Source organism: Benincasa hispida, chromosome 12 (assembly GCF_027475165.1).
Source record: "Benincasa hispida cultivar pf3 chromosome 12, pf3_genome.v1.1, whole genome shotgun sequence".
Lineage (NCBI taxonomy): Eukaryota > Viridiplantae > Streptophyta > Magnoliopsida > Cucurbitales > Cucurbitaceae > Benincasa > Benincasa hispida.
The window spans coordinates 12,312,193-12,384,281 of NC_143489.1; the positions used below are offsets into that span (position 1 = coordinate 12,312,193).

Sequence of the window (72,089 nt, forward strand, 5' to 3'; positions counted from 1 at the left end):
AACCTTTAGATTCTCACACCGAGAATACCAAGGAAGCCTTCTTGGTGGTGTCCTACTCAACTCAACACTGTCGAGGTGCTGTGGAGGCCGTTCGTGGTATTCGGGGTGTTAATGACCTAGGCAATTGCTTATTCGAGTGCACGGTGTTCGTGTTGTGTAGCGATTGTGTTGGATGAGCGTTTGTGTGTTGTTGTGTAGCTATGATCGAGCGTTAGTGATCAAGGAGCTTTGTGATGAGTCTTCAAATTGTATTATTCTAGTCCTTGATCATTTTGTATAACATGCTGCAATTTATATATTTTGCATAACCGTATGTTTTTGTTTGCGATTGTAAGTGTAAAGTTCATATACAATTTTAATTTCGAATGATCTTTCTGCTGCTCATGGAAATCCTCGTGTTCGATTTACTTCAATTGGTATTAGAGCCAGGTTGTTCTGATATTCCAAATTTCAATTCAGTTTTGAACTTCTTTTACAGTCTTGGTGGATTTTCTGTATTTGTATTTAATTGTTAAGTGCATTTGTAGATGGAGTTGATGAATGTTTTCGAGTTTAATTGCCTTTGTTTAAAGTTTTCTTCAATTACAAAGTGTTAATTTGTAAGGGCCACTGTGTTATTGAGTGTAATTAACTTGCAATCGAATCTGTAAATCAAAGGGTTTGAGTTAGTCGAGTTGTTCGTGATAAAGTTTCGAAGGATGGAGATGCGGTCCTCAATGAGGAAGAAGACCAAAAGTTGGTCGTATCGTGTAGCCTAAGGTAAACGATCTTTGGGATTTTTCTAAACAATCGTTTAGTATTTACTTAACGATTGTTTAGCTAATGTGCAAATTAAATTAAATAAGTGTTGGTTGGTTGCTTGATCGCGTAGGTGCTGAAGGTAGACGATCATAGTGTAAGCATATGATGCTCATTGTTTAGTAAAAGATGCGTACTAGACGATCGTGTAGTTAGCAAGCCTCATCGCTTAGTTACTACCTACATGATCGCGCAATATACGATATGAAGGCGCTAGTTAAGTAATCATGTAGGTGATGGTGCTTTGCCGCATCGTAATCATTTAGATGGCCACGTAAGACGTGTGTTGTACGGAGTGCACTAGGCGATCGCGTATGTCAAGCTTCATCACTTAGTAAAAGGTAAACGATCGTTTAGCTCTGAGAGCATTGGTAAACGATAGAGCAAACTATTTGTTTTATCGTATAGACAATCGCGGGGAGATAAGTACACGATGGTTGGAGACATTGTTCTTCGCCCAAGCGATTCAAGACCCAGTATTCCTATTTGAACCAGAGACTCCATGGCTTTGTAATAGTTAGCTTTAATTTTGTGGCAATTCGACCTTGTTCATCAATTTTTTTTTATTATACATGTGAGACACTGCGTAAGGCACTTTTAAAAATCAAGAAGGATGAGATTGACCTAAAGTGTTGGCTTCTTCATTAACTCTTGATGAAGAATCAGCTGCATCAATGACCCTTATATATTCTTTAGTAGTTTCACTTAATACTATTTTGCTTCTTGCTCTGAAAAAGTAACGTTTGTCGTTACAAATACTTTATTTTCTTAAGGGTCATAGAGCAAACTACCTCTCTTTTTCTTAGGGTAACCAACAAATTGGAAAAATCATGAACGAAGTCTCAACTTCATAAGGTTTGTCACTAACACATGTGCAGAACAATCCCAGATTCTAAAGTAACATAAACTTGGTTTACGCCTCCTCCATAACTCGAAAGGTGTTTCAGAAACACTTTTTGAGGGAACATTGTTCAAGATGTGAACTGTAGTCTCTACTGCATACCCCCAAAACGAGTTAGGCAATTGAGCATAGCTCATCTTAAAACAAACCATATCTAATAAGGTTCTATTTCTCCTTTCTGAAACACTGTTCTGTCGAGGTGTACCCGGTGCTGAGAGTTGGGATTGAATTCCATGTTCTATCATATAGTCCTAAAGTTTTAAACTCATATACTCTCCACCCTGATTAGATCGAAGTGTTTTAATTGTTTTTCCTAATAGGTTTTCAACTTTAGTTTTATACTCTTTCAACTTTTCAACGGCTTTAGACTTATGTTCCATTAGGTTTAAGTAACCTTACCTCGAATAATGATGCGTTATTTTATTAATTGGAGATATGGATAATATGCATTAATGGAATTGCGTTGTAAATTCAAGTGTCCCCAGTGGAATTCAAGTGTAAATTCTGCTGAATTTCCTGGTAAGTCTAGGGTCGAACCCAGAGACTTGTGAAAATAGTTTGCATTGATAATTTTCTTATGAAAACTTTGCAGTAACCGGTAAAACAAATAGAGTGTTTGGTTTGTTGTTTCATTGTTAAAAGAAATAAATAAATGCAACGAATTTTAGAAACGAAAGTTACGTTGATAGATATAATGAGTATGCGATGAACGGGTTAAGAAGATCTTTAGCTAGCGTTACTTGGGAATGCGTCAAACTATGCGATCATGTTACTACCATGCACAGCAAATAATTTCTAATGTAAATTCGATGCTCCTAAATCTAGAACACAAGTGTTGCATGCAAAATGTTCATAGAGCTTATTCCTAAGTCTCTACTCTTGTCCTATGCGTTGATGCAAAATGCATGAAAGCAAGGTGACCGCATACAATCATATTTTATTGTTAAGATGCATGCGATGCGTTGATAACAAATAGTGCTAATCCCTATGTGTCTATCTCTCGTTTATGCGTTCTAATGTGGTTTTCCCAAACCTAGATTCTGACCTGACCTTTCCAAGTCTAGATCCTATCCTTAGACTACCCTTCCGAGTATCTCTAATAGACGAATGAAGCATACATAAACAAGATAATCACACAGATTGAAGATTCCCTCGTTGTGTTAGCTATATATTTTTCACCCCATTCAATTAATTTAGCTACTCATGTGTGAATCACAGAGAATGAATAGATATAGAGAAAGAAAGTCCATTCTTATAAATAAGTTAAGTACAAAAGACTAATGGAAGTTTTAGGTAGAGAGCCTTGTAGCAATTCCATGCTGACTGAGGCTTTTTACACTTGAATCTCTATTCTGAAATAAAGATGTTCCCGCTTCCGCAGAAGTTGGCCATCTCTCTGTCTTGGAGCTTTTGGTGCTTTCCCAAGCTTGCCGGAATGATCTACTGGCACACCTTCCTCCGCCGTAAAATGAAAGAAGACTATGGACAGAGACGCGAACTTGTAAAATAATGAAATAATCGACTGCTTAACCCCCTCTTTGAAGAATACATTTAGTATTTATAGGGCATCAAAGGTGAAAGGTGGCTTCTCTCTCCTCATTGTACAGATGGGACAACTTTAATTCCTGGCTGATGCGCCGGATAATTGTCATCGATAAAGCTGGATGTACTTTGTGACTATTATTGGCTGTCAACTTAATTTGGATCTGACTGCCGTTGGCTTTCTATCCCATCGATCTTAATTGTCCTTTCTTCCGAATGCGCCCACCATGTTGTGGTGATTCTTCTTGGGTGAATGTTTGCGAGCACGATCAACGCAAAGTCTTGCGGTGAAGTTGCACTCGACCAATGTATTCCTATGATCACATTCTTTGCATTGCGTTAACGCATTATTTTGCCCAAAAATATAAAGATCAACTGCTCTAATGCGTTGGATGCATGCGACCGCAATATTAGAGAATTTATGTTTAATGGACGCAATTTAACATATTTCATTAACGCAATCCAACATTGTTTAAGGGTTTAGCACTATGAATGCTTCATGTGAATTAAAAGAAACAGATTATGAGTGTTCAATTAAACAAGAAATAGAAACAAGATTTCTCTTTATTTTGGTAACAATGTATAAGATATCTAAAAACAAAAATCTATTTCCAAAAAACAACTTAGCAGCTCCCACTACACGAGCTGAAATGACATCTTCAGTTCCAACTTTAATCTTTATTTCACTCTCTTTGAGTTGTTGGAAGGAACTAATTCCATGTAAAGAAGAACAAACGTGATTAGTGGCTCCTAAAAGAAGTATCTAGACATTACGGTAATTTTCTACTAAATAGGTTTCCAGAATTTAGTAATCTTATTTACCCTTATCAGCCTTAGCTTTTCCGTTGCCTTTCCCAACAGTGGGACCTTTCCCCTTCCCTCTTTTCTTTTTCTGGATCTTTTTAGAACCAGTGGTTGAAAAAATAGACTTAGTTCCAAAAGATGAATTGTTATGGATATTTCTGAAATGGAAAATATTTGCCTCTCCTTCTATTGTCCCTTACCTTTCATAAGGGACTCAAAATCTCTAACTCATTTAGAAGGGTAGTCAGATTATACTGTATTTTGTTCATAATCATATTGCTGCGGAATTGAAGAAAAATTTTAAGAAGATATTCTAAATTAAAGAACACCTAACTCTATTCGTTGATGACTGCACCATTCAATTCAGCAATGTTGAATTGGACCATCAAGTTGAGAAAATTTTCTCTCACCGATTGACTTTCTTTCTTGTACACATGGTAAATGTACTTGAGGGCCTTGTGCCGGATCTGAATGGACGGTTGTTTAAACATCTCCTGCGGGACTCCATGATCTAATGCACAGCCATCATAGTCTCAAGCTTCTTTGTAAGACCGTTAGATAGACTTGCCGAGATGTAGACTTGCGCCTTGTTATTGGCTTTTGTCCAACGGTCATAAGCATCCTTCAAAGCTTGGGATGTATTTCGAGCAGGGACTAGAGGACATCCTTCGTCAAGACGAATTGCAAAGCATCAATAACCAGAATCGTATTAAGGTTACATTTCCACGTCACATAATTTTTATTGGTTAATTTTTCGTTTTTAAGCAAAGATATGATTCTGGAAGACATGCTGAAACAAATAATAATCAATTGACCGTATTAGTTATATTTGTCTTAACCCATTGCATAATTATCCAATCAATTTAGCAAAAATACATGTAATCATAAAACACTAATTAAACTATTGATTTTAGCTTTTGCAACAATACTTTAGAGGTTTAGTGCAATAACCAATGAAGAGTGATCAGCTACTCTCCTCCTGAATTGAGACAATCTCAGTCAATCACTAATACTAGAATAACTCTTATTCCTATAATTTTAGCTACCATTTTTTTGGTCGAGGATTCATTAATTAGATTAATTCATCCCGGAAGTGTGACCCTATCATTTTCGAATCCTAGAGGTACGCTTCAACAGGCTATCGAAAGGAAAGACAACTGTTGAAGATTAACCTAAGAAACTTTATCCATTGTTGGAGTTTGCGTTGTTCCAACTTCTATGATCAGGCCCTCTGAAGGGATGGTTACTCCAGGACGATATGTAGGCAAACCATTGGAATCCCATGGTGCAACTGGTACACGAAAATTGGAAGTCAATTTTTACTCGACAACCAAAATCTCGTGGACACATTATGCAATGCATGTTCCTAAGATATGCGTTGATAGTCATGCGTCGATGGTCATGCGTTGGAATGAAAATTGCGTTCATGAATGTATGCGATGACCATGCGTCCTACCACAAGTTTTCTTGCATTCATGCCAAGTATAACATGAAGCATGTTTCTCGAGTAATCTGATGTCGAACACAGGGACTTGTAACTATATGTTTACAGTGATGTGCATGCGGTGGTATAAATAAAAGAGTGGAGGGGATATTGCTAAGTTAATCCTACTCCTACTCCTATCTGTCAGACAACGCAATAAGAATATGCATGAAAGGTAGAGATGCGACAAACCTTGACATGAAATAAATATATGGGAAAGTAGATAAAATGCGGAGATGTTTTCATTGCAAAACTTAAGAGTGGTCGCAAGGGCAACCCTAGTCAATGCAATCCATGCAATCATGCGACAACCATACATGGCAAGTCATTCTCCAATGGAAATGCGGTGCTCCTAATTCTAGGACGCATGTGTTGAACACAATGTGTCCATAGAGCTTATTCCTAAGTCTTTATTCTTGTCCTATGCGATGATGCAAAATGCACGAAAGCAAGGTGACCACATTCAATCGTATCCTATCTCTAGGATGCATGTGATGCGTTAATAACAAAAATTGCTCATTCCTAAACATTTATCTCTTGTATTATGAGCTCTATTCTGGCTCTCCCGAGCCTTGATTCTGATCTAACCTTCTCAAGCCTAGATCCTGTCCTTAGACTACCCTCCCGAGTATCCCTAATGGACGAATGAAGCATACATAATATAAGACAATCACATAAACTTTGCTGACCTAAGATTGTTACTATCTTTAGTGAACAATGCATACCTTGCTTATTGTGTCTAACCACTTACCCTCCCGGGCAGTTGATTGTAGCTTACATCACTCATAGACAAGCAATGCATTAGCCTATAGACAGGCGTTGCAGGAGCTTCACACCAAGCAAATAAGATTACTCACATACTCGCGCAACGCATACTTCTCGGTGGGTTGCTTCATGCTTCATATTCCTAATCCACATGACTAAGTATGCAATACCCTAGTAATCCCACTAAGTGTTGGAATGAAAGTAAAGATGCTAAGCAAGAAGATAGAGATGAAGTCGAAGGAATAGAGAAATGCATTGAAAAACACATTGTATTAATTTCTTAATTCTAGAATGTCATACAATACAATATAGAAAAATAAAGGAAAAAGAAATGACCGGCTGGAAGCAAAACTTTACTTCCAGCGGATGTGTGTCAAGGCTGCCAGTGGTGCCATGGATGGGCGGAGGAACTGACTCTCTTTAGATCTAGCTCCGATCAAAGACTGCGCTTGTCACTCGGAATGGATGAAGGAAGTGAAGAACTCTTAGCCATCTTCTCACGCAGTTTGTCTAGATCATGGGAAAAATCCCCGATTCAGGGATAATCTCCGGATGACATGGAATTTTGCTCACCGGCTTCTATTTATAGAGTTTGGACCATCGAAAGCATTAATTGGACAGCTCTGAGTCTAACGTTCGGCGCTTCAGTCCGTTCTGAATCTCTTCCACCAACGATGCGGTAAGTGAAATGTCAGCATCAGCTTTGGATTTTCTCGAGGTAGATGCATTGATGCATTCATTCCACCAACCTTGCGTTGATCCCATTAGAATACGTTGTCCCGTAGCCACAATCATTCAATGGCCGCATTCGCTTAGCACTGCAACTCTACATGATGACCGTAATCGCTTGACGAGCACAACTCCCATGTGATGGACGCATATGGCTTCTTACCGCATTATCCATGTGTTGATCGATGCGTTTGCCTTGTGATGGAGTGTTTCTTGGAATGCGGTCGTCTATGCGATGGTCCGATTTTCGTATTTGCATTCATTTCCTATATTGGCTACAAAAATAGAATATTGAACGCACAATTAACGCAAAGTAATGGGTTTGCTGAGATTCGACATGCTGATCGACGCAAACTTTTTTTCTCATGAATTCCTAGCATGATCGACGCAATTTCTGCCTAACAACCTTCATAATTCTAAGTAAAAGGACTAAGATGGCATGCATTTCTGCATGTTATCAAGAATCTAATGAAGGTGAACACTTTCTCCATTCACCTTGTTATTGACCCATGCAAACAATTTTTGAAGGGAGGTTACACCCAGGGCAACACAAAATCGAGCATGAATCTCACAGTGTGAAATCTTAGGGATGTGAGAGCTGAGATTTGAAATATCACATATACCAATATCCTCCCACTAAAGTATTCTAATATTTTTAGGATTGTATTATACTTAGTTAAAACCCGACTAATGAATTTATCTAAGTCATTTTAAATTTGCTCAATGTAACATTTATATTGAATAATTTAACAATACTAATTCTTTTAATAAAATCAATCATTTTTTGTATGCTTATAAAACATTTGCCGAATTTACCTTTCAAGTCAATTCCCAAGTTGAGGTGTTCTGTTTCTGTCAGTTTAAATACCCCATCATAGATAGAATCTTCCTTAGACAAAGATCCCTTATGGACAATTATTTTATAAATTTAATCTTGTAATTAAATTCATTTTAATCTTTTACAAATTAAAAATATTAACCTATTTCTAATCCCATCAGAAAAAACATAAGTCTAGGTTGATCAATTTTAAACTATTTAAACTTAAATTTGGACCTATGTTTACATGCAACTCGTAATTATAGATTTTAATCTATCTCATTAAAACTATAACTCTTTATATTTTAATGTTTTATTAAAACTTATAAATTTACATCTAATGATTTCTATTAAATACAATAATTATATTTATCTAAGTAATTGATAAAGTAAACTAACATACAGTGGAAGAAATCAAAATCAATAAGCATTCTAATTACACATAATTTGAGTTCAAAACATGCTATAAATCAAAGATTCAGAGATAAGGGTTTCATGAACTACAACCTCTGATGATTCTCTTCAATCCGAACTTCTCTGCATGAATTAAGTCTTCAAATCAGATATGGATCACCATAAAGACCTTCTCTTCTATTCTCTAACTTAAATTGAGAGGTGGAATCTCATAATTTGAGTTGAATTTGATGAAAGTGAAGAGGGTTGGAAGGGTTTTTGGTACAACAAAACTTTCAGCACAAAATCTAATTGCATTGGCTAATAATTGACAACAATACTTCAATCATAGTTAAAAACTGTGCATTAAGGATTAATATAGCTTATGTCACTTCAATTTCCAGTAGCATGAGGTGTTATTTAAACGGAAAAATCCAAAAAAATATATTTAATCAATTAATCAATTTAATTTGATTAATTAATTTTAATTAAAGCTTGATTTTAAAAATCAACTTTAACTTCAATTTTATAATTTTTAATTTAAATAAATTCAAATTTTAATTAATCAAATTATCAATTTTGAACAATTTCAAAAATTTGATAAAATTGGATAATTAATTAAACTAATTAAATTTAATATCAAATATTAAATATTATATTTCACCTCACCAAATATTTAAATCATTATTGGAATATTTTTTAACTGTCCAATTTCGTTTAATTGAAATGAAATCCAACGTTTTAATTGCATCAAATACAATTAATTAAAAAACCCAAATTGAATTTGAACACTTCAAATTCAAAACGCTAATTTCAAATCTCAACATTTCAAATCGGTTCAATTCATTAATCCAGGAGATGAATTATGAGCTAGTAGAGAGATGTTATATACCTATAGATCATGAGATCCAACGATTTGATATTAATTGGCTAAATTCTTTGACCGAATTAATCATTATTTGTTAACTAGCGAGACACAACACTATAGCTCGATAGTTGCACTCTTCTCACTATAGATATATTTCTATCTATTTTTAACCATATTTAGTAAGTCGATCCTTCACAGGTCGTTCATATTTATACCTAGGTCAAGGTTACCATTTTACCCTTGTAAATACATCTTGCTCCTTAAGCTCCCACTGATCCTCCATTTGAACAATTGGTTTATAGTCCAACTTATAAACCATGTCCCTCTCTATCACGAGAGGGCGGGGCCCTGTTGTTCAAGACCAGGAATAAGCTCTTAAGAGAACAACCTATCTGCTAACCCTAAGTTGAGTAGAAGTGAATTTCGTCTTGAAAAACTATGTCCCTAGCTATCTATCTGGTCTTATCCCCAAAATGGGAGGCTTATTAAGTATTGTTGTTGGACTACTCTCACCTACGCACATCAAAAGATAATCCCGAATAAGATCGAATACCCTAGATTTGTCAGTTTGAACATTAAACAGTTGTTATAAGAAAAGTGACTATTTCGAGGTTCAGTCTTATGAAAGTCATTCCATAGGATGTCTCATTCATATGTCTCCATATGAATGATTTTGGGATCACATCATTTGTATCAGTTTACAAAATGGGTCGCTACAATAGTGTTACCAGGATGAGGTACCCAATCTCATCCATATACTTATAGACTATTTTGGCTGTATACTAAAACTTGATCCTCTTTTATGTCACCACATAAAGTTAAAGTATTCATATTATAGCCATGAATTAATTTATTGGATTATTATAATAGAAAGTAATATCAACAACAATTGATTGAATAAAATAGTCAATAATACTTTCATTGAAAAATAGAATATGTTAACAATATTTATGAACTGTGAGTTTAGGACATTCCCAACAATAATGTCATGCTTAATGTAGATTTGATTTTCATTTCATAAATATAACACTTATATATATCATACATGAAAAACAAGTATTCACGTACATCATTCCATTATTTATTATAATAATTTTAATATATAGTATGATGCATGGACATGCTTAGGTTAATCATACATCATTAACATAACACTTATATCATGATATATGAGCATGCATCTATAAAATATAACCCTTTATATTTGTTTATGATGTATGTACATGTTTATCTAAGGTGAGTATTTTTTAATCTAAATGACTACATTATGTAATATGAATTCAAATATTAATTTAAACATCTATCCAATGCATATTTAAATTAATAAACAGTAAAAAAATTGACCAATTTTGGCATCCTAATGCAAAACTAATTGATTAAATTAATACAAATATTATATTAACTCAATTAATTAATAATACATTAAATAATACATGTAGCAGAAGGTCCTCGTGTGTGCCGCCTGCACCCTATCAAACCTCGGAGCGTTGAAACGCTGCGATTGCTCCGAGATGCGTCTGCCTTTCAACGTTGCAATGATGCGATAAAAGCGTCGCGATGCTGACTAGCAGAATGCTTCTGTTCTGCATTATTTTTGGCTTCAAACTTTCCTTGAACACCTTCGTTTCTTCCCGATCTCTTCAGCAACCATTGCTCTTTTGATCAACACGGACTTACAAACTTGAAGCAAGACTTACATTTCCCAAAAAATACAACAAACCCTTATAATTTAATTAAATTAAAAGTAAATCTAGTGTCAAAATGTCATATCCCCTCTTGAACTACCCACTTAACCTGAAAAAAGATATGACTACGATAGTTACCAACACTTTTGTTGGCACCTTACTGCCTATTAACCTCTTTAACTTGTCTAGAAACCCTAATAACAACAAACATGTATATAATACTCAACAAGTGCATTTTCTGCACTTAGAATTTAGTTAGTTTTATGCTTAATTTGAGATCTTTGATGCTTTTATTGTTTGATTGTAGGAAATTGAGCAATTGGATGAGAGCAAGAAATTTTGATAGATTAATGACCAAAATACCCTAAGAAGGTCAAAGTTTCGACCTAGTGCATTGATCAATGGAGAAAAAGGAAAGAATTCGAAATTCGAGGGCAGGGCAGTGTTGAACAAGCATTGCAACGCTACCCTATGATGCTGTAAGGCAGAGAGCTCATGGAAATATGCCAATGTTACAACGCTAGAAGTAGTTTATTGTTGCTTGCAGCATTACAACGTTATGATTAGAAAAGGCGTGCTATGGATGATTTAACTTCAGCATTGCAACAGTGCCTTGGAGCGTTGCAACGTTGCGACTACCACCTATATAAGTAGTTTATGGCCAAAATGATTAAGGGAGGCCAATTAGAGGCCAATTGGGGGCCGATTAGAGGACGATTGGAGGCATATTGAGGCACTTTTAGGGCTATTTTGAGAGCCTAAAGGAATATTTCGGTGAGGCCTTCCTGGGGAGTGTAATTCTGAAAAGAGGCGGCATCTCGGAGCTTCAGAGGATCAGAGATTTGAAAAGATCATTGAGTTGCGATTCCGGAGTCGAGGATGAGAGTCAAGAACACGACTTGTAATTTTTTCCCTCTTTTATTTTCTATCCTTTGTGTTTGGAAACCTCATGAATGGTCAATGTTTGTGTTGTAGCCACGAGTGCCTGATTTGTGTTTCTAGGGTGTTGATCTAGTTTTATGGATTGTGAAAACTAATTTGGTTATATCTTGGATTGAATTTATGCGTAATTATTTTAGCACGTTTGTTCTTAATGCTTTTGACTAACTGATCACTAATTAAATGTTCTTTACTGAATGTCTGTCTCGAGAGAGAAGGTGTTGAGTTGGATCTAGCATGTTAAACTTTTAAGTGAGTATGCACGAGAGTGATCAGAGATTAATAGAGATTGTCGACGGAGGAACTTAATGTTGTGGCTAGCCAAGCTATAGAAAAGATTTAGATCGATGGTTAGTCATTAGAAAGGGTTGAGCTGGAGAGAGGATTCCTAGATAAAAGACTCCTAGATCTATAATTTGCATGAATCAATCTAAGGTCAAAATAATTAATTTAGTTAATCTGTTTGACGATATCATACCCTAGGACGTGTCTTTGTCTAGTTTCACCCTAGTTTTATCTTTTCTTTCTTTTTAGGATTAGATTAGGTAGGTTCTCATCATGGTCCGGTCCCTTAAGTAAAATCAGAAGAATCTCCGAATAGCTAAAAAAGTCAAGCCGATTCCTCAGAGGACGATACTTGGTCTCTTGATTGTTTTACTATATTATAATTTGATTGTACACTTGTGCTCACCATCAGGTTTCACACAAAACTAACATATACATAATGTACTTATCACAACGTCTTGTGGGCCCTAACTAGTTAACCTAGTCCCTATATGCACAAACATGTGTACATACATTTACAGAAAACCACCTAAATTGTTAAGATACTAGAGTCTTTGTCTTTGAGTGGCAGAGCAGTAGTAGAGTTAGCTTTTGGGGAGTTGACTGCTACCTGAGGAAAGAAAAACATTTAAAATGGGGTGAGCTACTTGCCTAGTGAGTGACATAATTAAACATAGTTCTCATGCTTGAAATTGTACTAGAAGACTGTATAGTGAAATACAAAATCTTTCCAAGCAGCTATACATGAAAAACTTTTAAACATAACATGTTTGGCCACATAGCTTAAATTGATCCTTAGTTGAGAGTGAACCTTTTTGCTCAAACCCTTAACATCAAGTCTTAGTCGGGAGAGAACCTTTTTGCTCAATCCCTCGACACCAAATTACTTACGTGCACGTGGTTATAACTAAATACTGTCATACTTTAGGTAGTACTGGTTTTATACCTTCTCCAAGTCCTTTAGTATCGAGCTTGATGTATAAAAAATCTCTTTCACTAAATCATGTATGCTTAAATCATAATAACATGAGCTAAGTTCAACATTCATGCTCTAAACATAACTACCAATGCATGCTTCAGTTTTTTGAAATAGTTTCTAACTAAATAATGTTATAAAACTTCTCCTAAAAAGCTAGTATGCGTTTAAATACTTCATGCTTCATAACTTCTTTAACTAGCATATGTTGGAATCATAAGTTCATAAGTTTGCTTCGAAAACTCTTTGTAAAATAACTAGCATGAGATTAATCTTTAATTTAAAACATGAAATTCTAAAAACATCATAAACTCTTAGTCACTCACGAATTTTGACAACTTCTTAATGGATGATAAGCTTCCCCTATTGGTGTCAATCCTCCCAACGCATCTCCTAGGTGTTGAACACTTAGAAAAATTTCTAGATTTCAAGCTTGACTAGGCAGCATCACATATTGTCAATGCATGCCTCACTCGACCTTGTCTTGTCTTAGGAGTCCCACTTGCTTCATACCAACACTTATGTCTTCCCTTGGGCGTTTAAGACACCTATGGTCACCAACACAGCCCCACGCACAGCCCAACGCACGTTGAGGCTTGCTTTTGCCCGAGCGCACGCATCCAACCTTGAGCTGCTAGCTTGTTCAACTCAAGTAGCTGCCTGCTTATTCAAAGAATTCCAGATTTGATTTACTCGTTAAACAACTCATTTTCTAGAGTTTTCTTAAGAAATTTCCTTCTATAAACTTGTTCAAAATCGTCTTAGCATTCTTATCTTAAAATTTGAGCTCATAATTCTTTGTGGTTTGGTCGGAAACTTCAAATTTTTAGCGCTGGCCTGGATTACCCAAAAGTTCAACCTTTTTGCAATTTCTTAAAATTCTGAACTCGTTTCTGTTGGTTCTTCTTCCAGCAGCCCTACCTAATCAACTACTCCTTCAACTTTTAGATGGCTTTGGAATTCTTCAATTACTCGAGTAGTCTGCTTAAAACAAGTGCTTGAAGTTAGCATTTCCTTTTATACTTGAGTTTGCAAACCACGTGTCACTTAATAGGCTGCCACATTAAGCTGTAAGGGGGCTTAATCCACTAAATTAGGACAGTTGGCCTCCTAAACTGATGCTTAATTTTGATTACCTTTCATTTGTCATCAACACAAGCATTGAATTCAACTAGCTTCAACACACAATAGCCCTACAACCATGCCATCCCAATGACGAATACATTAAGACCAACATTTTTGCCATCTCATGCCTCATTCAACATCTTGCTTAAGGTTGACGCCTTGGCCTCTTAGTCTGTAACACGAACGCATCACCTAGCTCCTAGCCTTGCAAGAGTCGAACAACGCAGCCCCTCATCATTTCACGTCAAGCCATTGGCCGTTGCACAACACCTAGCTAGTGATTAGGCCAATGCCTCCTCATGCTAATGCCTAAGGCTTTCACACGCCCACATCGCATGCTTACCTTCAAGGCTTTTTCTCTTCGCGTGTTGCCCACAAGCAATAAGCCCTCGTCCAACACTTTCTCTTGAACGTATGCACTAAGATCTTCGCTTAGCCTTATGCCAATGCCTGGACAGCCTGCCTTGCCTTGCATTTTTGTCTTGCCAACGCTTAGCATCCTCTTGATCGCATGCTTTATTAACCTAAAAAATCCCTTGGTTACTGCTCACCCTTATCAACGCATGGGGTCACATGCGCCCATCTCGACCACCATGGTTTGCACAGTTCCAACGTCTAGCAGACAACACTCGACCACACTTGGTCACCACAATAGCTTACCTAACCTGAATAAGAAAAGCCAACGCTCACTGTCCTAGCCTCATCAACGCCCATGGTAACACTTAACCAAAATTTTCCCTCTTGAAAGGCTAACACAACCTCACCTGAGAGTCATGTTTCAATACTTAATTTTTCCTTCTTTACTTCCTTATTCTTCATCCATTTCCCTACAATCTGACATTAACTCATAAGTTAACCCATTTATCATACAATCACATCAATAAAACATATTTAAGTAGGGAAAGTAGGGTTCGGGGTTTACAATTACCTCCCTTTTCAGAAATTTCGTCCTCAAACTTTGCTACAAGGATATTAACTGAATAACTGGGGATATCTAATTCTCATTTGCTTTGCTGCTTCCCTTTCTCAATGCCATGATTCTTCCATAACACCTTTACTAAGGGTATTGTCTTGTTTCTCAGCACTTGCTCTTTTCCGTCAAGAATTTCTACTGGTTCTTCCTTATCTGATAGATTTTCCTTCAATCACACTGATTGTTCAGGTAACACATGGGTAGGAATGACACATACTTCTTCAACATCGATACATGAAAAACATCATGGATACAAGATAACTGTGGAGGTAACTCTAGTCTATAAGTCATTGGACCAACACGCTAAACTATGTCGTAAGGTTTGATATACCTCGGGATTAACTTTCCTTTCCTTCCAAATCTAAGTTTTCCTTTCCATGGAGATAACATAAAGAATACTTTATCACCAACTTCGAATTCTAACTCTCTTCTCTGCTTATCAACATAACTCTTTTACGTGTCTCGAACTGTTTTAATATTTTCTCTGATACACATAACACTATCAAACGTCTGCTGAATGAGTTCTGAGCCTAATAGCTTCCCTTCTCCTACTTCATTCCAACAAACTGGAGTCTTGCACGGCCTTCTATATAGAGCTTCGTATGGAGCCATCTCGATACTCGAATGATAACTATTGTTATACGCAAATTCAATCACTGATAGATGTGTATCTCAACTACCCTTGAACTGCAATACATATGCTCTCAGCATGTCTTCTAACGTCTGTATCGTTCGCTTCGACTGTCCATCTATCTTCGGATGAAAAGCTATACTGAAATATAACTTGGTGCCTAAAGCTTTTTGTATACTAGTCCAGAACTTTGATGTAAACCTCAAATCTGGATAGCTCACTATTTTTCAACATATAGGCTAACCTGTATAGGGTGAAAGTAATCTTAACTGGTAAAAACTTATCTATCTTTGTCAATCTATCAAAAATCACCCATATACCATCATAACCTGCTGGTGTCCTGGGTAACCCAAACAAGAAATCCATCGTGACATGCTCCCATTTCCATTCTGGTACCGAGAGTGGATTAAATAATCCTACTTGCCTCTGTCGCTCAGGTTTAACCTGCTGACATATTAAACATGAATTGACATACTCTGCTTAAGTGCTAAGGCCACCAGTATGACTTCTTCAATGATCTATACATCTTCGTACTGCCTGGATGTACAGCATAAGCTTAACTATTCACCTCTTACAGACTTGTCTGCTTAAGTGCTAAGGCATTAGGTATACATACCCTGCCTTCCTTGAGTAGCACTCCATCCGCTCTCCCTGATAATCAGTCCTAGGCCTTTTCCTACCTCTACTGTTACCCTTCGGAGATCATAATCTCCTAACTGCTCACGTAAAGTGTCATCAACTAGGGTAGGTCATACCTGGAATGAAGCTAATAAACCTCCTGACTGGCCAAGAATTAGAGTCGCCTTGGCACTTCAAAATTCATGTAATAACAAACCTCTTACTGAACAGATAACAACCTTAGTTGTTCCTGACTTCCAGCTTAGAGCATATTCCACCACGTTCGCCTTACCTAGGTGATACTCAATCGTAAAATCATAGTTCTTGATCAACTCGATCCACCTTCTCTGTCTCATATTCAATTCTTTCGGATCAAAGATATGCTTAAGACTCTTATGATTAGTGAATATATGGCAAAGCTCTCCAAACAGGTAATATATCCACAGCTTCAAGGCTAAAACAATCACTGCTAATTCTAGGTCATGTGTAAGATAGTTGCACTTATGCTTCTTTAACTGACGTGAAGCATAAGCTATTACTTTTCCTTCCTACATCAGCACACATCTTAACCCCTGTCGGGATGCATCACAATAGATCTCAAACTCTTTACCTTAAGTAGGTAAAGTAAGCATTAATGTTGATACTAGTCTCTGCTTCAGCTCTTGGAAGTTATGCTCACACTTCGACGACCACTCAAACTTCACATCTTTTCTGGCTAGGTACGCCAACAGAAGGGCTATCTTGGAGAAACCTTCCACAAATCTCCCGTAATAACCTGCCAAACCCAGAAAACTATGTATCTCTAATACAGTAATGGGTCGTTCCCACTTAACTATTGCTTTCGTCTTTTAGGGATTCACACTAACTTCTGCTTTTACTACTATATGCCCTAGAAAACCACCTGATTCAAGCAGAAATCACATTTGCTAAACTTAGCATATAATTTATTCTCTTGAAACATTTGCAATACTACTCTTAGATGTTCCACATGTTCCTCCCTACTACTAGAATATACTAGAATATCATCAATGAAGACTATCACAAACCGATCCGAGTAGGGAGGAATACCCTATTCATAAGGTCCATGAATTCCACAAGGGCATTCGTCAAACCAAATGGTATCACCAGAAACTCATAATGCCCATACCTAGTCTTGAACGTGGTTTTCAGAACATTCGCTTCATTTACCTTCAACTGATGGTAGCCCAATCTCAAGTCTATCTTAGAGAACACCGTGGCTCCCTTCAGTTGGTCAAAGATGTCATCTATAGGGACAATGGATACTTATTTCTAATTTTCACCTTATTCAATTATCTACAATCAATACAAACCGTCTTTCTTCTTGACAAACATGACCGGTGTTCCGCAAGGTGACACACTAGGTCTAATATACCCCTCATCTACTAGTTCCTCTAACTGAACTTTAAATTCCTTCAGCACTACTAGCACGATCCTTTATGGTGCCTGGGAAATAGAAGTTATTTATGGAATTAAATCAATAGTAAACTCAACCTCCCTGTCAGACGACAAACCCAATAACTCTTCAGGGAATACATCCAAGAACTCGTGTACAACTAGTACTTCCTCGGGTTTCAGCTTCTTATCCTGTGAAACTAATACATGGCCTAGATAGGCTTTACATCCTTTGCTTAACAGCTTCCTAGCATTCACTCCTGATATTAAGCTTCGTAGAAGTGCTCTTTTACTTCCTACAAATAATATTTCCTATTCATCTGGTCTCTTGAATATTATCTCCCTTTTGAAACAATTAACAACAACATAATACTTATTTAGGAAATCAATTCCTAGAGTAACATCGAACTCCAATAACTCTAATGAAATCAGGTCAACCCATAAACTCTTATTTCCAATAACCAACTCACAATTCGTGTAGTATTCATACACTAATAGAACATCACCAACAGACGTAGAGGTAAACAAGTCATCAGGCATACTCTCAAGCGTTCTATCTATATGCAATGCAAACATGCTAGATACGAATGAGTGTGTAGCACCAAGATCAAATAATACATAAGAAAACTGTTTACATAAAGTTACTATACCAGTCATGACATATGGAGATTCCTCAGCTTTCTGATGGGTCACTGTATATACTTTACCCTATTGTTGGGGTCGTCCTGCTACGCCTTTCTACTTGGCTCCACTGAAACCCTCACCTTTCACTCTGGTTGCTCTAGGCTGATCTACAGTCTAGGAGACTATTCTTTGCTCTGTCTGAGCCTTACGGGCTAACTGGGGATAATCCCTCTTCAAATGTCCCGTCTGTCCTCATTGAAAATAGACATTCCTTCTGCTGTAATATATCCCTGAGTAATCTTACCATAACTCACACAAAGTGGCTTCCTACCTTTACTGGGCACTGACTCGTCAGTATGTCTAGTTACTGATCTACTAGCTGATCCTGTTACAGGTCTCGATCTCTTTCTACTCGCACCACCCTGACCTCTTAGAGCTAACTGTCTAGAGAATGGATGTTTAAAACTTCTACCTCTCGATTCTACTGGAATCCTCTGCTACTCATCCTTACCTTTCTGTGACTGGTCTACATCAGCTAGACTTCATTCGACCCTAGTAGTCGTCTCAACTAATTGAGTGAAGTCCACCCAATTAGTTGTAGAAATAACTAGAGTACGGAAGAGCGTACTGTGATAACTCCATTGTCAAATCTTCTGCATCTCTCATTCTCTTTCACTATGATTGGAATAGCGTACTGTGATAACTCCGTGAATCTCTACTCATATTCAGCGACCATCATCCATCCCTTAACTAACCTGAGAAACTCGTCCTTCTTAGCTTCCCTAAAAGAACTTGGATAGTACTTATCTTTGAAAACTTTCTTGAACTTCGGCCAAGATATAGCCTCTGAACTACCCCTCCTGGCCTCTACTACTTTCTATCTTCTCTCGGCTTCTTTCTATAATAGGAACACCACTAACCCGACTTTACGGTCATCTAGGCATCTCATGACACTAAAAAATTTCTCGATCAGATCTAACTAGACCTCAGCATCCACTGGATCAGTGGCACCATCAAATGTCGTTGCACCTAAGGTTTTTAGCGTTTCAATGTCGTTCTTCTTCTCCAGGTCTGGCTGAACCAAACCCACACTTGCCGTCAACCTCTGAGCGATTCTATCAAACACCCTATCCTCTAGATGAAGATTTGTTCCCACCTATGGGGTACTCGAGTCACTCTCTGAGGTCATTTCTGGAATCATTGAACCTTTACGTATTCTTCTACTGGAGTCTGGATCCCTTTTAATTTCAAGGTCTCTAGTGGTCAAAATCCCCCTCTACTATCTTTTTACTCAGCCTGCCACTTCTCCTCGACATTTTACCTATTTAATAAGTACACATGTTAGGGACTCACTTTAAGGACCTAAACTAATGCATGAATTCTCTATTCCTCCTAAAATCTTGGGCTCTGATACAAAATCGAAAACATCCAATCTTGATAATTGACATTCAAACATTCCAAGTGCAGAATATTAAACACACCTCTAATCGGATTTTGTTTCAAAAAATATGAAGAACGAAAATGCAAGAAATTGGCTCTGATACTAATGGAAGCTATCGAATCCCAAAGAGGAAGTGTTTATGTGAGAATGCCTTGCATCCCACAATTCGATTTTAACATAAGAAAATTTATTATACTAAAACAGAATATAAACATGTAAACTAGCATACTTTAGGGAAAAAGATTAGAACTACTCTTACCTTTGTAGATTCCCAAGCTTCACGAACAATACTCTTTAAGTTCCAACGAATGAATCTCCAACGACCTTGATTACAAATGATCTCTTGAACAATCTCAAACACTACCATGAGAGTAACCTTGTTATCTCTAGGACTCCAATAGAGAGATAGATGCTATCCAACAATTTGGAGAGGGAGAGGAGAAAAGGGTTTTGAAGAGTAGAGAGGATTCTCTTTGTAGCTCAGGGAAAATTTTGCACAATAACACTTGTATGTTATGTATTGTCAATGTCCGTGTCTCCTAAAGGGGCTATAGGGAGGTTTCTATATAGATAAGTGCCAAGCCATTTTCCTCATCCATTTCTTATTTTCCTTTTCCACAATTAATTAATTAAATAACACTTATTTAATTTAATTTGCACATCAATTAAACATCGTATGTATATGTGCAATACCCCACTATTGATTAATTCTTTGTGAACCTAATTCTCTTGAATTAATTAATTCAATCTTATTCAAATATTACTTTCCAATTTAATTTGATTTATAATCATAACCATGATCAATTATATACTAATCACATTAATATATGGTTTCCTCAAATTAATTTGAACAATTCAAATCATCTATCTTAAATATCCTCTAATGAGCTAACAAAGGGACCTGGTGGACCTGTAGATTAAAAGCTCCAATGATATGAGATTAATTAGCTAAACTCATCAACCAAGTTATTTAATATTCATTAATTGTGGGTACACTCCACTAAAGATCCACAACTGCACTCTTCTCACTACAGATATATTTCTCTATCCATGGATATAGACAAATAACAATAACTTAGTGCTTCATGAATGTTCGTAACTCCAATTAGGCTAAATTACCATTTTACCCTTGGGTTACCTCTGACTCCGTAAGTACTAGTGCTCCTCTAATGAAGAACTTATTTATAGTTCAACCAATAAACAGAAATCCCTTTCGAGCCAATAAGAGAGTAAGGCTCTTTGTTCAAGTCCTGGATCAAGGAAATCGAACACGAGGATTTACATGAGCAGCGGAATAGATCATTATAAATTACAGTAAAAAACAAAACAGACGGTTATGCATTCATTACAGAAATTACAGCATGAAAATACAAATAAACAAGGACAAATTCTACAAACATTTATCGACTCATCTCCACGCTCCTTGCTCACGAACTCTTGAACACAGCAACCTCGAACGCTCGAACAACACAACCGCTCCGCAGCACGTACACCGCAAACTTGAACTTAGCGATCGCCTCGGTCATGAACACCTCAATAGCACGAACGGCCTCCATAGAACCTCGACGGCGTCAAGTTGAGTATGACACCACCAAGAAGGCTACCTTGGTATTCTCTGTTTGGACTTGGTTTGAGGCAGTAGATGGAGGATTCCACTATCGTGCAAACGATTGAGCAAGTGGAAGACGGTTGAAAACTATTGTATAGGTTGATGCCCAATCGTCTAGTAAAAGCTAAACGATCATCTAGCAAAAGCTAAGCGATCGTTTAGCTCATCGCTTAGTTCCGTGTTTGTCGCTTACAAGACACTACATGATCGTTTACTAAATCAAGTTGTCGCTTAGTAAATCCGATTTACTTGACAACTTCTGATCAAGGCTCATCAATGTTTTGATCAAATCCAAATGACTTGACAACAGTGTCAAATCTGATGTTCCAAGATCTAGATGCTTGTTTCAGCCCATAAATGGACCTATTAAGCTTGCAAACTCTTTACTCTTGATCTGGAACTACGAACCCCTCTGGTTGAGTCATATAGATGGTCTCCTCAAGATTACCATTAAGAAAGGTAGTCTTGACATCCATTTTCCATATTTCATAATCATAAAATGTGGTTATGGACAGGAGAATCCTGATAGACTTGAGCAAGGTGAGAATGTTTCCTCATAGTCAACTTCTTTAACCTGGGTATAACCCTTTGCCATGAGTCTAGCCTTAAAGGTTTGCACCTTTCCATCTACACCTTTATTTCACTTATAGATCCACTTACACCCAACAGATCTTACCCCATCAGGTGGATCAATAAGCTATCAGACATTATTGAAGCACATAGACTCAATTTCTTGATTCATGGCTTTAACCCATTCATCTTTGTCAACATCCTCCATTGTTTCTTAAAAGACAATGGATCCTCGACCCCATCATTTGTAATGATGTTTTGGGCTTCAGTCAAACCCATGTAGCGATCCGATGGGTTCAGAACCCTCCCACTATGTCGAGGCAGTCTCAACTCTTGAGCTGGTTGACTAGACATTTTGACCTCAACAACTCTTGTTGATCTGTCGGCCTGTTCAACAAGTCTTGTTGAACCCTCAGCAGTCTCATTCTCACTAGAGATCTCATGTAAAACAAGCTTACTCCGTAGCTTATGATCCCTCATGTGGCCTTCTTCCAAGAAGATAACATTTGTAGAAATAAACACTTTGTTCTCACTCGGATCATAGAAGTATCTACCTCTCGTTTCTTTGGGGTAACCTACAAAGAGGCAAATCTTCGAACGTGGTTCCAACTTCTTTGGGTTATTTGCTAGCACATGTGCTGGACAACCCCAAATCCTAAAGTAGCCTAAACTACCTTTATGGACTCTCCATAACTCAAAGGTGTTTCAGAAACATTTTTCGAGGAAACGTTGTTCAGGATATAGCATGCAGTCTCCACTGCAAAACCCCAAAACGAGTCTGGAAGATGAACATAACTCATCATAGACCGAACCATGTCCAACAAGGTTCTGTTTCTCCTTTCAGATACACCATTCTGCTGAGGTGTACCAAAGGCTGAGAGTTGGGACGCAATCCCATGTTCTATCATATAGTTCTGGAATTGGAAGTCCATATAGAGAAGGTGCTGAGAAAATTTGATGATTTTGAGAGTAGGCCAGTTGTTCCATTTGATCTAAATTGTAAGTTGAAGAAAAATAATGATGATGGTATATCTTTTCTAGAATATTCTAAAGTTATTAGTAACTTAATGTAGATAAGGAATTGTACAAGACCTGATATTGCCTATTCAATAGGAAGGTTAGTAAGATACACCAGCAATCCTAGGCATGATCATTAGAATGGGTTAGTCAGAGTTCTAAGGTGCTTGAAGTACACTCTAGACTATGGATTGCATTATACGACATATCCACATGTCTAGAAGGATTTAGTGATGCTAATTTTATTTCTAATAGCATGGAGACTAAATCAAGCAGTGGGTATATTTTTACCTTAGGTGAAGCTACTGTATCTTCGAAATCTTCACAATAGACGTGTATAGCATAATCTACTATCGTATCAAAGTTTATAGCTCTTGATAAAGTAGTAGAAGAAGTTGAAAAACACTCAAATTTTCTTAAAGATATTCCATTATGGCCAAAGCTTACAAGTGCAATATATATTTATTGTGACAATCTAGCGGCTTCTATGAAAACCAAGAATAATGTCTATAATGGCATCTCACGACATATTAGACGTAGACATAATTTGATAAGGCAGCTCTCTAATGGAATAATTTCCACTGATTATGTGAAGTTGAAAGAGAATATTGTAGATCCTTTATCGAAAAGGTTGTCAAGAGAGCAAATCACATATACATCGAGAAAAATGAGGCTAAAGCCTATGAAATGAGTTATTTGATGATAACCTAACTTAATTGATTAGAGATCCCAATATCTAGGTTCAATAGACGAACTAGTTGATAATTCATAGTTGACACACTAACAAACTTATAGTTTCTTCCTATTTCTATGATGTTATAGAGTCTGTGATCTGTTGATGTTAAGGTTATATTGATATCTTGTTTTACAAGAGGAGTAGTGACAAAATGCTCTTAATCAATATCACCTATATAAGAGTAGAAGTGGGGTGACTTCTCTGAGAACCATTCAAATAACTTATGTTCTTTAAAGCTCTCATGAATTCAGGATTTTGTCCAGGACCAAAATAGACACAAACGTATAGAGCTCAAAAATACAAGACGAGTTGTTTGTGATATTTTTTGTCTCAATTCATCGATGAGAGGGATAGTTCAGAGCTCAATCTCACTATTTCTTTAGTAGAATCGATAGATATTCATTAAGGAAGATTCAAGTCCAGAAGTCACCTCTCCTGATGCATAATTTGGTTTATTTGCTCTCAATGGTTTTTGTTTGATTTTTCTCACTTTCTTTCATGTGGGGGATTGTTGGATATATATATATATATATATATATATATATATATATAGTGAAATAAAGCAAAGCAATTGAATATTGAAACATAAAATTGGATTTAGATGTGTAGATTAAATTCATAGTTTAGAAACTTTCAAATTGGATTGAAACTTCCAATTAAAACTATGTTTCATGTACACATTTAACATGTATAAAAGTTGAATTTGTAGGTTCTTCACTTTGAATGAGTTATGTTTGATTTTATTCAAGTAACAACTCAATTGAGTTAATATTGACGAATGTTTCAATTTTTGTATTTATTTGATTTTATGTTGTATTTTAGTGAGTTGCTAAGTTGCTAGTATGTAAATAGCAGCTTGGTTCTTCATTTGAAACATCTCATTCCAAAGTGAAGAGGTCTCTTCTTTCTTTCTTTATTCTTTCTTTTGTTCTTGAGTTGAATTGAGTTGAAGGCAATTATCCAAAAAGTTCTGCTAGATTCGAGTAATTTGAAGTTGCATTTTTACTGGAGTTAGTCGTTGTATCTTGCTGAGACGATCGCTGTAGTATGCTTGCAACATGTGTAAAGTGAATAGTTGTCTTTAAGACATTGCTTACCAGACGTGTGCCTAGATTATGGTTTGAGTCTCCAAAGGTTTTGAGGTTCTTTGAAGTTTTTGGTTATTTTCATGTTTAAGCATTGTCACATCATATGGCTTTCTTTGAGTTTGAATATTATATATTGAATGTATTGTTTCTAGTAATTGAGGTATAATCAGTTTGCTAGTGTATTCAGTTCGATATATACCATTTTCTCAACAATATACGGATTACATGTAAATTGATACTAGTATTCAATAAATAATTTGAGTGCTCTTGAGTATATGCATGGAGTCTATGAGACCTATCTTAACAAAGGAAAGAATATAAGGAAAAATATGATTTTCAATGCAAAAATAATGATGAGTTTTCATGCAAAATTAAAATGCTTAATTTCCCTAGCTTTGTGAAGTGTACAATCTTCTTCGAATACCTAACAAAAAAAAAAAAAAAAAAAAAAAAATCACTCTACCACCTCCTTCAACCATCATTATCATCGAACCCCATCATTTTGAGTTCTGTCGTAAAACTCTTCATCTAAAATCCCCAATCGAAACAGAAAATCTCTCACTTGTTTCATTTGCATCCTTCTTCGTTGAGATAGAAATGCACCCACAACTCTCTAGCTAGCGCTTACAACCGACAATGAGGACATCACAAATTTGTACATTTGCATACACCATCGAATGCAATGAAAGTCTATCGAGAACTCATTGCTAAAATTGTTGATCATGGAATAGATGGCTACAAGAGTTTCAAATGGTGCATAACCAAACCTAAAAAAACAAAACATATATTTATGTAGCAATGACTTAAAAAAAAATACAAATTATTAATTCAATTGAGATTTGAGTATTGTTATTTAGGAAAAATTACGCTGGAACAATATGATTGGAGATTTTGCTAAATTAAAAATAAACATATTAGGAAATAGTAATGAGATAGAAATTTTATGCCTGCGTAAAAGTACTATCTTAATACAAAATATATAATTTTTTATTAAAGAGTGTTCATCTAAAAATATTAAGATATATGGGGAGTAAAAATGAGACTCACAAATTATAGAGAAGAAAAACTAAACGAGATCCTTTTCTTTTTTTTTTTTCTTATTATAATTTTATTTTATAATAAAAACAACTTTGAAAACAAAATATAATAATTAATTAGTCGCAAAAATGTCTTTTAAGGAGTGTTTGATTGAAGGAATTAGGATGGGAGTAAAAGTAGAAATGGGTAAGAGATATACATCCCTTTGGTACAAGTTATGAAGCTTTAGGAATGAGAGTAAGCTATTCCCATGTATTACTTATACCCATAGATCATACCCATCCAAAAGGACAGTTTTTTTTAATGCCCAGCCTCTCTTTCTTTTAACACATGAATTTATTCTTTTATTTTATATTATTAAAATTAATTAATATATGAATATTAAATTTATAATTTAGAAAATTACATTAAATTTTAATTTATAATATTTGAATTTAACTAATCCATATTTATAAATTAATTAATTAATTATATAACAAACCATAAAGAATCGAGACATTAATACTATTAATTCATTAATAAATTATATATGTAGTTAACTAATTGTCATTATGATCAATATTTTATGAGATTGTTTTTTAGTAATTATAATTAGTTTATCATTAATTAATTATAATTCATTGTCTTTTATTCACAAAATGTTAGATTGTTTTTTTAATTAATACATCATATTTATATAAATTAATCAAATTAATACATCAAATTATGTAATCAAATAATTTTAATTCTAAAATACTCATTTATAAATATTTATAATTAATAATTTAATTAATATTATTATTTGATAGTTAAATAATTAATTTTGCTCAAGACCTTGAATTGAATTTATTGTTTATCAATTAATCTATCAAAATTTTATAGAGGTTTCCATGATTAATTTTATAAATAAAATACAAACTTAATTTGCTACCATACAATTTTGATAACATTCTCATGTACAACTAAACACAGTTATCTTGATTTTCAACAATAATTTTTTTTATTTCCAGACATACTTAATTTCTAGGCATATTTAAAACTTTAAACTAAACGACCCCTAATTGTATTAAGATACAATAGCACGAATTATCTACAACAAAATTCAAACGAGATTTATCCCTTTTTCTTAGAAAAAAAAAAAGAAAGAAAAAAAGAAAGAAAACTCCAGAAAACAAAATAATAATTATTTAGTCTACAAAAGATATTTTTTTATAACAGAGAATAAAACCTAAAAATGATTCGCAATGACTTGAGTGTAATTACATAAATATTTAAGGGGTGTATATAATCCAAAACTAAAATAATCATTCTCATCCCCTACAAATGTGTTGAGCATTTTCACAATTTAACTTTCAAAATGAGTATTTCTCATTAGAATGCCTTATTTAGATATATTTCTCATAATTTCCCTTTTCTGAACATATATTTCTCATAATTTCCCTTTTCTGAACATTCTTAAACTTGAATTTTGATTTGTTGGGTCATCTTTCATTGGGAAGGAAAAACTTCTAGGGAAATTGAGAATAATAATTAAAAGAAAAAAAAACTAACTTGAAAAATGGCTAAGAATGTTTTACTCTTTGGACTTGTAACTACCACGTTTTTAGAAAATGAAGTTGGAGATTTTTCGTCCTATTATATCCATGTTATATATGTGTATACACTAAATAAGATGAAAAAAGTTATCCTCTAAATTATTGGCTACAAAATATGTACAAGTGTTATTTAGGGGTTGATTTGATTAGAATGAAATACATATAAATTTAAATAATAAAAAAAGAGTTCAATATTCTTACTTTTAAATTCAAAGATGATGGGAGAATTACAAATATTAGAGGAAAATGGAGCAAATATTAAGAAATAGACACCTAAACGATTAGGTTGAAGCACTGTATCTCGCTCTCTTTAAGGAGATTCAAGTCGTCTGCAGTGTGTATTGAATTTCTTTATATCAAGTACCCTTGCAACAGATATTCTTTGACTTGTCTCCTCTAGGATACAACCACCCAACTGATACGTTGTGTAGCTCAAACTACTTTGTACTGAAAGATTGTGCTCAAAACTCCACAACTAAAACACCCTTCTTTTTGGTCAATTGCACTTACAAGAGCTAATGAGAAACTAAAAGAGAGAGATATACTGAGTTTTGGTTGGTGTGTTTTTTAGAGCAAAATAATAATTTACATCATGAAGGTGTGACTCTGCATTGAACCATTACTAATGAAATAATAATCTCTATTCCAACGTTAGTAGTGGTCTCTGACTTGAATTATAACGTTAAAGGGAAATAAAAAACTTATTATCCACACATAATTCTCCAGGTATTGACATGAGCTTTATTGGTTAGTACTTTAAGGTCTTGTGTTGATCCTAGTATTTCATGAATGTGTTAGAAAATAAGCCTCATATTCTCATAGAGAGCGACCCCCACTCTCACACTCATATAGGTAAAATTTATCAAATGTGTTCCTATAACATAATATACCCCATTCTCCTCAATGTGTTCTAGACCCTATCTCTAGTTAAGGCTTTTGTTAATGGATCTGCAAGATTATCACAAGATTTTAATATAATTTACATTAACGATCCCATTACTCAAATAAGATCTCTAAGTACTGTATTTTCTTCTTATAGGTTTGAGTTTACCATTGTAAAAATAATTTTTTACTCTACTAGTTCTTGCAATGCTATCACAATTTATCAAGATTGGAGGTATTGGTTTCTCCCACATTGGAATTTCATATAATAAATCTTTTAGCCAGGTTTCCTCACCAATATCAAAATGACTGCTCAATTTTTTTTTTTTTTTTTTTTTTGTTTTCTTAATAACAAAATTATCTGAGCCAAAGTTCAACAAATAATCAACATATAGGCTAATAATAACATGATCAGAATCTTTCCATGATTTATGATAGATGCAGTCACATTCATTTGGTTTATAACCAATATTTAGCTTGCAAGAATAAAATTTTTCATGTCACTGCTTTGGAGCTTGCTTTAAACCATATAGGGATTTAGTAAGCCTACACACTTTGCTCTCTTATCCAGGCTCTATAAAACCTTCAGGTTGGTCTATATAAATTTCTTCTTCTAAGTCACCATTTAGAAAAGCTATTTTCACATCAATTTGATGAATATTTATATAAAAAATTGCAGCAATTGCAATAACAATTTAATGGATGTGATTTTTGTTACTGGAGAAAAAGTATCAAACAAGTCTAAATCTTCCTTTTATTTAAACCCTTTTGCAAAAAGTCTAGCTTTATACTTATTTATACTATCATCTGATTTCAACTTTTTTCTCAAGAATCATTTACACCCAACAGTTTTATAATTTAGTGGTAAATCAACTAATTTCCAGGTTTTATTAGAAAAGAAATGAATGATTCCATCTCATTATTTACAGCCTCTTTCTAAAAAAAGTACATATGAAGGTTTTAAAACTTTTTGCAAAGAAATTGATGTTTCCTGAACATTATAAACATAAAAATCAGAACCAAAATCTTTCACAATTCTAGCTTTTTTACTCCTCTTCAAGTCAATTGGAGAATTGTTGTCATTAGTATCACTAAGAGTCGAGGAACCAAACTTAAAAATTTGTTCACTTCTTTGACCCCACTATTTCTTGACTTGAAAAGAAATTTTCCTTCATGAAAAATTGCATTGATTCAAAAATCACATTATATTCTATATCAATTAATCTATAGGTTGTACTATTAATTGCGTATCCAAGAAACAAAAAAGTGGTAGTTTTAGATCCTAATTTTGGTCTTTTAGGATCTATTAGTCTTACAAAAGCTAAACATCGCTAAACTTTTAAATATCCCAACGTTGGCTTATACCCTTTCCATAATTAAAAATGTGTAATTTTTATCTTTTTATGTGGCACACTCTATTTAACATATGACAAGCAGTCAAAACCGCTTCACCCCAAATATTAAAAGATGTACTTGATTTTAGTAGCATAACATTTGTCAAACCAATTAAGGTTCTATTTTTCCTTTTTGCTACCCCATTTGAAGCAGGTGAATATGGGAGAGTAGTTTCATGAATTATTTTTAATGATTCAACAAATAAATTGAATTCAAATGATTCATATTCTCAACCTCTATCACTTCTATTTTTTTTTTTAATTTTTCTACCAAATTGATTTTCAACTTTGAAGAGAAATTTTTTAAAATTCTCAAAAGCATCACTTTTATTTTAAATAAATAAACATAAGTATATTTTGAGAAATCATTAATAAAAGTGATAAAATATCTATTCCTCCTCTAGTTAAAAATCCTTCAAATTCACACAAATATGTGTAAATTAATTCTACTAATTTATTATTTCTTTCAAAACTTTTATGAGGTCCTTTTGAGATCTTAGCTTTATGGCATGTTTCACATTTCTTAACATTATTTTTTAAGCTAGGATTTAATCCAAAGCTACTCATTATCCCCATATATTTACAATTTATAGGACATAAACGAGCATGCAAAAAATTTAAAGAAGAGAGCATATAAACTGAACTGGTAGATGCTTTATTGATATTCTCTATGTTAAATTTGAACATTCCATCATAGGCATAACCTTTCTCAACAACAATTTCCTTTTTTGTTGTCACATACCGGTTAGATTTCATAGTCTGTTTAAAACCAACTTTATTAAGAAGATAACTTGACATTAAGTTCTTCTTCATGGTGGGTGTGTAAAGCACGTCTTTCAAAATTAGAATCCTTCCAGACGTGAATTTTAACCCAACCTCACCAGGGTGGTATAAGAACCTTCAAACATTATTATTTTAGGCTCCTCAAAAGGAGTATAAACTTTGAACCAATTTTTGTCATAACAAACATGTCTATTGGCTTCAAAGTCAACCCATGATCCTTCAACATTTTGAACCATACATATATCACTTCTCATAACCACAATTGGCTCTTCAGTAACATTGGCCTACGGCAGAAATTCTTGTTTTTGAAGTCTGCAAACTCGAGCAATATGGCCACTTCGGCCACAAACAAAACAAATTAGTTTGGAGCGTTGAAGATATGTTTGGTTCTTATTCATTTGGTTTGAATATCTTTTATTAGAACATTCAGATTTATAATTTTCTTTTCACATTATTATTTTTTGGCTTTAAATGACTACTCTTAGGAATTTGACCGTTATTTATCATTATAAGATATTAGGTTTATCTTAGATTTTCATTGCCTTCTTGAATCAAAGTATCTTGCTCCCTTGTCTCTTCTTCCACACAAATGCAAGTAATTAATACTTCCAAATAGATTTCAATTTTGCTTATGACACATTTTTTTTTTAAATTCTCTCCATGATGGTGGAAGTTTATTAATTATGCCGGCAAGAATAAGATTATCTCCAATCTTAATTATTTGCGATTCTACTCCAGCCACTATCATCTGAAAGTCTTGTGTTGGCTCTACTACAAAATTTTCATTCACCATTTGAAAACGAAAGAAATGACTTGCAATATTTTTTTTTCTTTTTTTTTGCGTCTGCTTCTATAGTATCATATTTACTCAGCAAATTTTTTCATATATTCTTGGCAGATAGATGTGCATGTTGTATCATCATAATCATAAAAATGATCAACAAGACAATTTAAAAGATAATACAGACATTTTTACTCATCTGTCTCATACTTCAATTTTCTTTCGGTGTCCTATGAACTCTTTAAGGTCCATACTTTTAATATCAATCTTCTTTGGGTTTCTTTATGTGAGAACATAGGTCATTTTGAGAAGATTAAAGTAGAACAACACTTTTCCTTTCCATCTCCTAAAGTGTGCTTCCTTAAATCAAAATGACTTATTGAGATCTCCTACATTCTCATTTGGTTTCTCAATAGTAGACTCCATCTTGGAATCTCCTTAAATTGATGGGAGAATTATAAACAACAGAGGAAAATGGAGTAAACATTAAGAAATAAACACATAAACAATTAGGTCGAGGCACGAAAACCTCATTGTCTTTAAGGAGATTCAAGCCTTCTGCAGTGTGTATTGAATTTCTTTATATCAACTATCGGTGTAGCAAATATTCTCTGGCCTATTCCCTCCAAGATACAACAACCCAACTGATTCGTTGTGTAGTTCAAACCACTTTACACTGAAAGGTTGAACTCAAAGCTCTATAACTAAAACACCATCCTTTTTGGCCAATTGCTAAAGACAAATGAGAGAAAGTAAGATAAAGATATATTGAATATTAATGGGTGTGGTTTTTTGGGCAGAGTGGCAGACCTATTTATAGTAAAATTATAGATGTAGAATTTACTATATAATAAATGGGAATTTGTATAACATTCAACCAAATATGTTTTCATCTTTCAGAATTAAAACTTTCTCATTATTTCTCCAAAATGAAACTTCAATTTAGCAAAACTTATCAAATATTTAAAAATGTAATGACAAAAGATATTATTTAAATTTGAACATAAATTAGTGGAGAAGACTATCGTTACAATCTCAAAAGGTTGAAGACTCAATCCTCTATTTTGTCATTGTTTATGAATAAAGAAAAAGAAAAATTCAAATATACCATAACTCCAAACCGATCTAGTCATTTTACTTTTTCAAGTTTTTTTTATAGTTTATTAGGATAAAACTATAATTTTACATATAAATAATAATAGATTAAAATATCTATCGATATGTCTATATAACAATAAATCACAGAGTTCAATATATATTATTAAATATCTATTGATATTTCATTGATATCTTTTATAAGTGTTCATACAACATAAAAACATATCATCTATTTAATTTAATATGAAAAAAAATACATATAACAATATTTATAATTTAGCTTGAGAGTAAAAACTTCTTTATTAATTTAAATAATTTTATATTTTTTTTATCTACAAAACTATCCATCAATACCAATATTTTATTGATATATCCAAAAATTAAAAATCCACATCCTCTATAATTTAAAATATGAAACTCAACTATAAAAACGTCCACCAGACACGTGTTCCTTAGTGAACTCTCCACGTTTTGTCATCAAAACCACAACCTTCGCTCCTCAATTTCCCTCCAATTTCCTTCTCTTTCCTCGCCTCCGATGATCTCACGCAGGTTCGAAATTTCTGCATTCTGGCCCAACTCTCTCTCCGTCGCGCCGCCGCTCCATTTTTCCGGTCAAACTACCGGCAACTTAGTCTCCTCTTCCAGTTCCCTGCCCTGTCCGTAATTCGTACAGAAATGGTCTCAACCCTCTCGAATCCTGTTCAGTCGGGTCGGATTCGGGTTCTGAAAGATGGAACGGGTTCTGTGGGCCCGGTGGTTTATTGGATGTTTAGGGATCAAAGGGTGAAAGATAATTGGGCGTTGATACATGCTGTTGATGAAGCCAACAGAGCCAATGTCCCTGTTGCTGTTGCCTTCAATTTGTTCGATCGATTTTTGGGGGCGAAATCTCGGCAATTAGGGTTTATGCTTAGGGGTCTGCAACAACTTCAACATGATCTTCAAGAAAAGCTTCATATGCGTTTCTTCTTGTTCCAGGCAAGTTAATTTACTGTAAATGTTTAGGTATTAGTGTTGTCTGTTACCGTTATCCTTTTTTAGTGAATCTGGAGAAGACGTAATTCTTGATTTACTTTAAATTCATAATATACACTTTGTGCAACTGTCGATGCATTAACTACATTTTGGTGAATGAATAGAGTGGAGTGTTCCCTTCCTGCTAGTTTTTGGTTCTAGGATCTGGCATCACGTAGAAATGTCTTGAATCTGTTATGAGTTTTCTGACATTCTGAATGACTAAGGCCTCAACTGGTAACTATATGGCTTTTTGTTTTTGTTTTTGAAAATTAAGCCTATAGATACTATCTCCCTTTTCCAAATTTCTTCCTTCGTTATCTACTTTTTAACAATGATTTAAAAAATCAAACCAAAATTTGAAAAATAAAAAAAATTAGTTTTAAAAATTTGTTCTTGTTTTTAGAATTTGGCTAAGAATTTAATCATTGTTCTTAAGAAATTTGCAAATCATTGTAAGAAATAGAGAGGAAATAAGCTTAATTTTAAAAAACCAAATGGTTATCAAACGGAGTCTAAGTTATATAGAGATTATTATTTCAATTCTCATTTTGGGCGTATTATGTTTAGAGTCTAGGGGTGGTATATACATACCCTCTAATCTTTACCTGCAGTTATCTTTGTATTTTGTACGACGTTCCTTCTTGAGATAATGAAACAGTTTCTCTCTCTACTTGTGGATGTAGTTAACACACCGTTGATGAACTGCGTAAATCTGTGTGTCGATGTCTTCTTATTTGATTCTTTCCTTGTCGAATGTTTATGTCGTCACACTTTATACCTATGCTTTATAAATCACCACGACTTTTAAATTTGTGTCATTAATTTCCTTGAGATTTTGAAAGTTTGATATCAAAGCATTGAAAGATTGCTACAGTTTTGTATCACCATGACTAATAGTTTTCAGGGTTTGCATTCCTTAAGGGGGAAGCTGAACAGACTATACCAAATTTCATTAAAGAATGTGGCGCTTCACTTCTAGTCACAGACTTCTCACCCTTAAGAGAAGTTCGGAAGTGTAAAGAGGAAATTTGTAAGAGGGTAGAGGAATCAGTTAAAGTACATGAAGTTGATGCCCACAATGTGGTACCCATTTGGGTTGCATCCGAGAAATTGGAATACAGTGCAAAAACTTTAAGGGGCAAGATAAATAAAAAGCTCCCGGATTATCTTATTGATTTCCCTCCTCTGGTCATACCAACTAGAAAATGGCCTTCCTCCGATAAGTTTATTGATTGGGATAAACTTATCGATGATAACTTGAGGTTAGAGCATTGTTTTCTTTTGCATTCTATTATGACTTTCCAATGTGTTGAAGTTGACATTTCCCTATTACTAGGAAAGGAGCAGATGTTCCTGAAATTGAATGGTGTAAACCAGGGGAAAAGGCTGCACTGGAAGTATTGATGGGTAGTAAAGATGGGTTTTTGACTAAGAGGTTGAAGAGCTATGCGATAGATAGGAACAATCCATTGAAACCTAAGGGGCTCTCTGGCCTCTCCCCATATTTGCATTTTGGGCAAATATCCGCACAACGTTGTGCCCTGGAAGCACAGAATGTTCGAAAACTCAATCCACAGGTAATCCAAAGAAAAGATTTGTTAGTGTGTCTTTTTATTGTTTAATGGAATACTGTGGCGGCAAATGTTAGCTTGGAAGTATATGTTCATTTAAATCATTAGTTTAGTTTGTCTAATCCTTCTGTTATCTTCTCTTTTGCATAATTTTTAAGGCAGTTGATGTGTTTCTTGAAGAGTTGATTGTTAGAAGGGAACTTGCTGATAATTACTGCTACTACCAACCTCACTATGATTCACTGCTTGGGGCTTGGGAATGGGCACGTAAAACCTTGATGGACCATGCTTCGGATAAGCGAGAACATGTTTACACGTAGGTGGGCTTTTGCTGTAATGGCATACCATTATCTAATTGTAATTGGTATTGAAATTATGAAGCTGCTGTTGAATTTTCAGGAGGGAGCAACTGGAGAAGGCGCAAACTGCTGACCCAGTTAATACAAGAACTTATAGAACTATTATCTTTTCTCTGCTTGTTGCTTTGATGCTTTCAATTTTTTGCTGTTATTTCTATTGAATAACTCACATTTGCTATGATTAATATTTTTCAGCTCTGGAATGCTTCTCAGTTGGAGATGGTCTACCATGGAAAGATGCATGGTTTTATGAGGTAAGTACTGATGAATTTTCCTATTACGAAATCGGCAATTAAATAATACAAAAAACGTAAAAATTCTTTTAACAGCTTGTCAATGCTCCTTCCTAGGTTGACCCATGAATTTGCTGACAACACTAACAATATAGATAAGATCAGGCTAGTATAAACCATAGCATATATCAAACTTTCCACTGCACTAGCATAAGGAACTCAAGACATGTACTCCTTCTCAGCTTCAGACTGTGGTGAAAGCACAGGTGAAAAACGAACATTTACAGCACTGGGAGTATCTATAGGCGTAGCTGATGACATACCAAACCTGGACAATATTTTTTGAATATAGCCTTTTTGTGACAAAAAAAGCATATTTTCATCTTTGCCCCTATAAATCTCCATACCCAAGATTTTTTAACAACACCCAAATCCTTCATAACAAACTCAGCACTGAGAAGGTTCTTCAATTTCAGAATGTCAGACTTGGGCTTTGCAGCTATGAGCATATCATCTACATATAAAAGTAGATAAATCATCAAACCATCATCAGCTTCATTGTGTTATACACAACAATCATATAGACTCCTATAGCCAAGTCCAACCATATAGCTGTCAAATCGTTTGTGCCACTGCCTTGGAGACTGCTTTAGCCCATGCAAAAATTTGTTCAACTTACAAACATAATCTTCTTTACGTGGACACTGGAACCCATCTAGCTTGGTCATATAAATCTCTTCCTCCAACTCTCCATGTAAGAAAGTTGTCTTCACATCTAGTTGCTCAAGTTCCAAATTCTGATGTGCTACTATAGTTAGTAACACGCTGATAGAAGTATGTCTGACTACTGGTGAGAAGATCTCATTATAATCAATTCCTTTCCTCTATGTGAACCCTCTAACAAGAACTCGAGCTTTAGAACTTTAGAACTTAGATCATAGATATGGTTACTTTTCCCTCTTATGTTCGAGTTTTATATTTAATGTCCTCTGAAGGTGATATTCCTTCTTTTTTCTTGAAGACTCATTTACAAGTGACAATTTTTCTCTCCTTAGGTTGTTTAACTAATTCCCAAGTCTGATTTTTGTCGAGAGATTCCATTTCATCCCCCATAGCAACGAGCTATTGAGCAGACTCACTACATGACATAACTTTTCTATAGGTGGATGGCTCATGAGGATCCACCTCTTCTGCAACTTGTAGTGCAAAAGTAACCATATCTTCAAAACCATGCCTCATTGGAGGTCCAACACCAACTCTTCTAGCTCTGTCACGAGCTATATTCGGTTGATCAATTTGTGAGCTAGAATTTTTAGGCAAAACAAATTCTGATGTTTCAGGCACATTAGTTTCTAGTTGCACATCAGTTTCTATAGTAACGTGTTGATCTTCTCCACCTTGATGTTGTCATTCATTCACAACTGAAGTGAATTTTATCTCCACTTGTTTATCAATACTACTACTTTCTCTCATATCAGTAGACATCACAAAACGCTTAACAGTTGAGTTAAGCATGAATTTTTTTTATCAAATATCACATTCCTACTATGTATAACTCTATTATCAGAAGGTGACCAGACTCTATATCCCTTAACTTTGTCCCTAAAACCCACAAAAATATACCATTTTTAGCTCTCGGTTCTGATTTACCCTCATTAACATGATAGTAGACAATACAACCAAAAATTCTTAATAAATATAATCTACAGGCTTACCAGACCACACCTCGTAAGGTGTTTTACAATCTATAGCTGTGTGAAGTCCACGGTTGATCAAATAACATGCTGTATTTACTACTTCTACCCAAAACCTTCTAGTCAATCCTACATTAGAGAGCATGCATCTTGTTCTCTCCAACAACGTCTGATTCATACGTTCTGTAACCCCATTTTATTGTGGAGTATTCCTGACAGTGTGATGGCGAACAATCCCCCAGCTTTACAGAACTCATTAAATTTAGATCTACAGAATTCCAAACTATTATCTGTTCGTAGTCTTTTGATCTTCACTTTTATGTTTTCATCATAAAAACCTAAGTCATTCTTGAGTAATCATCAATTATAGACAGAAAATACCTGTTGCCTCCAATAGATTCAACTCTAGAAGGTCCCCAACAGTTTGATTGAATATAATTAAATGTCCTTTTTGTACGATGAACACCTCTTGGAAATTTGATGTGATGATGCTTCCCAGATATACAATGTTCACAGAATTGAAAATCCTGCACCTTGTGCCCACATAGAAGATTCCTTTTTGACAAAATTTGCATCCCTTTTTCACTCATATGACCAAGTCTCATATGCCATAACTTAGTCATATCATCCTTGTGAACGACAGATGATGTAACAACAACATTACTTGTTATTGTGGAACTGGATAGGAAATACAGTGTTGCACGTTTTATGCCTTCCAAAACTACCTTAGAACCCTTGTAGACATACATTGCTCCACCTTTACCATTAAAATTGTAACCCTTGATATTGAGTACACTAAAGGATATCAAACTCTTCGTCATTAATAGAACATGCCTAACCTCGTTCAAAGTGTATAAGACATCATTATGTGTTCGTATCTTGACTTGAGCCGATTCCAACTATCTTGCACACAACACCATTAGCCATGCTAACATTTCCTCTGTCTATTTCCTGATACGTTGAGAACCACTCTCTATTTGGGCACATATGATAAGATGTCCTAGAATCAAGACTCCTACACATCATCAGAATGTTAATGTTCATTCACAACGAAAGCTAGATCTCCTTCAAAATCGATCTCGACTTCTTCAAGATCAATTTCAACTTGTGCAACAGAGGTGGATGCTTCCTTTTTTGTCACTCATTTTTCTTCTTTTCTTGATACATTTTTATCTAAGGACATTCCGTTGTCCAATGCCCATTTTTCTTTACAATAGTGACGAACATTATCTGATCTAGAACTCTTTCACTTCAAAGACTTATTATTCTAGTTCGACTTCTGCTTACCAGAATTCCTATGTCCCTTGCTTCCTTTAGCAGCTAACCTAGATGCTTGACTTTCTGTACTTGAACTGGTCCTCTCTCATAAGCAACATGAACTTTGTATCTTCTAAGGTCAAAGTTTCTTTCCCCCCAATATACGAGTCAACGAAAGTTTGATACGATGGGGGCATAGCATCCTCATCATCAACCTTAACCTCTACGTTACGTAGATCTAATAAGATTTTATTTAATACATCAAGATGGTCTTGTTGAGACGTACCTTCTTGCATATGTAGATGAGACAGACGTTGCTTTAGAAACAACTTCTTGGTTTAAGATTTCGTCATGTAAAGATTTTCCAACTCTAATCAAAGACTAACAACAGTTTCTCCATCAGCGACCTCAATGATGACGTCATCAGCCAAACATAGCATGATCGTCAAATGAGCCTTCTCCTCAAGAGGCTGCCATTTTACGTCATTCACGACAACCTTCTTTGACTTACCAATCAGCGACGCCCACAACCCTTGCTGCTTTAGCAGGGATCACATCTTGATCTGCCATAAACTTAAATTGTTCCTCCTGGTAAATTTGTCGATTTTTACGTTCTCGTCAGACATCTTCAATTATCGAACAAATGCGAAATTTCGAAAAATCCTAACAAGGCTCTGATACCAGTTTGTTCTGAAATTGACAATTAAATAATACAAAAAACGTAAAAGTATTAATACACAGATATATGTGGTTCACTAACAGTATGTTAACTATGTCCATGGGCAGAGGGAGAACAATATTATTAGAGAGAATGTTTTCAGAATACACCAACGGCGCCTTTAGGGTTAGAGAGTTTATATAGCGCACTACTCTAAACCCTAGAGTCATAATCGTAAATAACTACAAATAAATAAATATGTTAAATATAAATTCTACTTAGTTGTTTGAAATGCCAACAAACAAATTTAAAACATTCAACATTTTCAGTCATAGTATTGATTCATGATAATTGTCAAATGGTGATTAGTTGTGTCAACTTATGTTATTTAAAATCCTGCATCATCCGCTTGAAACATTTTTGTTCTCGTTTTCTCTTTCTTTGTCCTTATGTTAATTTTCTGCTCCCAAAGCCCTGGAATGTCATAGTAGAATTCAATTCATTGTACAGAATGTACTGGGCCAAAAAGATCTTGGAGTGGACAAGAGGACCTGAGGAAGCCCTTGAAATCTGCATATACTTGAATGATAAGGTTTATTATTACTAATCTACACTTTTATGCGCTTTTATTGAAGTAGTGAAAATTGCTAATCGATATGGTAAATGCAGTATGAAATCGATGGGAGGGATCCGAATGGATACGTCGGCTGCATGTGGTCAATCTGCGGCGTTCACGACCAGGTTTATACTCACTTTTCATTTGTTACTTGTCCTCATTGATGAACCTTAAGTTGCTGGGATTATTTTTCTTGCATATTCTCTCTGTTCTCCAACATGAGAAGTTTGATTATTTCTCAAGTGACTACCTTGTCATCTTTTCAGTTTGATCACGAGAAACTGATATTATACAGTTTCATGTTCGCAATTTTCGTTGTTTAGGGTTGGAAAGAGCGACCAGTATTTGGGAAGATACGATACATGAACTTCGCTGGGTGCAAGAGGAAATTTGATGTGGATGGCTACATTGCCCATGTCAAGAGACTAGTGGGTGAAATTAAGAAAAGAAAACCAGAGGAAGCACTGCAGGAGAGAAAGCCAAAGGGAATTCGTTGCTAGTTAATGTTTAGTTGCCTCTGAATTCGGTATCGAATTTCAGAGCGCTGAGAAGCCTAACAGTAGTGATAGTTTAAAGCAACAGAATTCACATATACTATGAGCTCTAGAGCTCCTCAACTGACATTATAATCTGTAACTTTCAAGCCACAGTTGTTTGAATCCTCCCAACTAAATTCATGAATTGGTATCTACATGACTAAAAGTTTAATCTTTGATAAACTACTTTGTTGTGGGATTATTTAGCCTTCCCTTTTGCTGATGAATCCATCTTTATGAAACGTAAGCTTCCATAGGAACAATCTGGCGTACAAAATGTCTAACCTCAAGAGGAAGGAAAACTTTAATTGCAATCACACATGCTTAGCCATGAATAGAAAATGGGATGTCTAAAGTTGGAAGTTGGAAGGATTAAAGCTTGAAGTTGAACCAATTGAGGCATAAGAGCTGGGATTAAAATTAAATTTACGAACTCTCAAATAGGATTATAAGAGTGTATGGTAAAGGACACTTGCAAATATAATAATCAAGCTCAAAATATTTATAGATATAGTACAATGTAAAAAAATTCTCAAATATAGCATAATTTAGATCTAGCTCTCGAAGTTTTTGATAAACCATTTCACTAAATAGGAGTCTATCAACAATACAATTTATCACTAATAGATTTTTCTATATTTACAATTTTGAGTGTTACTATACGTTTAATTATTAACCTTAAAAGTGTTACTCTTCGACAATTCTATATTTCTATTGTCTAGTGTATTTGAGCTGCCCGAATTGTTATAGAAGTGGGGCTGAAACAAACCCAGTTGTTTGAAGGGAAATTGGACCTTATATGATCAATCTTCAATTAATTGGGTCATTATAATTTCGGCCTTAAAGCCCACGGGCTGCAGCTTCCTCCTTGGGCCCACTTACCAATTTACTCTTAACACTTCTGTAACAGGGGCCCTATCAATAATTTCCTTTTCATAACAAAAAGGATAGCAACATACAATGCCTTTGCCCTATTTCATTTTTGTCCAACTTTCCAATTATTTTAGAAAATATCCAAATAATTTCTTAACTGTACAAAAATTGGGGTCAATTACCTTTTTATCCTCATCTTATAATCAATTATACATATTTTAAAAAAGGAAACTCAAAAGTTCCCTTGATTCATATGCAAAATTTATTTTAACAATTTTTTTTCAAAACCCCACTCATCCTCTCTTCTCTCTATCTCTCGTTCTTTCCATCTTCACAGCATCCCACCAATGACCACACTGACGATCATATTGGACGGACGACTCTAAATGAATGACTCGGAGCAGAAGAATGGTGATGGATGGACGAACGACTCGAAGCACACGAATGACAACCACATCGACAGCCACACTAGACGAACAACTCGGAGCACACCAATGGCAATGGCGAACAAACAACGGACTCCAAGCAGACGGCAAATGGCTGGCGACTGACAACGAACGACAGATGATGAATGGCTGAATTAGGGTCCTTTTGAGCGGACGGACGATTCTAAGTAGGTTCAGTTTTTGGGATTGCTCTTCACAATCGGGTTCCTTCTCTTTATGGTTTTGTTTGTGATGGCAATGGTGGTAAGGTTTCACGAAGAAGAAAAAGAGATGAAGTTGGGGTTCTAACGTACGTAAACCCAGAAGCTTTTTTTTTTTTTTTGTGACTTTTCTAGGAAATTTGATATATATATTGTGATATATCTTTTTATTTATTTGATATAAATGAGAGGTTTTTTTTTTTTTAATTTATTTAGACTTCATGTATTATGATATATTTATATACAAATTTTGATTGTTGGGATTTTTTACTACTTAAATGGTAGATAAGATATATATATATTGCGATATAAATGAAATTTATGATATATATTGTGATTTTATGACAAACATTGAGTCAATTTCTAATTTATAAGTGGTAATATATTTCATATATTTGTTAGAATATTTTCAAGTACTTATGTTCTAAGGCATATTTAAAATAAGCATGTATCCGTCAGAAAATCCAATAAATTGATACGTGAAACCAACGTAAATAGAAAAAAAAAACTCATTAAATTCATTTTCTCTCTTCAATTAACTAAAGAATAAAATCTCAACAAATAAATATATTTTCTCTCTTCAATTAAACAAAAGGAATAAAATCTCAACAAATAAATATATTTTCTTTCTCCAACATTGAGGGTGCTTTGTAAATATAGAAAATTTTTTTCAATACCACATTCTATCTCGAGTCACCCAACACACTTAAGGATATTTTAATCTGAAAAATTCATTAAATCTTATATACGAAAATGTAAAAAAAAAAAAAATTCTAATATATTTTCATCAATTCTCTAGTTCTCTTTTACCCTTTACATTCACTTTGAATTTTTTTCTCATTGTTGTCACATATACTCATTTTTATTTATCATACTTAATTTGAAATATAAACCATTATATAGAAGTGATATTATTTTATTTATACAATCTAACATATATACTAGATTATCTTAATTAATCTTTTACAAATGTATACTGCTATACAAAACTGTTAATGTTGTTGTTGACAATGGTGAAATCCTACTTCAAATTTTTAATTTTTTAATGAATGTAAACAATTGAAGAACATATAAGCATAAAAGGAAATTTCAAAATTCAAACATGTGAATAATTTAGGTAAATTGAATTGCTAAAATTTAGAAATATTTTTGCAAATAGATTTATGAAGATTTCGTAAATTTCATGCGACAATTTCTTCCTTATTTGAAGTGTTTTTTCAATTATATGTGCCAAATGAGCCAAATTAAGAAATATTATTTAAAATATTTTTAATATTTGAAAATTATGACACGTGTAAATCATGTATAAGGTCCTCGATCATAGTTTTATTTTTGTCATTATTTATTTAAATTATATTATTATTTTTTTAAAAACTCCCCTTTAAACTAAGGGGTATTTTGGTACATTAAAACTTTAAAAAAAATCCCTAATTTTTCTAGAGGCAGAGGGAATATTATATATGGGAAAATAGTGATAGATGTCCAAAGATATGATATAAAAGAGAAATAACAAGAAATACGGGGAGTAAAGATAAAATAAAAGAAATCAAGATTACATTCTTACCGGTTAAATTCTAATTACTTGAGGCCATTGTATTTTCAGTAACCATCCGTATTTCTTCCAGTGGAAGTATTTGTTCTTGTCGACCACCTTGGCCGTACCCTTACCTTTCTCAGCAGCGAGATTCTCCCTGTTCCCTCTTTTCTTTTTCTGGATCTTCTTAGAACCAGAAGATGAGGGAACATGCTTAGTTTTCAAGGATGAACCCTTGTGGAACTCCTTAAAATAGGTAACATTTGCCTCTCCTTCTACCGGTCCCTTACTTTTCATAAGCGACTGATAAGTCTGTAACTCATTCAAGAAGGTAGTTATGGTGTACTCAATTTTATTCATAACCGCATTACTGCTGAATTGAATGGAACTCTTCGGAAGAGATTCTAGAATAAAGACACATGACTTTGCTCGTTGATGACCCCACCATTCGTCTCGACAATATTGAAGTGGACCATTAGGTCGAGAATATGTTCTCTTACTGACTGGCTTCCTTCATGCATACATTATAAACGTACTTAAAGGCCTCAAGCCAGATCTGAGTGGACGGTTATCCAAACATCTCCTGAAGGGACTCCATGATCTAATGTACAGTGATCATGGTCTCGTGTTTCTTGGTAAGAACGTCAAACAAACTTGCCAAGAAATAGACTCGGGTCTTGTCATTGGCCTTCGTCAAGCGGTCATAACATCCTTTAATGCTTGAGATGCATTACGTGTGGGGATTGGAAGACATTCCTTCGTTAAGACGAATCGTAGTTCATCTATAACTAGAATCGTATTCAAGTTAGATTTTCACGTCGCATAATTTTTTCTGGTTAGTTTTTCATTCTTAAGCAAAGAAATTATTGTGGAAGACATGCTGAAACAAATAACATACAATTGACCGTATTAGTTATATTTGTCTTAACCCATTACACAAAAATAAGTATCCAATCAATTCAGCAAAAATAAGCAATCACATAACCCTAACTAAACTATTGATTTAGTTTTTGCAACGATACTTCAGATGTTTAGAGTAACAGCCATCCAAGAGTAATCGGCTACCTCTCCCCTAAATTGAGACAATCTCAGTTAATTACTAATACTAGAATAACTCTTGTTCCTATAATTCTTAGCTACCGTTTTTTGGTAAAGGATTTATTAACTAGCTTAATTCATCCTGTAAGTATGACCCTCCCATTTTCGGATCCTAGAGGTACATTTCAACAAGCAACCGTAAGGCAAGACAATTTTTGAAGATTAACCTAAGAAACCTTATCCATTACTGGAGTTTGCGTTGTTCCGAATCATGATTAGGCCATCTGAATGGACAGTCGCTCTAGGACGACATACAGGCGAACCATAGAAACCTCAGAGTGCAACCTAATGGAGGAGACCGTAGGATACGTTGACATGTGTCCTTCTCCCACTTACTATGAATACTTTCTCTATTCACCTTGATATTGACCCATGCAAAATACTTTCTGAAGGAAGGTCGCACCCAGGGCGATACGAAGCCAAACATGGATCTCAAAGAGTGAACTCCTAGGGACGTGAGAGCTAAAAATTGATATATATGATATGTCAATTTTCTCCCACTAAAATATTCTACTATTTAGGCTTTTACTATAATTAGTTAAATTTTGGCTAATGAATCTATCTAAGTCCCTCTTAATTTGTTCAATATAATATTTATAGTGAATGTTTTACCAATATTTGATTTTATTTATTAACCTCTTTAATAAAATCAATCATCTGTTGCATGCTTATAAAATATTTGCCAAATTCACCTTCCAAGTGAGTTCTCAGGTAGAGATGTTCCGTTTATAGTACATATTATTTTGAAATGTATAATTATCTAACTCCCATTTATTAATTTAGATAGCAAAAATAAAAACTCATTCATTCATGACACATGTGGGCCCATAAGAAATTTCCAACACATTATCCTTCATCATCTTTATGTATTCGAATGTGTTTAGAATGCATTTTCAAATGTTTAATTTAAAATATAAGTCATCTTAAAAAATGAAGTGTTTGATAACCACTTAAAATAGTTTTTGAGGTGTATTTTGAGCATTTTTTTTTATAAAAAATGTTTAAATAAAAATTAGTTTTTGAAAAAAATACTTTTTTTCTTAAGTCAATTCAAACAGATCCTTCTGCCGTTGGATGTGTTTGAAATTACTCCCCTTTCCACCTTTGGATGCGTTTGAATTACTCTCCTTTATGGTTGTAAGTCTTGAATTTCAGTGTACTTGTGTGATTTTATATTTCAGGGTCTTATTTTACAGTTTTTAATTGTATATTTTGTATTGTTGAAACATAAAAATATCAAATCTTTATATTGGATTTTTAGATTTGTTTTTTTTTTTCTCAAGATTTTCGGTTTAAAATATGATTTAGTTAGTTAGGTTGTGGGAGTAAAAAGTTATTTAGCTAATTTCAAAATAGATATTTAAACTTAGTTATTTGTCTTGTTCTCCCTAGAAAAATGTCCTATCCTCTTTTGAGGTTTCATTTCATGCTATAATTCTATCTAGAAAAAGTTATAAGAATACCAAAAAAAAAAAAAAAAGAAAAAAAGAAAAAAAAAATGAAAAAAGAAAAAAAGAAAAAAACATAGCGAACAGAATTTTAAAAGTATTTCATTAAAAAAAATAAAGAATCTAATAATATTTTAGATAAAATTAACCTTCAATTACAAAACATGAATTTAAATTCCACAAAAGAATTTAATACATCAACATCAAAAATTAATACTATAAATGAAATTTCTAGTCAAAATCATTCTGACATATATGAAATAAAAGATAATCCTATGACTTACAAAATAACGAAGAACAATTTCATAATCTCACTCTTCAAAAGATAACAAATTTTAGGTATCCAAAATTTAGAAACTATTATTCCAGACTATCTCTCCCTAACATACAATAGGAAGAGAGACATCAATTAACCCAGGCTCAATATACAGGAAATGACATCTATGAATGGAATATAAATGACATGACTGAACAACAAATTCTAAATTTAATGCATGAAATGACCTTAGCAGTCACTGCTTACAAAATACACCAAAATACAGACCACCAAATTGCTCAAATGCTAATTTTCGGTTTAACTGACAATTTAAAAGGATGGTGGGATAATTGTGTATCTTCAAATGACAAAACAAGAATACTAACTGCCATTAAAGTTGAACCAAGGTGGTTCAGGAATAAGTCAAACACAAGACGCCGTTGCAACTTTGATTTACATTATTACCAAAAACTTTATAGGAGAACCCGTTCAATTCCAAGACCGAAATTCTGAAATTTTTTCCAACCTTACCTGTCCAAAATTTCAAGATTTCAGATGGTATAAAGATGTTTTCTTGAGAAAAGTCTACACCCGCACAGATCACAATAATCAATTTTGGAAAGAAAGATTCCTCTCAGGACTGCCAAAATTATTTGCTGAAAAAGTACACCAAACAATAAGACAAACTTATCACAGTACAATTCCTTTTGATAATCTAACCTACAGTGAATTAATTAACTTTATCATTAATGAAGGTTTAGCTTTATGCACATACCTTAAATTGAGAACAAAAATGAAAAATGAATTTCATAAGCAAAAACAGGAACTTGGATCTTTTTGTGCTCAATATGGTTATGAGAAAATACAAACTCCCTCAACACGAAAATAACTCAAGTAATTTAAAAAGAAATTTTACATAAAACCTTATAGAACCCAAGGATATTTTCAAAATAACCTAAACAAACAAACTTATAAACCAAAAAGAAGATTTAAAAATTACAAAACTACTAAAAGAAATGAAATTACTTGTTATAAATGTAGACAAAAGGAACACATAGCTCCAAATTGTCCTATGAAAGGAAAAATTAATAGTTTAGAAATAGATGAAGACTTCAAAATTCAATTATTAAATTTGTTAACACATTCAGACTCCTCTTCCTTATTAGATGACAATGAAGAATCCTCCTATGAACAAATTTTTGAAATTCAAGAAAATACTGATAATTCTGATTCTGAAATATCAATATCCTCTAGTGATAATCAAATCGAGACATGTGCATGCAAGCAAACTATAAATGTTATTTCAAGAGACAGAGATAATTGAAGACCTCGAAATTAAAAGAGAATACTTTGAAAAACTTAAAAATCTTATTATAGAAAAACCTCAACAACAAAGTTTCCAACATTACAATCTTAAAGAGATAATTTCTTGCTTCGAACCAAAAACAAAACCAGTAACTATTCCCGACCTTCAAAGAGAAATAAATACAATAAAGGAAGAAATTTCTAACATTAAAAAAGAAAATTCTCAAATAAAATTCGAACTCTTATCACTTCAAACTCAACAAATAATTGATCAACCTTCCACTTTTGAAAATCTTGAAAACATAGAAATTGATAATGAAGCCGATAAAATTCCACATGAATCGTTATCAATCTTATTATTAAAGTTCAAATACAAAAATGGTACTCTATTATTGATCTTGTCATAAATAAGGAATACCATTTAACCTCTAAGGTTTTAATTGACTCAGGAGCCGATCAGAAGGCTTAATACCTACCAAATAATTTGAAAAAACCTCCGAAAAATTACATGGTGATAATGGTCAACGATTAAAAATTCATTACAAAATTTCAAATGTACATATATGCAATCAAGAATATTGTTTCAAAAGTACCTTCATATTAGTTAAAAACTTAGATGAAGAAATAATATTAGGAACCTCATTCCTATCTCAACTTTATCCATTCTCAGTAAATGAGAAAGGAATAAATTCAAAAATTTTAAATCAAAACATTACTTTCAAATTTGTAAATCCAATATCTACTAAATTAATAAATTCAATTCAAAATTCCTCAATATTTAAAACTATTAACTCCATTAAAAGAAAGACCTAACAAATCCAATTTCTAAAAGAAGAAATAGTAATCGAAAAAAAATTAGATGACCCTTATATTCAAAATCAAATTAATCATTTTAAAGAATTAATTGAAAAAGATATATGTGCTACCATTCCTAATGCTTTTTGAGAAAAAAAAGCAACACATCGTTAGACTACCATATATTAAAAAATTTCATGAATAAAAAATTCCTACAAAAGCAAGACCTATACAAATGAATGTTGAATTATTAAAACATTGCCATAAAGAAATTCAAGGACTTCTAGAAAAAGGACTCATACGACACCCTGGAGTTGCTTTTTATGTAAATAATCAAGTAGAAATTGAACGTGGAATACCTCATCTTGTCATCAATTACAAACCCTTAAACTCTATTTTAGAAGGGATATATTACCCCCATACCAAATAAAAAAGATCTAATTAACCGAATACAAAATGTCTTAATCTTCTCAAAATTTGATATGAAATATGGATTTTGGCAAATACAAATTGGTGAGAAAGATAAATATAAATCGGCATTCAATATTCCATTTGGACAATACGAATGGAATGTAATGCCATTTGGACTAAAAACTGTCCCTTCTGAATTTCAAAATATTATGAATAACATTTTTAACCCATATCAAGAATTCATAATTGTCTATATTGATGATGTTTTAATCTTTTCACAATCCATAGAACAACACTTTAAACATTTAAAAATATTTCACAAAATAATTAAACAAAATGGTTTAGTTATTTCTTTACCCAAAATAAAATTATTTCAACAAAACATAAGGTTCTTAGGATAAGATATTTTCCAAGGAAAAATAAAACCAATTCAAAGATCAATAGAATTTGTTAACAAATTTCCAGATGAAATCTCCAATAAAAATCAATTGCAAAGATTCTTAGGTTGCTTAAACTATATATCAGACTTTATTCCAAATTTAAGACAAACATATGAACCTCTATACCAAAGACTCAGAAAAAATCCCTCCATGGAATCATCAACATACATGCATCATTAAAATCATCAAAGGTCTAGTCAAAAGTCTTCCATGTTTATTCATCATCAACCCACATGTATCACTCATTGTAGAAACAGATGCATCAAATATAGGATATGGAGGCATTCTCAAACAGTCCATCAATGGTAACAAGTAACTAGTTAGGTATCATTCGGGTATCTGGCTAAGATCTCAAAAAATTATTCAACCATAAAAAACGAGATTTTATCAATCGTTTTATGTATCAACAAATTCCAAAGTGATTTAATCAACAAAAGTTTTTCAATATGCGTAAATTGCAAAGTGTTTTACAAAAGGATGTTAAAAACCTAGTTTCTCGACAAATTTTTGCCAGATAACAAGCAATACTTTCTTGTTTTGATTTCAAAATTGAAGTTATAAAAGAAAGTGCAAACTCCCTTCCTGATTACCTCACTTGAGAATTTCTTCAAGGCAAGACTAAAGAAGAGAGTGAAAGAGAGAAAGAAAAGAATGAATGAATTCCACTTGCAAGAAAGAAGAAAAGCATGATCGTGATCAAGACCAACAACAACGATCAACATCTCCACAAACCAAAGCATCGTACTCTCAAGCGTATCAATTTATCAAAGGAGAATCATCACGGGTAATGGAGGATCGAAAAGGAAAAACTCCTCAAACATTGCCGTTATCAAATAAATTTCAAATTTTGGGATCTTCCATCCCTTCAAGGCCTTCTGCCTTAACAATAAACTCTTCCCCTATCAAAATTGAAGAGTCATCCACCCCTCTAACCACTTATATCCAAGCCATTACAAATTCAAACTCTCAAAATTGAGAAATTATACCTTCAAACAAAACTTTTAATTATCAATTATCTTCATCTACTTCTTACCATAATAAAATCCAGACCTCATACATTACAACTCTTGAACCAGAATTCATAGGTAAATCTATGCTTGAAACAATTCAAAAAACATTTCCGTCAAATTTCCATTATATTCCAAATCATCATAAAAAAATTCATTTATTCTATGAATTTATTCTTGTTGATACTGACTCAATTGAAATCACCCATAACAAGAATAAAGATGACCCAAATAGAATTGCCTTTCCAAAAGTTAGAATTCTTCGTGTTCTAACTCCAACAAAATGGAATCAAAGTATTTATACCAAAAAAAGATTTTTTCATCAATTTTCTCCACAAACTTATTCATACATCGATTATCAAAATGCTTGGTACAATATGTTTTGGTTAAACAATTCTAATCATTCTTGGTTCATAATATTTGACAAGACATGTATTCAAAATTTTTCATTATGATTTAATGATTGGTGGGATATATTTGGCCTTAATGAGGCTATCCTACCATATCCAATTCTTGAAAGTTCTAGATACTTTTCAAATAATATTTTCTCAAATTCTTTTGAATTAGCTCTACATTTTTCAAATTACTTTCATCTAGCATGGATCTTTTTCTGGAATTATTCTGTTACAGAATCAAGTGGTGGGACAAATTCAATACAGTTGTTGCTTCAAAAAATGTGGTGGAAAAATAGTTTTTCATCTATCCCCACAACATGAAGCCAAACCTACAAAAGAATCAACCATTTTTTACTCAAAAATCAAGACTGATGGCTGCAATGACACAAGTATCAAATGAAGAAGAGCTCAACATTATTCCTCAACAAATTTCGTCTCCATCCACTACCAACCAAGAAGAAAATACATCAAACATTCAAGAAGAAGAGGATGACAACGAATTTGCAAATTTTATGCGTCACATCCATACACCAACTCAATCAAATAAGTAGACGACAAACTCTAATTGAAGACAAAACGTTGTATGCGCGTCAAACTTAAGTTTCAATGTATTGTACAAATGTTTGGTTTTTAGATTTTAGGTGTCATGTGTCTTATAAGTGTCCACCCAATGTAATGCATGGTTGGTTTTTAGATTTTAGGCGTCATGTGTCTTATAATGTGTCCACCCAATGTAATGCATGTTAAGCTTTCTATCTCTATAAATGAGACTTAGTATGAATCTAGGGACACAAGTTTTTCCTTCCCAAGTTTTTTCTTTTGTATTTTTAGTTTTTGCCTTGAGAGAGAAATTCTAGAGAACCTGTACTATATATTGAAAAATAAAGAAGTTCTTCATTTCTCCCAAACAATTCAAGTAAATTCATATTTCCTACATCAATCTTTCTTTATCAATTTCAACAATTAATTTAGTTTTATTTTATTAAACTGTCAATTTACATGAACTTTTCATCATCCTTTCAATCACATATTATATTAAACCTTTGCCTCATTCCATACCAACATACTCATTCCATCCCATCATCATAATTTTCCATTCATTAAAATATAATAATTTTCCATTCTATAATTATAATTTACCATTCCATAACATATCATAATTTTCCATTCCATTATCATAATTCTCCATTCCATTTTCCATCTCCTCTCCCTTTGCCACGTGTCCTTCATGCATCCTTCCACCAATACCATTTACTCCATATTCTTCATGCCACACACACATCACGTGTCCATTTCTTTCATTTCTTTCATGTTTCATCCATATATATAATTTTAAAAAATTAAATAATTAATATTCAGTAGCTAACTCAAGTAAGATTCAAGCTTGACTTAAACCTTTATCTAATGAGCAAAGTCCAAGGGCTTGTCTATGGACTTGACAATTGAAGGTTGGGTTAACCTGATCCAAATCCAATCTGATATAAGCTTTTGGGTTAGAGCCTGAGTCTGAGCAAAGCTTGAGTTCTTATTTGAGAAATTAGAGAAAATGATAAAATTTGAAGGTCCTTTGGATTTATGTCAAAAATAAAAAATAATAAGAATTTAAGCAAAACGTGTGCCACTCACGTGACGTCCACTTTTATAATACTGAATTTGTCCCTAGTATGGTCGCTAACAATATTATTGAATACAATATAATTGTTATAATGTGGATCAATTCAAATAGAATTACCTTGTAAATGGGAAGTGTTAGTTATGGGATTTCAACCAAACAGATTCAAGAGAAAAAGTTGGTGCATTTTTTACCAATTTGAATATCAAATTGGCAGTTTAATATCATATTTGATTTGATATAGCCACTTTTCAAATTTATTCAAAATGAATCGATCTCTAATTTGTATATCTCCATTTTTATTTTAATTTATACTAGATCTTCAAATTTTACATTACCTTATTAATTTTATATTATTTTAAATTTGTATTAATATATTTCATTTCGACTAAGATTTTATCCATCATCTTATACATATTACCATCAAACAAACTGAATCATTCAAATTTTCTCATTTTTATTTTCTTATCATGTTTTATCACTCATCATCTTATTGTATTATTATATAATTTTAGAAATTTTATATACACTTCATTTTGTCAGTATCTAAAAACAAAGTCGGACTTTTTTACAAATAAGTAAGTAGTCACTGTTTCAATCTTTCTGATTTTACTATGGATCTACAACGAGTAAAGATTCTTTTCAACTGTAGATGAGATGAAAGTTCACAATATCATGATTATCATGTTGTTGAGGCTTATATTCCATTAAATTCGTCATTCCAACAATTTATTGATTATATTCAAGACAAGCTTTTTTCGTCTTCCAGTCTCTTTGCATCTCGTTTAACATTGTATTGGGATGATTCCAACAATTTGAATCTTATTTGGATGTTGAACATAAGGATGTTTGATGGTTGATGTCAGTCTTAACGAACTTCTCCCAAAATGATTTATGTGTAGTTGTTTATACCATACCGTCTGATACTTTTGGAAATACAGTATATTTAGATAGTGATTAGTAAGCCAGAATAGACCATTCCATTTAATAGTTTGATCGCAATACTGAAATTATTGGTTTCCAAGCTTCTGGAAAATATAGTGTATTTGAATACTGAGTTACTTCATCCTTACTGTTGACAATTATTGGGTCTCTATTTGCTTTTTTTGGTCTATAAGTTATTCCAGCAGCTCTTAATGTTTCACCGACTCTTGCTCTTCCTTCAGTTTTCTCTTTTTCATAACTTTAATCCTTCTTCAAATGCATTTAAAGGGTTAATTATTTTTTACAAATGATGATAAACAAATAATGTTCCGTTTCTATCTTGGAATCCTAAAAGTAGGGGAATATATTTGTATTTCAAAAATCTATTTGATTTGCCTACAAATTCAAAATAAAATATTATTTTAAAATAATTTGGTAAATCTTTAATTATTTATGAAAAAAAATAAACATCTCTATATATTATATCCAAAGATTTCTTTCAATACTTATTTCTTATCTTTAATGGTGAAAAAAATGTATAGAATAGATTGTGCATGGACGAATAGAAAGATGGTAGGAAGGTTTTGGTTTCCCTACCTGAAAGACCTTGTGGTACTGTCGTGAAAAATTCTATGGTATTGTCGTGAAAAACCCCTGTGGATTAGTTTCAGAGTCCCTCGCAATATGATTGGTTTTGATGTCCCTTAAACAGATAAATGAGGGGTTAGAGAACAGTATACATGAGAACGTGAAAGTTTCATCCACGATTTACAATCACTTACCTTGCAACAATGGAAGGGATTCTCAAATCTATTTGCTAGTGTCGCGGCAATGGAAGGGATCTCCTCACAGTGGGTAGAGAGATTTTGTGGTGTGTCGCTCGAGGAGAAAAGTTGTGGTTGGTCGCTCAAACAGAGTGATTTTGTTCTTCACGCTTCCGGTGCATCTTGATTTTGACTGAGGAGTGAGATCAGAGTTCTTTGTGTTTATTTTTTATTTTTTCTTTTTGTAATTTGAATGCACGCCTTAGATTGTGTAGCAATCATATCAGGTAGATGTAGATATGAAGTTTGATAGGTTGCATCGTTTACCGTGGTAATACGTTAATATGTGAACGTTGGGTCTTTTATTTTAAGTGAGAGTAGTTTTGACAATTTCACATTATTATTCTTTATTATTTAATTCAATTTTGCCACTTTCACAATTTTAGAAAAAAAAATTGTTATTTTTCCAAATAAAATCTTAAATTTTGCCATTTATCTTGTCAAACCCTTTTTATTTCCTAGGATTGGGTTGGCCAAGCTGACCCACTGATGAGGATGACATTTTATTTCAGGCATTATAAGTAGGGACGTCTGGACAAATGAGGATGACATTTTATCTTGTCAACCCTTTTTATTTTCTAGTCTCTGCACTCTTCTATGCTCAAACATACTCTTGTAATTTTTCCAATCGCATAGACCTACGTAGCTTCGTTGATAAGTACACAAACAATGTAGTGTCGTCATTCTATAATCTGTAAATGTTTCCACTTCGCTCAACAACCATATTTTCTAAGATGGATTTTGCAAGATGGTGGTGAGTGTGGTCGTTGCTGCTGTTGAGGATATTTTTTGATGTCTTGGAGAGGAAAAAACTGCTACGTAGTGTTGCGCAAGTCGGAAGGTCTTGAGGGAAAGTGATTTCGTTTGGGGCTTTGTGATGAGTCTGCTGTAGAGTCATTGAGAGAGAGGACAAGATAATAATTAATTAAGTTGATTAAATAGAAACATCTTTTAGTTGGTTGAGAATTTCAATTTGAAAATCAAATTAAAAATAAATAAATAAATAAATAAAAACATCAAAGTCTAAGGGGACGTCGACATTTTTGAACCTCTTGAGTTTTAATTTGGAAAATAGGATCTTTTGGAAAAAAAAGTTTTTTTGGACCTCACTAGGTATATGAAAAGACCATTAGACCCTTTATTTTATTGTCAAACGTTTCAAAACTTTTTCTTATTTCTTCATTTCCCTTTTCCCTCCCCAATGGTAGAAACTCTTCACATCCGTCCTTCCAATGTTTCTTTAACCTTTCGATTGGATTTCATCAAGTTTCATTAATTTTCGGTTTTCTTCAACGAATTTGACAGATTTCATTCAAATTTGAAAGTCTATTAGACTATTTTTAGGGCATAAAACATGGTCTTGTACTTGGTCAAGCTGCTAGCTGGGAACGAGGGAGGGAGGGTCGAGGCTAGATGAAATGGAAGGGGCCAATTTTTGCACGTACTTTCCCGGTTTGGGTATGGATCAGATAGGTTGGGGTGGGTACTTACTCGGTCTAGGTATGGACCGAGAAGGGGAGGGGCCAATTTTTGCTCTGGTACTTGCATTACAATAATCTTGGCTTTAGATGTCAGTTGACGTTTTATAAACGATGACAATTTGACCATATGATGTCATTTGTGACGAAACATGGATTGACAATAGTTAGCTTTATTAATATATGTACGTGGTCTTTATGTATTACTTGCTCTCTTTTCAATATGATTATTATTTTGTCATACTACTAAACATCATTCTTATTTTGTCTATGCAGGTTTTCACCATGGCCTCATCTAGTAGTAGCAGTGACGATGAAGGGAATGAGGTCATTCATGCTAGGAGGGGTGTCACGTCCATGCACGGATTAATTCGCATAAGCAATGGGGAAAACAGAGAGATTATTATAGTGAGGATGGTCAGACAGTTGGAGAGAGTGCAAGAAGGATGTAAAGTTATATAGGGGTTTGTGTGCGGAATTAAATCCTATTATGTACCAACAATGGAAGCACGTACCTGGGATATGAAGGAGAAAATCTTTGAGTGTATAGAGATAAATGTTTTACGTAATAATGCATTTATGTTGTTGTATATATGTGATTTTGATTTGTTCATAATTTCAATATTATTGTAGATGTCTTTTGAATTAGATCCACATTTGAAGTATTCTATATTACAATCAGCTGGTAAGAAGTTCTGAACATTCAAATATAAATCGACTCAAAAGTACATTCTTCCATTCAAAGACGATCTATCTTGGTTTGGTCAATCCACCAAAAAAAGTATTCCCACATAGAACAAGTAGATTGAAATGTCTTCGTTCAACTCAGAATCTTAGATGAATTTGAGGTAACATTCCTCTTTGAAGCTTTGATTTGCATAATTTTTTAAATTTTAATTACATTCATGTGAATTATTTTTATTTTTAGATACTAAGTAACGTGCAAAGAGAACGAAAATCAAAAATCAAATATAATCATCAAATAACGTGTGAGGGTATGCGAATTTGGCTGAAGAGTTGGTAAGTCTTATTTATTGATGTAGGACATGATCTTAGATTAAAGTTTTTTACTTAAATAAAGTACATTAATCATTCTTTTGCTTACAGAAATCTACTAGAAAGTCTCTCAGTCGTGTAGGTTTATGGCTTCATGTAAGAAAAAAAATAAGAAAATCAATTATTTTTTTTATGATTCCACATACAAAATTGTGAGTTTCATGAACTAGATTAATAGTATATTATGTGGTTATATATGTATATTTTCAAACAAAAATATATTATTACATATGCAACATTATAGGAAGAGTTGCGAAAGACTCATAAAGGCTAAGATGTTTTAACTCAAGCATTGGGGACACTCGAATATGCTGACGAAGTGCGTGGAGTTGGGGATTTTGTGTCACCCACAAAGTATTTCAATATTGTGTGACCAAAGGTAAAAATAGAACAAAATTAACCTTCAATAATCCCGAAAAATAAAAACACCAAAGAGCCTGATGGTGTTGACATTCAACATGCGAAAGTAATTTGGGATCCTAAGCACTCTAATTACATCAATTTTAGTGATTAAACATGCAAGTCCATTTTTCCAGAAATTAGGGTTTAGAAAGGCAACCTTAGAAAAAAATCACAAATTGCTCCAATCTACCGATGTTATCAACTCATGAACTAGTTGTAGACTACCACAAGGACTTTTTTACTATCCTCTTGCCCTTAGATTGGATGGTGGAATATAAATTGAGTAGGGATTTTGGATATTTTGGAGTTAGAGAGTGAGATGTGCAAAAATTTCAGGAAGAAAGAGAAAAAAAAAAATCAATTTGTGAATTTGCATGAGATTTTAATCTAATTAAAACTTACTATTTTATAGAAAAATATCATGCAAATTAAAAACACCACAAATTGACACATATTTTTGCACTAATAACTTTGATTAGTGGATTAAATTGGAAATGTGGGATAATCCCGCTTTCCATTTATTTATTTATTTATTTAAAAAATAATTAAACGGAATCATGTTAATAAAATTAATTTTAAATTTGAATTTCAGAAATTCAAATTTCCATAAAATTCATTTTTAATAAATAAATAATTTAATTAATTAAAATTAATTTAATATCAAATATGAAATTAATAAAACAACTAATCCAAATATGAATCCGTATTCATATATGTAATATTTAAATCAAATTTAAATATTTTCAACATTCCAAATTTGTTTAATTCAATAATTAAACATTAATTATATCGTATATAATATTCCAATCCTTAATCCGAATTCGAACATTTCAAATTCTCTCAACACACTATTCTAAGGCTTAATCCATTTGCGAGCTAGTAAAGGGACCTAATGAACCTACAGATCATGAGCTCCAACGATATGAGATTAATTGGCTATACTCTTTCAACCGAATTAACCAACATTCATTTAATTATGGGGTCACTCCACTAAAGCCCAGTAGTGGGGTCACTCCACTAAAGCCCAGTAGTTGCACTCTTCTCACTGTAGATATATTTCTATCCACTTGATTTAACCATGATCAGTAAGTCGATCCTTCACAGGTTATTGTATTTATAGCTGGATAAAAATTACAGTTTTACCCCTGTAATACATCTTGCTCCCTAAGTCTCCACTGATCCACCAATGAACAATTGTTTAAGATCTTACCAATAAACCGAGTCCCTCTGAGTCATAGAGAGGGTGGGCCCCTTGTTTAAGACTAGGAGTCAGTACTTAAGGGAACAACCTATCTACTACCCCTAAAGTGGGTAGGAGATAATTTCTTCTTGCAGGACTATGTCCCCAGCTATCTACTGATCTTACTCCTAAAATAGGAAGCTTATTGAACGGCAATGTTGAGCTACTCTAACCCATGCAGATTAAAGGATAATTCCAAATAAATAGGAGTTCATAGTTAGTGCAGGATTAAAATTGAGTTACCTTAGATCATCAATTGAAATAGTGAGCTTTAACAGTAAATGGCGTTATAAAGAAAAGTGATTATTTCGTGGTACAGTCTTATGCAAATCTCTTTTGCATAGGATGCCCTTTCTCGTATGTCTCCACATGAAAAATTTTGGGATCACATCATTTGTATCAAGTACAAAGCGGGTCGCATCCATAGTATCCTCAAGATAAGTACCCAACCTTATCCTTACACTTATAGACTGTTTTAACTATATACTCAAACTTTTATGTCTCTATATAAAGTTTAAGTATTCATGCTATAGCCAGAGGTTCGTTTAGTTTATTAAATTTAGGCTTTACAACTACAATTTACATGTTTAATAACAATTATAATTTTATTGAATAAACCTCAATAACAACTTTATTACAAATAGAATATGTTTAAAATTACAAACTGAAAGTTTTAGGACATACAACACAACAGAGTCATTGCCACCAGTTGAACAAAAAAATAAAGGTGTTGTTAAAGAAGAGAAGTTAGAAATTTTATTAGAGCAAAGAGTTGAAAAGGAAAAACTGCTTGTAGCTGGTTAAGAATCATACCTACCTTTTAAAGCATGTCAATTTACTGTAGGTTCGCTTTCGAACATTGTTGCAATTGGCAATGTGTTTGAAAGTGAAGGGAATGAAAAGGTTAATGGATTTCCTTTAGGATAAGAAAACGTAAAGGTATTTTTCGAACTCTCATTTGGAGAGGACATGCCTATCCCAATACCAGTTAAAGGTAAGATTAAGAAGATGTCTAAAGCTACTAGCATGTTGGTTGCATGGCCTCGTAGTCTTGTTCAATCCAGAAAAGACAAGGTATATTTCTGAAAAAACAAAAATGTCTAAATATGTTGCTATTAGATTAACACATATTCATGATTATAATGATCTAGCATAATTTATAGGACCCTAAACTAGTTCCAACAATCAAACCTGATTTTTCTAACAATTCGTTGTTCCTGCATGTATTAAATTTTTGTATAGATATGATGAAAAACTTCCCCCACATGATGCATTGAGGGTGCCTCTCTATAAACTCTCGTGTTTTGTTAAAGGAAAATCAAGCCAAACTTTGAAATTAAGATTAAAGAGGTCTAACTATGAGTTAAGATTATAAGGAGAAGCTTGAGGATGGTGGAAGAAGGAGGAAAATACTTTAAGGGTTATCAAGCACACGGGTAATAGGTAAAGATGTAGTTAAGCAAGGTTAAGTAGGGCAAAATTTGGCTAAGTATGGAAGCCATGCGTTGAAGCCTTTATTTGCACATGTGAATTGTGAGAACCAACGTCTTTTAGTTGCCCTAGTTGCTCTATTTTTAGAATTTCTGAGTCTTATTCTGACTTCTAATAATAAGAACGGACCTCAATACTTCAATGCATAGCTTCCATACTTGGCAAAATTTTGCCCTCCTTAACCTTGCTTAACTACATCTTTACCTATTACCCGTGTGTTTGATAACCCCTAAAGCATTTTCCTCCTTTTCCACCATCCTCAAGCCATTTTCCTCCTTTTCCACCATCCTCAAGCTTTCTCCTTATGATCTTAACTATACTTAGACCTCTTTAATCTTAATGTCCAAGTCTGGCTTGATTTGCCTTTAACAAAACTCTAGGGTTTACAATTACTACCCCTTTAAAGAATTTCGTCCTCGAAATTCGATGAATACTTACGTACACACAAAAAGAAAAAGTTTTAAATAAAGTTTTTTACAAGATTGGTTCAAATTTAAACTTCTGGTGTTTTGCCCTTAATTTTTGTGGGATCTGGTATTTCTTCGTCTTGTGGTTGGATAAAGCATAGAATCTCTTTAATTGGATCGATTTTGTTCTCCTATCTCCTTTTGCTTTGTTAGGTCAGCACGTCCTCCTCCTGGGCTTGAAGGTTTCGTTCCTTGGCTGATAGTTTGCGAAATGTTTCCTTCTTCATGGCCTACTAGTTTGGGACATTTCCGTTTAAAATGTCCAATCGGTCTGCACATATAACAAGTGTGTGCTTTCTCCGGAAATTTTCCCCAATGGTATTTATTACAATTCGAGCACCAAGGTCTGTGATTAGCACTGGCTATAGATTCTTTCAGTTATTCTAGATTGGGTTTTTTGAAACACTTTCCCAAGTGATTTGCTCCTCCCGAACTTGATCCTGACATTGGGGTTCCCTTCCGTTTAAATAATCCTTTATTTTCCACCCTTGGAGCAAACTTTCTACTTTCTTCTTTATCCAGCTTGTTCGTTGATGGTCTATCTCCTGGCCCTTATTCATCTACCATCATACTTCTCTCAACTCTCATGGCCGCTTCTACTAATTTTGAGAATTTCACCCATGCAGCACTTGCCATCATGGAAGTCCTAATTTCTTTTCTCAATCTTACTTCAAATCTCTTACAACGTTCATTTTCTTCCTTTATAATATTCAAGGCATACCTAGAGAGTTCAGTGTACTTCAGTTCATATTCTGATACAGTCATATTTCCTTGTACAAGTTGTAGAAATTCATTTCGCTTTTCATCACGAAACTGTTGGGATTAGTGTCCTAATTCTCCCGGAGTCTCGTTATTTTGTAAAGATACACATTGTTCAATGAATAAAATAAATGCTATTTAATTCTGGCATTTACTCATATCCAATAAACAAAGCTCCTTGGTTATCTTATGTGAACTTAAGCATGTATATGTGATATATAAGTGGATCATGCCTTATGTGCTAACCTAAATCGGTCTGTAGTATAAGGATTAAGGTGGGATACCTGATCCTGGTGACACTACGGATACGGCTCGCTTTGTAGAGGTTTGCAACTGTTGTAAACTACTACAGATGGTAGATTCTGACCATTCGTGTAGAGACATGGAGCGGGGTGTCCTATACAAAGAGTTTGTATAAGACCTGGACCACGAGATAACTAGACTCTGTATATAACACCGTTGATACTAGAGACTTGCATCTCACCTAAACGACCATAAGTGACACGACCTCAATCCTGAGTGTTTTGTGAACTCCTGCCTTGAGGGTGGTCCTTTGATTAGTATGGGTGAGAGTGACCAGATTGCCAACTCAACATGCCTACCTTTTTGGGGACTTGTCGGATCTGGGAGTTAGGAACTCAATCCACAAGATGGAATTCACTTCTTTCCCGAAGCAGGGATAAGTAGAGAGATTATTCCCTTAAGGGCTGATTCCAAGGCTTGAACATAGTGGCCACAGCTTCTCTTTGGAAGAGAAGACTCAGTCATAGTAGGACTATGATTTATGTTCATTAGAGGGATCGGTGGTACTTAAGGAGACAGATGTAACTACATGGGCATAACGGTTATTGGCCCATACTTACGAGCGATCTGTAAAGGGTTGTCGCATTGCTGATTGGTTAAGATGGACACATAATATATCTATAGTGAGGAGAGTTCAGCTGTCAGTCTTTAGTGGACTGCCTGGCAGTTAACGGATGGTGGATCCCATGACTAAAGAGTTTAGTCAGTTATTCACGTACTATTGAAGCTTCAGATCTACAGGTCCATGAGGTCCCTTGGTAGCTTGGATTCTGTTGAGGATCAGTTCTTGGTGTTGATTTGAAATGTTCAAATTGACCAGAGATATTTTGATTATATATGATATAATCGGTTTGATGAATGAGATACATCTAGTGGAGGATTGATGTAAATGAGATTTACATTAAGTACCATGGAATAGAAAAAGAGCTATGGTCTATATGTTTCATGAGATGAAATATTAAAACTATAGGTTATAAATATAGTATGATAAGTTGGTTATCATTTATCTTTATAATAATATTAATTATTATATAATTAATACCTTTTCTTTTAAATAACCAAAGTAGTGGGTGGTTATTGGATGATGGTAACCGTGGGTTTAAAAGGAAAGTAGTTTCCTATTTTGAAAAGAGGTTTTTTTACAAACATTTGAAAAGCATTTTGAGTTTTCTTTTTGCGAAAAGAAACTCACGTAAGCCGTCAAGTAAATATAGATTTACTAAACGACGGCTGGGCGAGCTAAACGATCGTATAGGTGCGAGCTAAATGATCGTGCAGTGTTTACTAAACGATTGCATAGCTTTGCTAGACGATCGCTGGTCCAAGGTAAACGATCGTGTAGAGTTTGTAGGTGACAGACCAAGTTAAACGATTGAGCTAAACGATCGTATAGCTTTTTCTAGACGATCGCATAGTTTTATCTAAACGATTGGGTATCGACCTATACGATAGGTTTCCGACTTCTCGCACTTGCCCAATCGTGTACGTGATCGTTGTTTCCTCCATTCGTCTGCCTCATACCAAGTCCGAACAGAGCCCACCCTCTGGATTCTCACACTGAGAATACCAAGGTCGCCTTGTTGGTGGTATCAGACTCAACTCGACACCGTCGAAGTTTTCTAGAGGCCGTTCATGGTGTTGTGGAGGCCGTTCGTGTCGTTGAGGACGTGCGCAGTGTTCGTTCATGTTAGGGAGGATTTCGTAACCGAGGAGATCGTTGAGGACGAGCACGAAGTGTTCGTGCTGTGTTCATGCAGTGTTGCAGTCGTGTAGATCGGGTGTTCATGGTCGCTGTTGTTTGAGCATTCATGCACATCGGAGGGTGGAGATGCTTCTGCCTATATGTGTAGAGTTTTCTTTCTATGCATTTGTATTGTTCATGCTGTAATTTCTTTGTATAATCGCATAACCGTTTGTTTTGAAGTCGACTGTAAATATATGTTGATTCATGATTGTAATTTGGAATAGTCTTGTTCTGTTGCTCATGGAAATTGTGATTCTGATTTCCTTCAGAAACCATCAGGGATAAAATTTATCATAAAAGGCTTCACGAAACTCTTCCCAAGTGGTTTCATTTCTTTCTCTTCTCTGATTTTCTACTACTCTCCACCAGTCTTCCACCCTTTTTTGTAATAAGAAGGTTGCAAAATTCACCTTCCGATCCTCAAGACATCATATCACTTTAAAACATTTCTCTAATTGGTTAATCCACACTTCGGCAGTAGCAGAGTCTATGGTCGTTTCAAACATATTAGCTCCTAATGATCTTAAGCATTCTATACCATACTTTTTCTCAGGTTCAAGTTGTATGGTTTTTAGGCTCTTATGTAGCCGGTGAGCGAAGTTTTCTAATAATCGCTCTTCTTCCCTAGTTCTTTCTTGGGGATGGCTAGATTCTTCTTCATTTTCTTCCCTAGATCTACCGGTGTTGAGTTGGTTCGGACGTTTTCCACTTCTCAGCATAATTTCTACAAGGTAGCCAAATATTGGTTAAATACAAATCCTATTATGCTCATTTACTTTTCTACACACTGCTTATACAAGATTATTTATTCACAAGATGGGTTATTTACACCCCTAGTTCTATCTACAACTATTTACAACTATTTATATCTCTTTCTTTTCCTCAGATTCCTCTTTTTTTCCTCTAATATATCCTTATTATAATTTCTAATAGTTAATCTTCTGAAGACCGCTTCTTTGGCAGTCATGCCAGGTTTTTCTTCATGTTTCTAAGGACATTCTCCCTGAGTATGTCTGGTTTGTTGGCAAAACATGCAAACTTTTTTAGAGTCTTCAACACAAACATAATATAGAGGTTTTCCTTTAAATTCGAGTATTATTCAATGAGGAATGTCAGTTTAAGAGTGTCTAACAGAGCCCACTGAATGACCAGAGCTCCCTGACATATGAATCCTCTTCTTTTCCTTATCAGTTTTCATCTCAAGCATAAATCTTTTGTTCCTACTACTTATAGGTGCAGTTTGTTGTAGTTGATTTTCTCTCAAAACTTGTTCTTGTTTCTCCCTAGTCTTTCGTTGGAGGTACACACAATTTTTCCTAATGTGGCCCTGACGACCACAACAAAAGTGTTAGGGTTGATGCCCTAAATCTCATAGAGTCCTATAGTTTGTAAACACTTGTATGAATAAACATTTTGTGATTTATAATATATGATATTTTATTCACATTAACTATGAAATATTTGATATTTTAGTTGCATTAACCACAAACCAATAAACTAAGATCCATGGTTATCGTTGTAACTTAAACTTGTATGTAGAGACGTACAAGTGGATCGTGTTTTACGTGATAACCTAAAGGGTCTGTAGTATATGGATAAGGTTGGATACCTTATCCTTGTGACACTACGAGTGTGGCTCACTTTGTAGGTGTTACAAATGTTGTAAAGTGCTAAAAATGATCTAATCTTGATCATTCATGTATTGGACATGCGAGCAGGGATATTCTATATAAAGGAGTTTGTATAAGACTAGACCACGAAATGTTTAGTCGCGTTATATAACGTCATTCATAATTGAGACTTTCATTTCACTAGGATGACCATAGGTAACATGACCTTAATCCTGAGTGTGTTGTGAACTCCTGCCTATGAGAATGGTCCTTTGATTTGCATGGGTGAGAGTGGCCAGATCGCCGACTCAATAAGCCTACCATTTTAAGGATTCGTCTGATTGGGGAGCTGGGAACTTAGTTACACAAGATGGAATTCACTTCTTCCCTGAAGTAGGGGTAAGTAGATAAATTGCTCCCTAAAGGGTTGATTTCGGATCTTGAATAATGTGGCACCACACCCTCTCTTAGCCCGAGACGGGTTTAGTCATAGTGGGACTATGATCTATTGTTCATTAGAGGAATCGGTGGTACTTAAGAAGTTAGATGCAACTATAGGAACAAAATGGTAATTTGGCCCAACTGTACTTACGAGCGATTTGTGAAGAGTCATCGTACTGTTGATTGGTTATATCTAACAGACACAAAAATATATCTGTAGTGCGAAGAGTGCAGTTGTCTATCTTTAGTGGTATGTCCGACAGTTAACGGATGGTAGATAATGTGATTAAAGAGTTTAGTTACTTATTCATGTACCGTTGAAGCTTCAAGCTACAGGTCCATAAGGACCCCTTGGTAGCTCAATGGATTCAAGTTGAGAATCGGTTTTTGGGTTAATATGACATGTTCAAATTAATAAAGAGAGAATTTTATTATATATGATATAATAAATTAATTCAATTATATATGATATAATTGTTATAATGTATTTGATATATTATTGTTTGATTGGAGGAACTAATATTTGAATATGATTCAAGTATAATTTCTATGAATTAGATTCATAGTTATTTTTAATATAAATATGATTTATATTAAATGCCATAAAATAAAGAGGAAAAACTATGGTTTATATATTGTATATGATGCAATATTAAAACTATAGATTATAAATATAATATAATAAATTAGTTATCATATGTATTTATATTTATTAATTATTTGATAATTAAAAATCTTTTTCACAATAACCACCCTTAGTGGGTAGTTGTACGGTTTTATGGAAAAGTGGAATAAAGATGAAAAATTGGTTTTTCAATTATCCTACGAAAAACATTTCACATTACTAGCAATCAAGTTTCTACACGATTGTATCGAGAAACTATACAATAGCTTTCTCATCTAAATGATCGAGTATTCAGTCTATGTGATAGACTTTATCTTCAACACGACAGTGTCATCGTTCACTCGATTCTCCTTCTCCTCTCTAAATCTTTCTTCATACCAAAATAAGTCAGAGCCCACCACTCCTGGATTCTCACGCCGAGAATACCAAGCCAATCTTGTGGTTCTGTTCAGTTTGTTCGAGGATCGAGTTTCTACTCGTTATTGTTCGAGGGAGATTGTCTTGCTCGTTGCGTTCGTGTTGTTCGATGCGTTGGTGAATGATCAAGGGATACACTTGAATAAGGGTTTTCAAAGGTATTGTCTCTTTATCCTTTGTATTTATTTCAAGAAGCATGCTGTAATTTATCTTATGTGCATAATCTGTTATGTTTAACTGTAAATGTATGAGTTCTTTCACAATGGAGTTTGGACGATCTGCTTCCGCTCATAAATCCTTTGTAATTAGAGTTCCTTCACAAAGCATATACCAGGTCCTAGTAAACATGGATTTTTATGATTCTTTCCACACTTTGGACATCCAGATCCCTTATTGTATTCCAGTGTGTTTACACCTAGGTTAATGATCTGATGTCCCATATCGATGTCTAAGGGTTGTTAATTTTGATATTTCCACTATTCCCTCTAGAATCGGTACTGAAGGTAGCGTCACTTGTTTTGGACTCTTGCCACCACCAGGGTCAGCCATGCAGATACATCTTCTGTTGGGTTTTATGTCCTAAAAACTCGCAATTTGTAAATTGATAAACATTTTCTATTATCAATATACTTGTTATGGATCTTATAAATTGTATGAAAATCTAAATCCAATAAACTAAGACCCATGACTATTGTATGAGTACTTGAACTTTATGTGGAGATATAAGAGTGGATCGGGTTCGAGTAAATAGTCAAAATGATCTATGGTACATGAATGAGGTTGGGTACTAATTTCTGGTAACACCATTGAATGCGGCCTACTCTGTAGTTGTTACAAAGAGTTGTAAAATGCTACATACGATGTGATCCTAATTCGTACATGTTATGACATGAAGAGTGGGGGCGTCCTATGCAATGAGTTTGCATAAGATCCAGACCAAGATATAAGTCACTCTTACTTTATAACGTTGTTTACTATTTAAGACTGACTATTTCACCTAGATGACCTAGGTAACTCGATCTTAATCCTGAGGTAACTATGAACTCTTGTTTATTCGGGATTGCCCTTAGATTTGCATAGTTGAGGGTTGGCTCAACAGCATCGGCTCAATAAGACTCCCATTTCAGGGGTAAGATGGGATAGATAGCTGAGGACATAGGGTGCAAGACGGAGTTCACACCTACCCGATTTAGGTATGGGAGAAAGGTTGTTCTCTCAAGTACTGAATCTAGGTCTTGAACAAGGGGCCCCACCCTATACTGGGCTGAGAAAGTTTGGTTTGGAGATTGGATCACAAACCAGTTGTTCATTAGAGGATCAATAAGGACTTGAGGAATAAGATGTAATCTCGGGGGTAAAACAGATATTTGACCCAGTCATTATTACGAACAACCTGTGAAAGACTTGGTGATTATGGTTAAATCATGTGGACATAATATATCTACAGGGAGGGGAGTGCAACTATGGATTTTAGTGGAATGACCCATTAGTTAACGAATGGAAATTAATCTGGTCTAATGAGTTTAGCCAATTAATCTCGGATCGTTGGAGCCCATGATCTGTAGGTCCGCGAGGTCCCCCTACTAGCTCGTAACAGACTAGCTTTAGAATAGCGTGATAATTTAATTTGAAACGTTCAAATTAGAATTAAGGGAATTACTAATTATATGAGATATAATTATATGTTTAATTTTAGAATTAAACAGTATAGAAGAATTTATATATTTAAATATGATTTAAATATATAAAGATGGATATGTGTTAAAATTAATTTAATATTTGATATTAAATTAATTAAGTTTTATTTATTAATTAGTTATGAAATTAATTAATTTTTCATTTTTAAATCAAATAGATTTACTAAAACAAATTTTGCTTTTTGGACAAAATTGAAAAAAGAAAAGAAAACAAAAACACAAATGGAAAAATGGATTTTTCCATTATCCATCACTTAACTAGCTCACTCATGAAGCAACCATTTGGCTTTGTCTTCTCCAAGCATGAGCTTTGCATGTTGATCTGCAACACATGCAACTCTTCTCTTTGCATGTTGATCTGCAATATAATGAGAAGATTGGAGTGAAAATCGAGCATGCAATCAAAAGGTTTTTGAGAGAAAAACTGGTTTGAAGAAAGGTTCTTCAACCTTGTTGCACCAGTGAGCTTTTCTTCTTCATCCCTTGATTCAAGCTTGTTTTGAGTCCCACAACTCAATCTAGAGCACCAAAAGAATAGTGGGGGGAAGATCTTGAGGTGGTCTACAACAAGATATGGAGAAGATTACAGCTGGAGATGGAGCTTTGAAGAAGTTCTTCAAGAGGTATGTCTTGAAACCCATTTTTCTGCAGAAGTATGCTTTATATTATGCCATGTCTTGAAACCCATTTTTCTGCATAAGCATGCTTTATATTATGCCAAAATTAGTGAATTTGAATGCTTAGATGATCTTTGTTCTTCCGCTGCATTTGATACAATCCTACATGTCACACCCTCTCCCAAACTATCTGCTAGCTTAGTCAGGGAGATGGCGTGAAGCCAACAGACATCGTCCTCCTCTAACGATACCTGTTGACCCTACTGAATCGTTGAACCTGATAAACATACTAACCTTAGATATAAAATACTTTACATGTAACACAACATGGCGGAACCCCTGAAAACCTTTAGACACACATGAAATGCAGTCCTGACATAACTCGGTTTGGAAAATAACCTGATAGAGATATCACAACCAAAAACATATCCAACTGGGGTTTACACAACCACGACATCTAGTGCTTACACAACCATAAACTATCCAATTCTTACAAAGACATTTACAATACAAACAGACACAATGTACAACTCCACCCACGTATGGAGCTTGATCAGGAAGCTTTTAGCAGAAAATAGACTTTGACAGTTATCAGGCACCGATAGCTCGATCTCTACTTGAAAAGTAGGAAAACATTTTGAAAAAGTGAGCTACGAAGCCCAGTGAGTGACTAAATTTAAAACTGTAAATCCGCAAATCAAAACACGTGATAAACCTTTAAACATATGAATCTGTTCAATCAAAGCGTTAAACATAAACGTGTAATGCTAAAAGCTTTCTCAAATATTCCGCAAGTACGTCATTAAAATCTAGCAAGGCATATCAAGTATATAAAACATTTTATCTAACATGACAAATCAACGTTATGTAGGGCACGCCCAGTACAACCAATGTTTACTAACTCTACGATGTAGTAGGGCCCGCTCAGCACTCCCATTGTCTTTGTCGAAGTGGGGTCTGCCCAGCACTCACGACAGCATCGTTGTCACGGAGTACGCTCAACGTCAACAACGGAATATAACCTGTGTGCACACGATACCATATAGCCTCAGGCTCAATATCTCAGTCATGTAGTCAATAAAAGTCTCAGAAAACCACATGAAAATACCTAAACATGCCTGCTTATCTTTATCTTTCGTAAAACTCAAGCTTACTCAGCTTGCTCGTGAAAAACTGAAAATCTTTTAACAGTACTCGCTAATACATACTTTACTTTAAATGATATCGTTTCAACTACTTTTCAGGAATTCAATAATCACGTGCTCGTATATAAACCTCATTAGAAAATCTAAGCTCAAAACTTATGCTTGAAACCATTCATAGAAATCATGTATCATTCATAAGTTCATATTCAAGCATCTAAACCATTTAAGCATAAATTACAGTTTAGAAATCATTTTCGAAATTCGTTTTGTCAATCACAGTCTTGGCTAGTTCCCTGGTCTGTAGACCCAGCCTATTTCCTCTTAGCCTGTCAAACAAACCAAAACCGAGCATCAAAACTATAAATCGTCTTGTCATTCCATGCTCATGAATTTTAAATTCTAGAAATAAAATCATACTTCACACTTTTTTTTTCCAGATTTTCCAGATTCAATATCCTAATTTCCAACACTCATAACTTCCTTAATACTTTACCAAAATTAATGTACTATACATAAAACTCTTCATTTTGGAACCCTCTACAACTTAACTGAAGGAATAAAAACGAGATTCCCAACAGATTTGTCCAGAAATCCCCCGAACACAGCAAATATAGATTCATGCTTCTCTGCTACCCTTTACCTTTCTTCTGAAATTAAACCTACTTCTAGTCATTTTTTACTCACAAATTCTTCATGTAAGTTAAGGAAATTGAAGCTTTCCAACCATATCCAATTTAGCTTCTAATTCAACCTGTACACCCCAGAATGTTCGAAAAACCAGAGAAAACTAGAGATCCTTCTGATTTGTACGAAAATTTTGTGCTCTGTATTCCTTTTCAAAACCCATTAACTTAACATCAGATTTAGCTCAAGCTTCCTTCATGAAATTTGTTATAAAATGGATTAGCTTTCAATAAAGTCAAGCCTCACCTCTTAGTTCTTCTTGTGTAGCTCAAACCAACTTAAAAATCAGAGATAGGCAGGTTGAACCCAGATTCTTCCATGGTTGCACTTGTATGAACTTTTTCCTCCCTTCTTCAACCTCCAACTTGCAGCAAGCTTCTTCTTCCTCTTCCTTCACCCTCTCTCTCGAAATGCTCTAAAAATCTGATAGGAAATGATGGAGAAATGGGCTGAAATGAGTTAGGCGGTGGTGGGTTCTCACTTTATACCATTAAGCACCGAATGGGTTCCCATTTCCTTTCATTTTCTTTTTCTTTTTTTTTTTCCATTATTTTTTTTCTTTTCTTTTCTTTATTAATAAATTCCAAAATTATCAAAGACAACCTCAACCAAAAGCTTTGCCATTTTTCTTCAATAATGGAACATCAATAACTTAAATCCAACATCCTATAATATGTGACAAGAGTAAATAATTCAAGGAAAGTCTCAGGTTTACACTACAATTGGTATCAGAGCATCAAATAAGTATTCAATTCGGTTTAATTTTGGTTTGGTGGGTGTTTTTTATGAGAAATATAAAACTAATGCTGATATGGTTTTCTGATTTTTGGCTGTTTAATTCTCTTTAATTTCTCATTTAAATTTGTAATTTGCTCTTGCTTGATGAGCTTTAATGTGTTCCCAAGAGTCTGTAATTTATTTGGAGTCATTAGAGTAGAAATTAAGCTGTAATTCGAAGAAACAAGCGAAGAGGCCGAGTTACAGTTCCAGAAAAATCAGCCTCTGTTCTTGTCGTTGCTGAGGTTCCAGTTGCTAAACGATCATCTAGCTCCAGACGCTACACGATGTGAAGAAAAGCTAGACGATCGTATAGCAATGGGCGCTGGTCGTTGTGATGTTGAACGCTGGACGATCATGTACCTGCGGGAGATAAACGATGCGTTTAATTTGCTATACGATAGTATTAAGCGATCGTTTAGTTTTGGCATGGGAACTAAACAATACGTTGAATTTACTATACGATGGTACTATACGATCTTTTAGCAAGGATGTGCATTAAGCAATGCGATGAAGTACTATGCGATCATATAGACGAAGTGTTAAACGATGCGTTGAAGTTTCTATGTGATGGAACTAAACAAATCGCTTACCTACGATGCTAAATGACACGATGATGTTCTATATGATGGAGCTAAGCGATCGTTTAGCTACATGGCGGATACTGAACAATGACATGCAACACTAGACGAATGTGTTAAGCGATCGTTTGGTTGTAAACGATAGAACTAAGCGATAGTTATGAAGAGCTATACGATAGCCCTGAGCGATCGCATACTTTGATCGTTTATCTTTGATCGGGAGCTAAACGATGCGTCGAGTTGCTATGCGATAGCACTACGTGATCGTTTACCTCTATGCGACAGGTAAGCGATGCATTGAGTTGCTATGCGATAGCACTACGCGATCGTTTACGTTTTCGTGCACTAAACGATCAAGCATTTACTAAACGATTTGGCAAAATGCTAGACGGTGGTCGTCATTGCTAAACAATGAGACTTAGTGAGATGTTGAACATGTGCAAGGGATGCCGGTTCGACCGGTTCTCTTGTGGTCTGGTCCGGTTTAGCTTTGAATGGTTCTTGGCTGGTTCGGTTCAGACTTGGTTGGTATGGTTCAGACGGTTCGAGTCCGGTTCAAGCTACTTGAGTTTGTTTTGGAGCGGTTCGAGCGGTCTGGAAGTTGTTTTGTAATAATTAGGTTTTGTTTGCATGTTTTTGCCAAAACTAAAACCATATCAGTCT

General features: G+C 34.3%; 1 protein-coding gene across 1 annotated transcript; it reads left to right on the forward strand.

Moving 5' to 3' along the window:
• Positions 1–32,841: 32,841 nt before the first annotated feature.
• Positions 32,842–40,507, forward strand: LOC120068198 (photolyase 1). Its single transcript, XM_039019909.2, has 9 exons — positions 32,842–33,361; positions 34,322–34,662; positions 34,737–34,977; positions 35,130–35,287; positions 35,371–35,407; positions 35,526–35,584; positions 39,683–39,764; positions 39,842–39,913; positions 40,112–40,507. Exons 1-9 carry the CDS (start codon positions 33,059–33,061, stop codon positions 40,286–40,288), a joined length of 1,470 nt encoding a protein of 489 aa, XP_038875837.1. The 5' UTR covers positions 32,842–33,058; the 3' UTR covers positions 40,289–40,507.
• The last annotated feature ends 31,582 nt before the right edge of the window (positions 40,508–72,089 follow it).

Bases quoted from the DNA above. Each gene is read 5' to 3' on its own strand.
- LOC120068198 (XM_039019909.2), top strand. From the start codon at position 33,059: ATGGTCTCAACCCTCTCGAATCCTGTTCAGTCGGGTCGGATTCGGGTT. The intron at 33,362-34,321 runs GCAAGTTAATTT...GCATTCCTTAAG, and splicing joins TGCGTTTCTTCTTGTTCCAG to GGGGAAGCTGAACAGACTAT. The intron at 34,978-35,129 runs GTAATCCAAAGA...ATAATTTTTAAG, and splicing joins TTCGAAAACTCAATCCACAG to GCAGTTGATGTGTTTCTTGA.